The sequence below is a fragment of the Octopus sinensis genome, linkage group LG4, assembly GCF_006345805.1.
Source record: "Octopus sinensis linkage group LG4, ASM634580v1, whole genome shotgun sequence".
In the NCBI taxonomy this organism is placed as follows: domain Eukaryota; kingdom Metazoa; phylum Mollusca; class Cephalopoda; order Octopoda; family Octopodidae; genus Octopus; species Octopus sinensis.
Genome location: NC_043000.1, coordinates 129,248,955 through 129,321,043, shown reverse-complemented (window position 1 = coordinate 129,321,043; position 72,089 = coordinate 129,248,955). Strand labels below are relative to the sequence as shown.

Below are 72,089 nucleotides of genomic sequence, written 5' to 3'. Positions count from 1 at the left end.
AACTAAAGTATAAATTTTAGCAAATTGTGTGTCAGAATTTGCTTACTAATATAGTGGAAAATATATTAATGTAATTCAAAAGTTTTTTTTTTTTTAATGATTATGGTTATAGACATACATTTTCAAATTTTTAATATTGAAGAAAATTAGAGTTTTAGCAATGTAAATGAAAGCAGTTTTACTTGGAAACTGAGCACATAATTTTAGCATTATAAGAACACAACCTTTGAAACCACCACCAACAGCAATAGGTGTTTTTTATTAGTTTAATGCTATGCAAACTGTGAAATGCATCACCTCTTGAAATAGTCTTGTTTGAAAATGAAATAAGATTAGAAAAAAGTAGCATCAGGACAATTTGTGGAAATTGACAAATTTCTTGAGTCTGCACTAAAGCAAGAAATCATTGATATTATTAAAAAGATATTATAAAAGAGACTGTTCTAATTACAGTCATGCTTTACAGATGTTTGCAGTCTAATATGATAATACTGTTTTGATCAAAGTTTTCTAGAGTGGAGTGGTGTATCACATAAAAAGGGATATCATGTATAGATTTGACACTTGGGAATTCCTACTGGAAACTACTTAAGAAGGTAAGATTTCAATATGTTCTTTAACCTGGTTTGAGTTGATCTATGATCAAAAACTTTAACCTGGTTTGAATTGACCTATGATAAAAAAAAACTTTTTAGTCAGGACTATACCAATTTTTGTGCATCTAGGACCACTTTGTCCAATGTGTCTTTCGAGTTGAGGGAGATGTAGCTGGTAATTCCAGTAAGCTGAGCAACCAAGTAGAGACCTCCCCTTGTATGCAGTGTTTTAAGGTAAATGCTGTTAACTGAATGTATTATTTAGGTTGTCTTCATATTTGTGGGTTTGTTTAAGAAGACTCAATAAAAAAAAAAGAAAATAACATTAGGTTGTGCCAAGAATTTAAATGCAAACACACAAATATTCCAAATCATTTCATATTCATTTCAAATTGTTAAAAATTATCCAGTTTTGAAAATATAAGATACAACTTACCAATAGTATTTGATTTGAGTTGCTGTTCAACGGCATCATAATGAGCTGCAAATTTGTTCTGAATGCTACCAATTTTTAATTCCTCTTCAATTTTTTTCTTTTTTGCTTCCAGCTCTTGATGTTCTTTCTGGCGTTTCTTCATCAAACTGAAAGCTCTTCCAGCTTCTGATGCAGCGCCTTTGTAGTGTGCCATTTTTTTATAGACAACTAATGGATCTTCAAATTAATTTAACCTAGAAATAATAAAAGGGGAATAATTTCTCACATAGCCTTCTGCTTCAATTTAAGTTTGACAACAATGCAAGAAACAGCACAAAGTCCAACCTTTAAATCTCAATCAATTTAATGTAGTTATAAACCAAAGTTTTAGCTAAAACAAACGGAAATTTATTGTTATTTATATGTCTCTTTATCCATTTTTGCAAGGATTAGATGGGCCTTTTCCAGCAGAGTCTCTTACTACTTTTCATGGTCTGTTGTCATCTTCATTCACCATTTCCTCCTATATCTTCCTTTTCTGCAAGAAATGCTTTCTACTTGAACTGTTTGCCACTTCTTTAACCAACTGTCACTCACCACAAACATCATGTTTGTACCAATAGTCTCCTCTTTTGTATACTACCTTTTTTGCTCTTAGCTCATCTGTGCTTTGTCATTCATGCACATGAACAGCACATATCCAGCCAAGTATGCTGATTTCATTTCTTTTAAACCTTCACAGGAGTGGCTGTGTAGTAAGTAACTTGCTTGTCAACCAGTTTCAGTCCCACTGTGTGGCACATTGGGCAAGTGCCTTCTACTATAGCCTCGGACCAACCAAAGCCTTGTGAGTGGATTTGGGAGACGGAAACTGAAAGAAGCCCACCGTATATATAGATATATATATATTTTATACATTTTATTTTTGATGCACTAAGCCACTTGGTGTTAAATGGATGTACTATTAAATTAGTATCCAATTTTCTCACCCTTATTAGTTTATATATATATATATATATATATATATGTATGTATATCTTTGTGTTTGTCCTCCCACCATCACTTGTTGGTGTGTTTACGTCACCATAACTTAGCAGTTCAGGAATAGAATAAGTACTAGGCTTACAAAGTCCTGGGGTCGATTTGTTCGACTAAAGATGGCACTCCAGTATGGCCACAGTCAAATGACTGAAACAATTAAAAGAATATCCTCTGCATTTAATGTCAATATTTCCCCACCATGCAACACTGCATTTCATGCACAAGAATAATATATGTCCTTCACTCTGAGAGAAAATACCATTGTTAATAGCTTCCAATGCTTTTTCCTATGCTAATTAGGTCATCTAGGTAACAAAAGCTATTAACAACATCTATGGAGCATTCAAAACATTTGAAAGAATCTTTATTGCAGGTATTCTTAGTTAATTGTGCATTCAGGTATACAATATTTTCCTCTCCTGTTAGCCTGCCTGTGCACCTAAAGTTTACATTAGGTACACTATATGGAATTCTTACTCACTCCTTTTTTTGCATATCAAACATAGCCACTTTTCAGATGCTAACAGAGTCCTGTCTTTTTCCCCTTCTGCTCAAGATTTTTTGCAGTTGCTATGTTTACTTCAAGGCCTCTCAATTTTAGGTTTGTACCTGGATTTGGAATTTCTACCCTAAATATGCAACAGATTTGGCTTTGAGACCTAGGTTACTGGCATTCAGGAATTTCCAAGGACAATTGACTTTATATTCATCTATTAAAGCCTGGAGAACAACAACAGAGAAACTGGATCTCTGATGGACATCTACCCACATCCTAACCTCTTTGTTGAACTCATTGCCAACTCTGACCTGTTGACAACATCTCTGTTCATGACTTGCACAGTTCTCATAAGGAATTCATCATAACCTAGTTTTTTCAACAACCACTAGACTACAAAGTATGATACTCAGTCAAAGGTTTTCTCTAGGTCAACAAATGCTAAGGACATCTCCTTTAGCTGTTTCACTGTGAAGAATGCATCAGTGGTCCCCCATTTTGATACAAGCCCAAGCTACACCTCATAAGTTAGTTCTCTCTCTAATCAGTTGTACTATAACACCTGTTACTTTTATAACTTGGTTCATCAGTTTGTGGCTTTTGTAATTGCTTCTTTTTAGGGTATGACATTTGCCCTTACAGCAGTGGACAAAGATACTATCACATTAGTCATTTGGTATGAAACCTCCCTGTTTGCTATGCAAGTCAGTAGTCTGACTTCAAATATTTCCAGCATTTCAACAATTCTCTTCTTAATGGCCCAACTATTTCCTTATCTTTAATAAAAATTTTGACCATCTAGCTATCAACTTCAATAGCTGGTCCCCCAGTTGTCTACCCTGGTAATCTCTTCATTCAGTAACCTCATATTGTAACATTTCCAAACCTTTTCAGTGTCAGAGGGGAGTTTCCAGTGATGAGTGAATTGTTTGAAAATTAGTTTTCTGTATCTGAAAGAAAATTTGCATAGACATTTGATTATGGTTGAGGGTTCTCACATATAGCAAGTTGTTCCCAGACAGCCACCCTATTTTAACCCTATATATGTCAACAAAGTTTTTTTTTTATTGTTTTTGTGTCTGTAGAGTGATTTTCTTTTTAAAAGCTGTATGTCCTTCAGATCACAAACCACTTGAACTGGATGCATTTTATTATTCCACAAGGACTAGAGATGCACTCTAGAATGGACCAAAGTGTCCACTCTACAGTGCTCCCTTAACTTATAGTCCATGTCACTCCAACTATAATTAATTGCATGACAAACTCAAATAGCCTCACTTGAGAGAATGCTTGCTTCTTATATAAGCCTGATTTTTCTCTTTTTTCAGAAAAGGAAATGAAAAGTTGTACTGTCAATGCCTTTCCCAGGACTATATGTAGCACAAATGGAGTGACATGTAATCGTTTATAGGACAGAAAGAAAAACAGACTCAAGAAATTAACTTTACAGTGGTTGACAATGTATCATCTCTTTGTGATTTCTACCTTTATTAACATGATATCTAATGTAGTGAATGCTGCACACACGAAAATTCTCCATTAATTGAAGTTGCCCTCTTATTTGGAGAAAGAAAAACTTAGCAGCAGTCCTCCGTAGGTCTCAAAGAGAAGGGGGATAATCGCAAGACATTTTTAATTAGTTTCTCAAATTAATTAATATGCTTATGACAGTATTATCTTTGCAAGCAAGTGACAAAGAAGGACATGTTTTGGTTTGTTAGAGCGAATCAGCATAGTGTATTCTGTACACAAGAATGTACAGTACATATGTAAGAGTTGAAGGGTAGATGAGTACAGAGAACATATTGACCAATGACATAAGGGAGATAACTATACAATTTATATTCATTTAGAAATTAGAATGATGACAAAATTCACAAAGGGAAAAGATAACTATCATTCGAAACTAGTTTTAAAACAAGGAGTTTGACAATATTATATTATACAGTTCGCCTAATTTGGATCTATACAGAATAGCACTATTCAAATACAATGTATTATATATGTAATAATCAATTCATATACTAAAAAAAATTAATTCCTATATCAATTTCTCGTGCTTAAATTGTAATGCGGTTTGTGTGTGTATATTAAATTTTCTAACGCTTCGAATACCATTGAAAAGAACATTAAAGTTACAACCATTGCAATCTTTCTTACATAAAAATACGGAGTGTATGGAGTTAGAAATTTTTTAAAAAGTGGGGTTAATTTCCCTGGAGACAATTTTAATAAGGGAGAGGAAATATTTTATGAAATAGTTCAAAGTTGATGTAGAGGAGAAGGTTTAATGTTTCAAGCAAATCTATTTGTCAGAGCGATGTTTTCTGGTGATAATAAATATATAGTTTAAAGTGGTAAGAAACCCTCAAAAGAGCTGAACAGCAAGTCTTCAGAGAAGAAACCCGTCTCAGGCATGTATTTCGGCCCTTAACATCAAGGTGCTGCATCCAGGTCATGATTCCTGGGTGCCCTTCTGATGACCACTTTTCAGGATGTCGGAAACGTATGCATTTAAACTGCTTGGAGATATCATCTGGTTGTAACTCCAGCCCGTTGACGGTAAATTTCCCCACTTCTATATCATTTTTATACTCACTAATTGCCAAGGAAATGATAGAGGCGTGTGAGTGAAAAACCGAAGTGAACTAGGAACAACCCTCAACGAAAATAGTATAACAAATAGTTGATGCATGGTTAGAGAATTTACAACATATTGTTTGTGGTGACTGCATGAATGTTGAAGAGGGGAAAACGTGCGAGCCGAAAGAATCAGGGCATTCCCTAATTGCATCGACGCTGCTCGACACTGTTGGAGAAGCGATGATGTTCGTAGGTTAGCGATTGTTGTCATATAATTCAGCAGTTGATGATGGAACTACTGAATTCCACATAGTGCAAGCTGCTTGTAAATATAAATACTGATCATCCACTAGCTTTCACAGATCCCGCGGTTTACTCAAATAAAGCATCAAACAGTGATTTTGTAAAACAAAAATAGTTATATCTTTATGCTAAGAGTATAATAGTTCAATAAATAATTTAAACAAAAGAAATGTTTAATTATAAATTAGTAATATACATCGTGAATAATAATGGAATGTAAGCATAATATGTTATAGTTTATATACATATATGCAAAAATTAACATAGATAATTTCATTCGGCTGCCACTATATTATCATCCTAGCTTATTCGAGCAGGAAATATAAATATTCCAAACAAAATCTGGCGAGAAATAAATATTTATAAACTGAAACTTACGCGAAGAGTTTGGGTAACGATTACGCATGCGCAATAACGGTGTAAACAAAAACAAAATTCCTATACATTAATCAGGTTTTGTGGCAATCTTGTACAAAACCGTACATTGTTGGCGTGGTTGGTGTTGATTTTATTGATTATACTCTGCAGTGATGGGTATACTTGACTGGTGCATTATTTTATCGATCTCGGTCGATAACATAAAGTACCACTCAAGTACTGATAGGTTTATACGAAGTAATACGTTTTCTAGTATTGAATTATAATGGATCACAAGAGAGAAACTCGGAATGATGAAAGACAAATTGATTTCGGGATGGTTGTATAGTAATTTTAATGTGCCTAGAAAGTCAACAAGGAGCCCTTGCGTGATCACTCGACCTGTTAGCAGCCAAATACACTATCTTCTAAAAGGAAAAGGCAGATAATGTAGTCCTAGATAGCCTCTAAATAGATGAATGTTTGCGATTAGAATTCCTTGCTATATAGCTAAATGTGAACCAATTCATATGGACTGCGATTATAATTTGTAGGCTCTGGACAATTCATTATCTGATATTTATCCTGTTATAGGTATTATTAAGTTAATAGTCAAAGTTACAAGTTCCCAAAATTGCCGATTGAAGAGTAATGGTTACAAGTGTTATTTCATTTCATTGAAAGTTCTGAAACTTCACTTAGCAATTGCGTAGAGGTTCCCTTGACTCTCTATTTAATCTCGTTTGTAACTTAATGAATCGATGTATGTTGAGATGTTGTAAGAAGAAACAGAAACTGTTTTGAGGCGAATTATTTGTCGTAAAAAACAGACTTTTCTTTTTCTCTGTCTAACATAGAGCTCACAATAATGTTTATCTCTCATCTGAACACACCAATGTTTCTCGTTTCTTTGTTGTTGCTTAACCCCAACTCAGCTGGTTGAGTTGATCTATGGATCAAAAACACCGAAACCGTAATAACCTAATTTTTAATAGGGCGGCAAGCAAGCAGAACCATTAGCGCGCCGGACACATTGTTTAGCGAAGTTTCGTCTGGCTCTTTACTTTCTGAATTCAAATACATATTTCTTTACTACCCACAAGGGGCTAAACACAGAGGGGACAAACGGATTAAGTCGATTACATCGACCCCAGTGCGTAACTGGTATTTAATTTATTGACCTCGAAAGGATGAAAGGCAAAGTCGACTTCGGCGGAATTTGAACTCAGAACGTAACGGCAGACGAAATACGGCTACGCATTTTGCCCGGCGTGCTAACGTTTCTGCCAGCTCGCCGCCTTTTCTGAATTCAAATACCGCTGAGATCAACTTTGTCTTCCATCCTCTTGAGGTCAAAAGAATAAAGTACAGAGGGTTGATGTAATCGATTTGCAACCACACCACCTCAAAATTACTTTGTGCCAATCCAAGTCAAGTAGTCGGAGTTTATCCCGTTTTCGGCGACTTTAAAGAGATTGAGAATACAAGACCCCCACATCTTCCCTGAACACGATAGATAATGTACCTTGTGCTCAAAACTTTGAACTGAAATTTCATTGTCTTACTGAAGAAAGTAATTAACTGCTGGGAACAGGAACCACCTCACAGGTGGATCTAGTTGGTTTGGCTGCCAGCATTTCAATAATTAAAGTTTATCGAAAATTTTAAAATTTGGCACAACAATATACTTTTTCAAGCTGAATTGCTGGAGTTATTATTATTATTATTTTTTTTTTTTTTCAGAAAAAATGTTCTTAAAAAAGTTTGATAATTTTCTCCAAGTCGGGAAACAGGATTCCAAATCCTGTTTCCCGACTTGGAGAAAATTATCAAGCTGTCATTTTGTGCAGGTGTTCTCAACAGTCTGAAAATAGCGTGTGTTTTTATATGAAACTGTAAACAAATCAAATTCTGCTTAACGTACGACATATAACCCCTCAAAACCTTTTTAAAATTTGGAATTTTCAGAAAATTTTTGCGGAATGGTACTCTACACACGGGAATTCATACGATTATGCAAAAAAAATTTTTTAGATGTGGGGCGTGATTTAAGACCTATTTAACTAAGAACTATTTAACTATTTCTAGCACATCTCACGGCCAGGATACAAGCAACAGAATACAGCGTCAATGCAAGTGACATCGCGTAGAATATATTTGTCAACACACGCGCTTTCTCGCTGACAAAAGAGTTCTCGTTTGACTTGTTACTATGGAAACAGACATGAATGTGTCTATAGCTTACGACTGGCTGAAATTACTCAAAATTTTCAAACTTTAATTGCTACTAACTCTTTATTAATTGATTTACATCGAAAATGATTGTCACGTCGTTCATTAGCTTTTAAAAAAAGGTATCATTTACACTGAATATGAAATCAGTTTGAGCAGAAAATGATGCTGGCAGCCAAACCAACTGGATCCCTCGCAGGTTATTCCCAGTTCATTATTCGGGACAGAGTTTTTAGACGCAGCAAATGATTTGAGCTCAAATGCTGGCATTTCATTGGTTAAAATTCGAAGAATTAAACTACGTTAAACTTACAAATTACAATGTTGTTTTCAGTTTTGTTTACAATAATGTTTTCTTTTGCCACATTCTACCAGTATACAAAGTTTCAAATTGTTTAGTTAACTAGAAAATTCCGTCCATCAAAAGGAAAATATCCCTATTTTTCTATGAATTAAAGTGGAGACTTCTGCACGGCCCTTCGACCTGCTAGAAATAGAAGCAAAATTGCCCTAAAAATCGCACCCTACCGTCTTAAAAAGGATACATTGGATATTGTAGTGCCAGATTTGTAAACGAAATGGTCACAACTGAAGCACTTTCCATAATTGATCCGCTTAATCTATTTCGATTTACTCTATCCTACGAATCTTTTTTTCTGTCTGCTTGCCTATATTACATATACACACACATATATACACGGAGAATAACATTACCACTGCTAAATACATCAGTTATCTCTCTCTCTCTCTCTCGGTCTGATAACGGCAATAGAGACTTCTAGTTAAGTAATGTTTATCGCCACTTACACGTGGCTGTTCCGTAAGAATCGACGTTAGTGCTTTTTTTAACCGCAGAAGGACGCCTGTTCCCGTTGGTTATTCGATGCAATCAGCACACGATATACATTGCAAACAGGGGAGTGAACCGCTACCATCTTCTAGTCACAAGACCACCAGACCGTACGGTTTATACCTCTGTGTATGTCACTTGGTTTTCTATATATTGCGAGCTGGAGTGAACTATGCTATCTCTAGCGGACGAGTATCTACCACCGAGGATGACCACAAAGACGTCGAAACCGCATGGTCTGGTGATCTCGCAGTTAGAAGAATGTAGGGGTTCACTCCCCTGCTTGCAATATGTCTATTAGATTCAGATTGCATCGAATAACCACCTGGAGGAGACATCCTCCTGAGGTTAAAAATAACAGTAACATCGGTTCCTACGAAACAGCCATGTTTAAGTGGCAATAAAAATTACTTCTCAGTATAGTTAGTGCGTTCATCACTTACAGAGATTTTCTAAGTAGCTAATTTATACGTCGCAAAACTTTTAGTTGCTTTATGAAACGTCTCCCTTCTCAAGTTATTCAAGGTCTTATATTGCTTTCTTCACTCTCGAAACTCATCAAGCACAAGAAATTGTTTGATCATTATCAACAGCATTCGAAATAACTTTCCTTCTGAAATTGTCATGCTCTGTGATTTCAACAAGACATCTTGACTGTATTTATTTATTTATTTATTTATTTATTTATCCATCATTAGGGTGGTGAGCTGGCAGAATCATTTGCATGCCAGGCAAAATTCTTAGCGGAATTTCTTACATTCTGAGTTCAAATTCCGCCGTGGTCGACATTGTCTTTCGGGGTCGATAAAATAAGTACTAGTCAAGCACTGGGGTCGATGTAATCGACTAATCCCCCTCACCAAATTTCAGGCCCTGTGCTTATAATAGAAAATATTGTTGTTGTCGTTATTATTATTATTATTGTTGTTGTTGTTGTCGTTATTATTATTATAGTTGTCGTTATTATTATTATTATTATTATTATTATTATTATTATATTATTATTATTCCAACTGATGAAGGTTCTGAAAGTTTTACCAAAATTAAGTAAATTAGGAGTATCAATATAATTAGTAAGCTAGAGATGACCGACATAGTCATAGTTGAGACTGAAAATAAAACTGAAGTTAAGTGACCGAGAAGCTAATGTTTCTTGTTTCTTCTCCAACAAAGAGCCCCGCCCCAAAATTAGTTTCTACTTCATCTCACACCATAAAAATACACAACTCTTTCTATATTTCTATGTATTGATATATTTCCAGTCCTTCTTTCCCTTGTGTTGCTCAATTCTCCGATACGTAGTAGCGTACACATGATCTCATTTAAACTTCGACGCTCTCTTAATACATATATTACAACGCCTATAAATATAAGGCATAACAATCAATGTTACGCTGTCAACTTACATCAGAATACCGCACAACAGCAATAACTTTGCGTCTCCTTCGGTTTGTGGTACTGGTTGCGAGTTGTCTCATACGAATGTTGTTGAAACAATATTTTATTTTATCGAAGGAAATTACAATATTTACATAATTACATAACAATTCGCTGGAACCAAATGTAGTTGCGATTAAATTACTAACAAAAGATATCAGCTTCGTGTGAAAGGCAGGAATAATGCATGACCATGCTAGTTGAAGAATTCCGTTTAACTTGGAGCTGAACTACAGCCAAGGAAAACTTGATGAAGTAACGGGTTTGTTGTTTGTGCTTCCAAAGTGTTCCTCTATTTGATTTGTTTGCGTACAGGGTGCTTATATAACTAAAAAAAAAAAAACAGCACAGGAACTCCTGGAACTCCAAAGAACATTCCTTAATATGGGGTGGTATTCCAGTAACTTAATAATTGCCTGGAAAGGAAGACAAAGGGATAGGTGGAAAGATGGGATAAGTGCATAGTGTAGAGATGGTATGAGAATGTGTAGCTCTGAAGAGAGGAGGCTGTGGTTGAAGAGAGATAAAAAGAAAAGTACGTGAACATCGATTCTTTGAGCTAGAGATTAGTGTGTACTGATGAGTGAACCACTACAAATCAGTCAAATGGATAAGATGGAGAACGTTTGCTTTTTTTCTGTGTAGCAACAGTAGCGTCTTAAATGTGCGAGCAGTATTCTGTTGTAGAGATCATTTGAGTTTTATAGAGAGTCAATAGATGTCCGAGGTTGAAGTATTTTCTGATTCTTAAGAAAACTAGTCTTTTTGAAGCAGTTTTTGCTATATTCATGAATGCGAGACTAATACTAATAGTACTATTGAGGGCTTTACTTTTTGTTGGTTGAGGATTCCTTGAGTTCAGATTTTGCTGTTTACGAATAAGGATTTAGGATTCTTTTGTTGAATGCGTCAAACCAGTGACACATTTGTTTCACGTTTAATGAAAGAATCGGTGTAAATCACTTGAATACAAATGATATATTGAAATTAAGTTTGTACAAAGTATTCAGCACCCTTCCCCAGTCTTTTCTACATCATCTACCCATCACCTTACATCCACTGGAAAATGCACTTGTCAAACTATATGTAACTAACTTGGCGAGCAAGCAATGTATAGTTCTATGATATTGTACACAACAGGGTAAATTTGTTCCTGGGCAAACTTTGGAAATATTTTACGGCAAATCATTGTGACAGGTCATAACAGCCCCATGAGCCTCTCGATTCCATTCCCATCCAACTATGCTCATACTGGGGTGATTTAATCTGCTCTCTTTATTACTAATTTTTCATGTTTTTAATTGGGTACAGAAATTCTGTCTAAATTATATCTGGTGCTTTTCCTCCTTCCCATCCACAACTCGATTTTAGTACTCGTTGATGAAATATACAGATGACACTCACAGATTTCAGGTACGCATAGTTCGACTAACCATGTGGTAAGCGTTTGTTCAAGGTCTACTTCTACTGGGAGCTTGTAGAATGTTTCATGCCGAGAGACTTTTAATATACTGTACAATCTGAGACCCCCTTAGGTCACGACACACACCATGGGATTGCACCTAGAGAGTTACCCTCCCAGGCACAAGTCCGGGCAAGGTTGTTTATGGAAGACCAGCAGTTGCACATGCATACCGGCCTCCCCTCTCCACGCCACCAGTGTTATCCGAGGGTAAGGCAAAGGGACCGATACAGCTTGGCACCTGTGACATCGCAACTCATTTCTACAGCTGAGTGAACTGAAGCAATATGAAATAAAATGTCTTGCTCAAGAACACAACACGCAGCCCGGTCCGGGATTCGAGATCACAACCTCACGACCGTAAGCTCGACGTTCTAACCACTGAGCCATGCGCCTTCACAGCTGTACAATATGTACAATAATACGACGTACATGATACTCGTGGTATGAGTATATTACTAACAGATACTTACTATATACACACCTCTCACTTTCTGGTACTTTGCGCGTATTATATGGCAGCAATAAATCATTAAATAACTACTTAACAGCTTTAAGTTATAACAATTAGATTACATAAGTCATGATAGTGTCATGATTTACATGTTACTACAGTAATCGGCCTACCTTCGCTGTATATTGGTTGCTATTTGTTACTTTTTATGATTATGCTATTTATTTTAAACTAGCAGTATCGCCCGGCGTTGCTCGGGTTTGTAAGGGAAATAACTATATAAGCATTTTTAGAGAGTTATAGCCAAAAAATAGCAAAAAAATGCATTAGAAATGGAAAAAGAATTATGGTAATTTTTTTTTTAAATCGTTGACTCATCGTAGACATTTTTAGAGAGTTATTTCCCTTATATAATAGCGAAAAAATGCATTAAAATGGAAAAAAGTGATGGTAAATTTTTTTTTTTAATCGTAGACTCATCGTAGACGCGCGCTAATACCCAGAAGGGCTCGATATGAATCACGACTATAAGATACCCGGTTTTGGTTAAACTGCACCGCAAAATGTGGGAGTAGTTAGGAATCTATATCGTAGGAGACAGACAAACTTCACTTTTATATATAAAGATTATGATACATACAATTTAGAATAGCTTACTTTTCAGAACCGAAAACGAAATTACAATATGTTTAAATATAATTATCATATAAAGACTACAACCAATCACGTAAATAAGAAAAACATAAATACGATCGTTAGAAATTATAGAACAATTCAATAAGTATGAGAAATTGAAAAATAGAGCTTTTTTTCGAAGCGAACACGTATACCAACCTTTAACATTCAGAGAGGCGCCGAGCATACGGCGACCCATTAAGACATTTCCTAATATCCTGGCGAGCTTCTAAGCCACTGCTTTTAGTGGAATCCTATAATACAAAGTATTCAAGTGTGATGTATCTCGCAATCGATCTTTTAATGCAGGTAGAACGACGGAGCACAAATTCTGTGGATGGTTCATTAGTTTGTAGTGTTTGGTCAGGTTACTCTGTGAGTGCATCATAAGGATTCAGAGTGGGTATGTCAGAGCGATTTTGAGAAATATTCGTACTTTCAATTGAAGCATTCTTGTCAGCCTAGCTTCAACCTAATCTGAGGTATCTCCTGAGGGGGGGGCTAATTCTTTAATTGTTGCAGTATCTTCTTGACCACCAGGAAAACGGATATAGGCATTTTGGAAATTTGTTTTCAGAAGTCTATTTTTTAATACTAAAGGGTCGTCCTTTTTATGGATATATCTCCTAAATAGAACCTTCGAGACACTAGACTGAGTATTGAACCCACAGCTGGATCACAACAGTTCTGGACTGGAACCTGCAGAAGAAAGTGATTCACGTTTTATACAAGAACTAGGCTGATTGTCGATATCGACGACCAGCCTACAATCACACCAACACAAATGTGCACGCGTGCACACACACTTATGCATGTATACATGTATGTATGTATGTATGTATGTATGTATGTATGTATGTATGTATGTATGTTTGTATGTATGTATGTATGTATGCATTCATGCATGCATTCTTCTCCAGCTCTTATTGATTAAGAGTAAATTTTGACCTGCCACCAACTTCGTAGCAAGGTGGCAATGGAAACTATCTTGTTTTAATCATCACCCTTTAAATCTTAAGAAGATCTTGCAGATTTTTATTGTTGTTGGCATCCTTTTGTCTCGGGAGACAATGGAGTTGCGCATAAACTAATCTAGTCTGGTTTTTACATTTCACGTCCTCTCCAGTTTTGCACAGGCCTGGGCCAGATGTAAGAAAATTCTGGGTAGTCCAATCGTCAGGATTCCTCTCTCGACCTTGCTGACATAGTCCAAAGGAGTGCAAAGCATTACGTTTGGCACCAGCTTGGTTGCAGGAGCTGCCGGAAGAGTGTTGAGTCGAACACTAAACCGCCTACGGGGCTCCACTCCGGATTTCTTTGAAGGTTGTCTCCTTTCCGTAACCCTGGAAAGGGGCCCATACCGGGTACTGTCAGCCGGAGCCAGCTGAGCCTGGGACTCGTGTCAGGCAGGGTCGTCACTCCCTGAAGTAGTGAAGAAAATCGCTACCCACTACCTACAGATTTTTATAGTCCCTGATAAGGTGATCATTTGTAGCATACGAATGAAGGATTTGCATTCTTTTCCCAAGATCCCAATTTCAGACATACTTTACTCCAGACGTGTTGATATGCATTCTGTCGCTCCAGTAATATGCATGCATGCATGTATGTATGTATGTATGTATGTATGTATGTATGTATGTATGTATGTATGTATGTATGTATGTAGGAGTGGCTGTGTGGTAAGTAGCATGCTTACGAACCACATGGTTCCGGGTTCAGTCCCACTGCATGGCACCTTGGGTAAGTGTCTTGTACTATAGCCTCGGATCGACCAAAGCCTTGTGAGAGGATTTGATAGACGGAAACTGAAAGAGGCCCGTCGTATATATGTATATATATATGCATGTGTGTGTGTGTGTGTGTGTGTTTGTCCCCCCCCCCCCCAACATCGCTTGACAACCGATGGTGGTGTGTTTACGTCCCCGTAACTTAGCGGTTCGGCAAAAAGAGCCCGATAGAATAAGTACTAAGCTTACAAAGAATAAGTCCTGGGGTCGATTTGCTCGATCGACTAAAGGCGGTGCTCCAGCATGGCCGCAGTCAAATGACTGAAACAAGTAAAAGGGTAAAAGAGAGTAAAGAGTATGTATTTATGCATGCATGTATATAATACGGTTATAACGCAATTTGGGAACAGGAGTGGAATGTTAATCTGGAAATTCAATCGGAATATCTGGTAGAGTATATTGCATCAAGGCATACAACTGAATACGTACGCCTGTGTATATGTATGTATGTATGTATGTATGTATGTATGTATGTATGTATGTATGTATGTATGTATGTATGTATGTATGTATGCATGCATGTATGTATGTATACAAACATACACACATATGCACGTATTATATACAAAACACAGCTCTACTTTAGTGTATTGAGCACTGTGTCTATGACATAAATATGTACCGAATATCTCCATGGTAACATTTCAAATCGAAATCTGAAATGTCTAAACCTGTCTTTTGATTTCTCTCCACGCATGTGTGTATGTGCGTACACATTGTGTGTGTGTGTGTGTTGTGTGTGTGTGTGTGGTGTGTGTGTGTGGAGGGAGAAGTGGTTATGGGGGTAATGACAGAACGAGAAATGAATTCATATTCCGGAAACTTACGCTAATTATGATGTAGAAGAAATAGCTTAATAATACTTTTCGTAAACACAGACAGACATGAAATTGCAACAGGAGAATGATGGTGAGTGAAGGAAGGGGGCGTGGGGGGGGGGAGATGTTGAATGCTCTGGAACGGAGGAGGAGGAAGAGGAGTAAATAGAGAATCGTTTAGTGACAATACAGTTGGAAATAGTCAGAATATAAATTATACTATCATCATTTCCATAGTAATAATACATCTCGTTACTGTCTAGTGTTTCTCCGTAAAATGAGCTCCGTTAAAATATGCTGGTCCGTCAGTTATGGTGGTTTAGTTTTGTTGTTTTTTTGGGCGATCTTTCGTCTCTAGTAGACCTTTCCGTCGATTTCCGTAAAATTTTTTTTTTTTTTTTACATATGGGCTTGCGGGAACTTTTGAAGTAATGAGAGGGAAAGAGACTAAGAGAAAGCGATTGTATGACGAGGGAAGTTCTTTTGAAGTTACCGTGCACACCCTATCAAACACACACACACACACACATGTACATCAATGCTTCCCATGCACGGTAACTTCAAAAGAACTTCCCTCGTCATACAATCACTTTCTCTTAGTCTCTTTCGCTCTCATTACTTCAAAAGTTCCCGCAAGCCCATATGTGAAAAAAAAAATTTTTTTACGGAAATCGACGGAAAGGTCTACTAGAGACGAAAGATCGCCTTTTTTTTTCATAAATTTTAATAAATGTGTCTTTTATAAAAAGGAAATGGCATTCACCGTTTAGAAAATTATAAGACCTTTGTTTTATATATTAACCGCAGGAATGACTCCGTGGTGAAGAAACTCCCTTTGTGACCACTTAGTTTCGGGTGCAGTCCCATTGCGCAGTTTACTCTACCCAGATTACAAGCTCAGGTTTATTCCTGTAATTACTGGGGCTCTGGGATATGTAACACACTGCCTAAATACCAATCTTGAGAAATTAGGCTTCTCAAAACCAAAAAGGAGAAAGCTAATTCGAAGACTCCAGATCCAATCCACCACTGGAACTGGAAAAATTTCCAGAACTGTAGAACTTTCTAAAGGTTTATAATTTAAATATATATGAGCAAGTCTAGATGTGCAACTATATGCATGAGAAGACATACATAAAACAAAATGTGACCGCGTGTGTATCGTTGGCGATTTTTTTTCCTCCATCTTCCCTTCCTTGGATCTTTCCTTTTCCAATGTTTCTGACGAAGAGCTCCGCTCGAAACGTTAAATTCTCCTTCTTTCTTTCCTTTCTTGAGCGTCCAATAACACTATACCTGTTCCACGTCCTCGCGTTGTGTTTTCTCTTTGTGTTTTCATATTTGGATTAACTTTACATACATACATACACACATACATACACACACACATACATACATACATACATACATACATACACACACACACACACATACATACATACATACATACATACATACATACATACATACATACATACATGCAAAAATACCCTGTTGTTGATGTTGCAATTCCAATGGAGGAGCCTTGGATCTAGGTTAGAAACCGGTTCTTTCTCTCTAGGCAAGAAATCTTGAAATAAAACTGAACAATGACACACATACTTATGTCAGTTTGTATATGTGTGTCATTGTGTTTATCCTCACACCACTTGACATCCGGTGTTGGTTTGTTTTCGTTCCTGTAACTAAGCAGCTCGGCAAAAGAACCGATAATACAAGTTCCAGACCGAGGTTAATTTGTTCGGTTAAACCTACCAAGGCGATGCTCCAGCATGGTCGCAGTCCGTAAAAAGTTCCAGAAAAATGGATATTTTTTTAACGAAATCTTCAACTTTTTTAATGAAAGCTTCCGATTGTAGATTCCAATTATACAGGAATTTGGTGTGAAAATTTTTTTCCCGAGGGTAGGGTAAGGAGTTTCGGAAAATTTACTCGAGTTGGCTTTGTTTCTTCATAACTTTCAGAAAAACAGGCAACTTTTTGATGAAATTTTCTACAAATATATTTTAGAGTGTGTAGGTGACGAGTATATCGGAATTTAATATGAAATATGAAATAAATAAATAAATAAATTGGTGGGCTTGTACACATACTGATACAAAATGAAACCTGAACTTTCGACAAAAAAAATTGTAATGTATAGGCGCAGGAGTGGCTGTGTGGTAAGTAGCTTGTTTACCAACCACATGGTTCCGGGTTCAGTCCCACTGCGTGGCACCTTAGGCAAGTGTCTTCTACTATAGTCTCGGGCCGACCAAAGCCTTGTGAGTGGATTTGGTAGACGGAAACGGAAAGAAGCCCGTCGTATATATGTATATATATATATGCGTGTCTGTGTTTGTGCGTCTGTGTTTGTCCCCGTAGCATTGCTTGACAACCGATGCTGGTGTGTTTATGTCCCCGTTACTTAGCGGTTCGGTAAAAGAGACCGATAGAATAAGTACTGGGCTTACAAAAGAATAAGTCCCGGGGTCGAGTTGCTCGATTAAAGGCGGTGCTCCAGCATGGCCGCAGTCAAATGACTGAAACAAGTAAAAGAGTAAAGAGTATGCCAGTAAATTGTGTGTACGACTCCACCAATTTATTATTATTATTTTTTTTTTTCGTATTAAATTCTGATTTAATCGTAATCTACACACTCTGAAAGGTATTTGTGAATTTTATTTAAAAATACCGATTTTTCTAAAAAGATATGAGGAAACAAAATCGACTCGTGTGAATATTTTGAAACTCCTCACCCCACCTTCGGAAAAGAATTATTCCCATTAGATGGTGTTACACATTCATATCTATGTGTTTGCGTATGCCAAACTACATCCCACCGCTGCCACCATGTTATGTGTAGTTTGTGTTCTAATGGGAAAGACAACCAATTGAAAACCATTGTTATTGTTACGTGTTTAATTTCTATTCATGTTACACGGACGACGACATTCGGCGTAGTAATACATTATATACTTTACACACAGTTGTACTGTTCACTAACAAAATAGTGCCAAGACTGGGGATGTAGTTTGGCATACGCAAACACATAGATATGAATGTGTAACAGATGGTAATATAATCGGAATCTACTCCATCTGAAGCGTATTTGTACAAAATTTCATTAAAAAATATCCACTTTTCTGGCAGTTATGAAGAAACAAAACCGCAAGAGGGACGGATTAATGTAGGTAGACCTTTTTCTAAGAAGGCGCGTGGCTTAGTGGTTAGAGAATTTGGCTCACGATCGTAATGTCGTGAGTTCAATTCCCGGCGACGCGTTGTGTCCTTGAGCAAGATGCTTTATATCACATTTCTCCAATTCATTCAGCTAGAAAAATGAGTAGTACCTGTATTTCAAAGGGCCAGCCTTGTCACATTCTGTATCATGCTGAAACTCCCTGTGAACTACGTTAAGGGTACACTTGCACGTTAATTTCACGAGCAGGCCGTTCCGTTGATTGGATCAACTGGAACCCTTGTCGGAGTGTAATATGCAATACAACATAATCTAGTTGGTCTTTTAGACAGAAGAAGGTGATTTGAGAATAAATTGGTGGAGGTACTCAACGAAGGCGACTACGCAATGCCGTCTTAGGACATGGAATTGGGGATAGGGGCAGAAATCTAAAAAAGAAATTGAATGTTTTGGATAAAAAAAAATTATTTCACGGATCTTTTCCTTTTGAACGGCACTTTGTAACATAATTTCTAGGTAACTAAAAAGTTTTAAACTTCGTATACTGGTAGAATATGTTTATAAAACATCGTTTTCTCTTGGCTTTATCGAGAAAATTCTATAGGTTGTAACATATTTCGTTTAAAATTTCTTGCATTTCGGCAATTTTAACCAATCAATTACCTCCATTGACGTAAATAACATTCTGTGCATAATGAATATGTCCCTCGTTTAAGAAACAGATTGGGTTTATTTACATTTGTGAAGAAAAAAAAGATACCCTTCCCCCACCCCTAACCCTAACTCTAACCTTAAATCTAAAATAGATTGAAATGCAATAGATCGATACTAGGGTTATAATTATGGGTGACAATTTCATACGACACCGCTACGAAAAATACCTAGAAATTATGTTATAAAGTGCCGTTCAAAAGGAAAAGATCCTATTTCACAATTGTAATTATCGTTGCATGAAACATAGGTATAGAAAGAAATGAAGAAAATCACACTCAATTCCTTGCTATCTTCCTTCTCCGTGAGGTAGTAATGTCTACTGCGAAAGTCCGCCACCACATTGTCTAATATATGCTTTTCTCAGACGGCAGGAGTGGTTTGTGGAAGATAAGATTAGGCTGTTATTTCTAGCGGGTCGAATAACTGAGTCGACAACTATGGCAACGATTATAGTATTGTTAGTATGATTTATCTCAAACCTGATATAAACAGTATTGGTTGGATACAAGTCAAAGCTTGTTATTCAAATGTTATAAGTGGGCAGATGAGTGAGTGAAAATATAGGTGGGCGGATGAGTGACTAAAAGGTAGAAGCGTGAGTGGACGGGTGGATTCTTGAGTGAGTGAAAGGGTAAACTGATGAGTGAGTGGGTGAATAAGAGAGAAAAGATGGGCGGATGAGTGAGTGAACGAGTAGGTGGTTGAATATGTCTATAAAAGAGAGTAGCTGAGTGAGATGAGTGTTGGTATTAGTAGGTGAAATGAGCGAACAAGCGAGAGAGAGAGAGAGAGTGTGTATATATATATATATGTGGGTGTATGTGCAAGAGGAAGAAATGCGTGAGTGGTTAAAAAAATACGTACGCGACTGAGTAAGCGAAGGGTAAAAGAAAATCGTTCGTGTAAATACAACTACATACATGCGCTTGTGCACGCTCACACACACACGAGCATATACATACATATATATATATATATATATATATATATATATATATATATATATATTATATATATATATTATATATATATATTATATATAGTGGGGAAAGGCAGATATATTTAAGGACAATGCTGAATTAATTATATATTCATGCGTAGGAAGAACGAGAGTCAATAGTTGATAATTATGATAACAACGGACAGAAAAAAAAAATTTTTCAGATTTTCATAAAGGGAAATGGAACCACAAAAATAGATGTTAAAACAGATAAGAGGAACGAATGAATAGGGTGAAGGAATAAATGGAAAGTAGCTAAACGAAGATAATGATAATGATAAATGCGCGCCGACAAGGGTCCCTGTGTGTCATCGCACGACCTGGTAGAAAGGAGTCAAATCATCTTTCAGTTATATGCCAATATTTGGAAAAGGAAAGGGTGTTAAATCATGTAGTGCTAGACAGATACTGCCCGAGAGATGAATGGGTTGATAATAGGTCTGCTCAATCAAGGCCTGACATGGCCTAAACGACAACAAATCTTTATATATAAAAGTAAGGTTGTGTGTCTGTCTCCTACGATTTGGATTCCTAACCACTCCCACATTTTGCGGTGTAGTTTAACCAAAACCGGGTATCTTATAGTCGTGATTCATATCGAGCCCTTCTGGGTATTAGCGCGCGTCTACGATGAGTCTACGATTTAAAAAAAAAATTACCATCATTTTTTCCATTTTAGTGCATTTTTTCGCTATTATATAAGGGAAGTAACTCTCTAAAAATGTCTACGATGAGTCAACGATTTAAAAAAAAATTACCATTTTTAATGCATTTTTTGGCTATAACTCTCTAAAAATGCTTATATAGTTATTTCCCTTACAAACCCGAGCAACGCCGGGCGATACTGCTAGTAATAAATGATACTGGCTTCAAATTTTGGCATGGCCAGCAAGTTCAGGGGAGGGGCTAAATCGATTTCATCGACCCCTAGTGCTCAACTGGTACTTATTTTATCAACTCCGAAAGGATGAAAGGCAAAGTCGATCCTGGTAGGATGTGAACTCAGAACGTAATGACGGACGAAGAGCCGCTAAGCATTTTCTCCCAGCGTGCTAACGTTTCTGCCAGCACACCGCCTTAAAATATAAAATATTTTTTTTCTACTCTAGGCATAAGACTCGAAATTTTTTGAAAGGGGGGCCAATCGATTATATCGACTCCAGTACGCGATTGGTACTTAATTTATCGACCCCGAAAGGATGAAAGGCAAAGTCGACCTCGGCGGAATTTGAACTCAGAATATAAAGACAGACGAAATATAGTTAAGCATTTCGCCATGCGTGCTAACGTTTCTTATTTCTTTATTATCCACAAGGAGCTAAAAATAGAGGGGGTAAACAAGGACAGACAAAGGGATTAAGTCGATTACATCGACCTCAGTGCATAACTAGTACTTAATTTATCGACCCCGAAACGATGAAAGGCAAAGTCGACCTCGGCGGAATTTGAATTCAGAACGTAATAGCAGACGAAATACCTATTTCTTTACTGCCCACAAGGGGCTAAACACAGAGAGGACAAACAAGGACAGACAAACGGATTAAGTCGATTATATCGATCCAGTGCGTAACTGGTACTTAATTTATCGACCCCAAAAGGATGAAAGGCAAAGTCGACCTCGGCGGGATTTGAACTCAGAACGTAACAGCAGACAAAATACGGCTACGCATTTCGCCAGCTCGCCCGCCAAAGGCACCCAAGATCCACTTGCTGTTTTTTATTTTTTGTTATTGGGCAACAAATTATGTCTACCTTCAAAGAGAAGGCCTCTTCAGCAAGTTTTTTTTACCCAACTTCCGTCAACCAAATTTCGAGTGGGCGGTCATATACACCTTATCTAAGGTTCCACGCAATGGGATTGAACCCAAAACGAAGCAGTTACAAAGCGAAGTTCTTAACCACACATCCATTCCAGTTCTGATTACTCTATTTCTCCCTGGAAACCGAACATCCAGACATCTTTTCCTCACATTTATACGTTGGGTATAATTAAGGAAGATTCTAGAACCATTTATTTATACAGAGCCGAGCAACAACATAGAGGCTTCGCATTAGTTGCGTAAATCAAAGCTGGAACGGCTTTGATCGTAGTTTTGCTCAACCAGGACAGAATTGGGGCTTAACAGTAATCAAAAGGAAACCCCATTCAGCTCTGCTTTGAGTTCATATTGCCGCCACTCGTTCTTCGTCCGTGTGATATTTGCACGTTGCTATGACAGCCAGCGTTTAACCGCAATCGTTCGTTGCCATGACGATACAACAGCATCGTCGGTGTGTGTTGTTGCATTAAGAAAAAGGAAAAAAGTAATCACCAACTAGATAGAGATGGAGAACAGAGCGCTTATTCCTGTGCCTGATGATTTGACTGTCGGATTGGATTCACTGTCTTTCGAGAAGGCCTTCGGAGAAAACAAGTCAAAATACATCAACAAATTGCGCTATTCTTGTAAGATAATAAACATAGCTATATGTGTGTACGCCGTATATTTTATTAATGCCTTGGATGCCATCAAGTAAGTTGGTAGTAATAATATGATCGACGGGGGAAAAACATTCTTTTTCTGATTTGATTTCTGTTGTTACAATGGTGTGTGTATGTCTGTGTGTGCGTGTATGTCTGTGTATGTTTGTGTGTGCGTGCATGTTTATATATGTATACATACACTTAAGTACGTATGTACGCAAGTTTGTAGTATGTACGTACACAAGTTTCTATGTATGTATGTATGTATGTATACATGCATGTATGTATACATGCATGTATGTATGTATACATGTATGTATGTATGTATGTATACATGCATGTATGTATGTATACATGCATGTATGTATGTATACATGCATGTATGTATGTATGTATACATGCATGCATGTATGTATGTATGTATGTATGTATCAATGTATTACATGTAAATTTATGAGGATATTAAAAGACGTAAGTCGGTAATAGCATACTGAGGCTTCTTCCGGTAGTGAACCGAAAACGAACGGCTTGAAGGGAATGGAATTCTTGATATGTGTGTAGGGAGTGGGGAATGTGTGTGTGTGTTAGTATGCATGTATCTGTATATCCATTCATGTAAACTTGCATGTGTATGTGTGTATGAGACTCATCATTTAACGTCTGTTTTTCCATGCTAGCATGGGCTGAGTGGTTCGACTTGAACTGACGAGCAGAGGGTTGTACCAAGTTCTAATGTCTGCTTTAGCCTAATTTCTGCAGCTGGATGCCTTTCCTAACGCCAACTACTTCACTGAATGTAGTGTGTACGTTTTCCGTGATGCCAGCACTGGTGATGTCACTAAGTATCCATAACACAAGAAACCCTCTCAAATGAGTGGTTATAGTACTGCAGGAAATAAAAGCAGGTGTTTCGCTGAAGAGGTGAATACATGCACACACACGTGTGTGTGAGTATATATTTCGTTTTGGGATTTGGTTTGCTCAAACAAACAAAAGGGAACGCAGTGTAAATAACGGACAGAGTCAAAACTATTCAAATAGGTTGCAAGACGCAACGAAAATTTTAGGACAATAAAAATAAGAAAAAAATGTCGAAATTTTACCGGTGAGTGTGTTACATAATAAGGCACAAAAAGAAAATGACTCTCCCCAGACACAACAGTATATATATCGTTATTTCTGTTCTGTTTTAATAAAACTGTCTGACGAAGGGGAACGGGAAACTCTGAGTAACAGCTTTTGTTATATTTCTTCTGTTTCTAAATAAAGTATATATATATATAGGAGTGGCTGTGTGGTAAGTAGCTTGTTTACCAACCACATGGTTCCGGGTTCAGTTCCACTGCGTTTCACCTTGGGCAAGTGTCTTCTACTATAGCCTCGGGCTGACCAAAGCCTTGTGAGTGGATTTGGTAGACGGAAACTGAAAGAAGCCCGTCGTATATATGTATATATATGTATGTGCGTGTATGTTTGTGTGTGTGTGTTTGTCCCCCTAGCATTGCTTGACAACCGATGCTGGTGTGTTTATGTTCCCGTTACTTAGCGGTTCGGCAAAAGAGACCGATAGAATAAGTACTGGGCTGACAAAGAATAAGTCCTGGGGTCGATTTGCTCGATTAAAAGCGGTGCTTCAGCATGGCCGCAGTCAAAATGACTGAAACAAGTAAAAAAAAAAAAAATATATATATATAACAACAGTTGGTTGCAGTTAATCATATATACAACTGGAATAATAATTTGTCTATACTTCGGTATGTAGATATTTGTTCCTATACTTTCGTAATATACACGATTCCCTTTGTTTGACCTGACCTGGTGCTTTACCATTTTAGTACCTGATTTTTGAAGTCTTATGTGTGACTCTGTGTGTGTAAATATGTTTATAGTTAGTAAATTATAAATCCAAAAGAGAAGCACACTAAATTTATATATGTGTATATATGTATGTATGTACGTACATACGTATGTATGTATGAACATACATATGTATGTATGAATTTTGACCAGTCACCTATTTGGTAGCAGGTTTATGAAGCAAAGCTTCTTGTTTTAACCATTATCCTTTAAATCTTAAGAAGGTCTTGCAGGCTTTTGTAGTCCCAGATATCACAACCATTTGTAGCATATGAATGAAGGATTTGCATTCTCTTCTCAAGATCCAAAGTTCAGCCATACTTTGCTCCAGTTGGGTTGGTGTGTATCCTGTTGCTGTAATGATAATAGGTATGAAGCTGAAAGTATCTTGGGTACTGGATTTGCAAACTCCTTATCAATGATCCATAGATGTTCTCTTTCCTTTATATTTTTCTAACCACATTGGTGTTCAAACGTCAATTGATTTTCATGACAGAACATGTGTGCGTGTGTGTGTGTGTGCATGATTAGACTTTCTTCCTGTGTCAAAATGTGGCTGTTGACCAAATTGCAGTACAACTGATATGATGTTTACAGACTGACAGTTTCAAAAGGAGTGCAGAGAACAACTTGATCTGTGTCAGTGTTTCAGCGAGCTTATCTAGGCCTTTGATGTTGTACATCAGCCAACTCTTTGGGGGTGTTCTTTTCTTCAAGCTGGGATGTCTGAGAAGTTCACAAGTCTCATTCTATTTTATTCATATGAAAGCATGGGATTGTATCAGTAGTGACCTACTAGAACCCTTCCCAGTGTTAAAAAGGGTGATATACTGGCTCTTGCATTCTTTGTCATCTTCTTGGCTAATGTTACTTTGCAAGCCTTTGCACATAGCAATGCTGATATCTATATCCATTACCATATAACAAGAGAGCTTTTCAATATCCATCATTTTATTGCTGTAACAAAAACTTCCATGGCTCTCATTTGTGATATCATTTACACTGATGATTGCAATCTTGTAACCCACACTGAGGATGATGGACTGCTTTTCAGCTGCTTGCCGTGAGTTTGGACTTACAATCAGTCCTATGAAGACCATGGTCATGCTACAACTATCTCCAAGCATGCCATATATATATATATATCACCGTGATCACTGTGACCGACCAGGCTATCAGATGCTGTTACACATCGCTGGTCAGAATGCGCTTCACATTGTTTTAGCCTTCAAATGATGCCACCCTGCTGGCTAAGCGAGCAGGCCAATATATATGTATATATATATATATATATATATATATTATATATATATATATATGTATATATATATATGTATATATATATATATATATAATATATATATATATATATATATATATATATATATACCATGTCAGGAGTATAAAGTTAAAAGCCATCACAAGTCATGGAGACATTTGTCTACATTGGTAACATACTTTCTAGATTTAATACACTTGACAAGGAGGTCAATTATAGTCTTTCTTAGGCCTGTAATGTATTTGGAAAGCTTGAATCAAGGTTCTGGTCACAATCAGACATCAAAGCAGCAATGAAATTTGAGATCTTTCAGGCATGTTTCTAAACAGCACTGTTGTATGGATGTGAGAACTGGAAACCTTCCTATGATGTATCTGATACAAGAATACTGCAACTGGCAACAATGATAAGTATCAAAGTCCATGATTATGAAACAAAAACTTATTCAGTCTGGTCACATTGTGGATTTAGAGAACATCTGCATGCCAAAACGGGTGTTGTATGGTGAGGTGGAGCAAGGAAAATGTTTCCATTGCAAAATATGCAAGTGTTTTAAAGACAGTCTTAAAGACATACTTAAAAAGATCAATATTGATGAGATGTCATCAGCGACAAGGAGACCAAACATGAGATGTTTTTTAGAGCGAAATGAGTCTAAAAAGTTCACCTCTTACTCGGTCATGAGTAGACTTCCACCATGTGTAAGTATGTATATATATATATGATCATCATCATCGTTTAATGTCCACTTTCCATGCTAGCCCAGACTCCAATCTGATCTAGCAGAGTTTCTACAGCTGGATGCCCTTCCTAACGCCAACCACTCCGAGAGTGTAGTGGGTGCTTTTACGTGCCACCGGCACAAGCACCAGTCAGGCAGTAATAGCAATGACCATGCTCAAATGGTGCTTTTTATGTGCCACCTGCAGAGGGCAATCCCTTGGTCTTTTTCCCTGGAGTGAGCTCGCTGAATAAGATTTGGTGTGGGAACCTTGACTCTGCAATTCTTGCTACATGTCCTGACCTTTCATGATCAGCGATTCAATGCTTGACTGTTGGCTCTTTCCAGGTCTTTGCTATTAGTCAAATAGTATTCCCATCTGATGTCCAAGATTAAACTGCAACTTGGTCAACATTGTGATTCAGAAAAAATGTTTGGTTTAACACAGAGAGAGAGACAGACAGAGACAGAGAGAACAGAATGTCTTTAAATCACATAGTTAAGACACAACTTTGTTCAATGCTAATCTAGTGTTTATTAATGATTTTCAATATTTTCTTTCATAAGTAATAATAAATCTCTGAGCAAGGTATACACAGTAGCTGCACGATATAGGAAGGATGACTTCCCTTTGCAAATACTGATAGAGCACAGAAAGTGTGTCAATAGCCAGCTGGAGGAGGTGTCCTCCTGGGGCTTCAAGCTACAGTAGCATCCACCCTTAAGGTTTAGCCACATTTAAGTGGCAAATATACTTCACACTTTCATAAGTATTTTTTGAATAATAACGTTTTTAATTTCACTGAAGTTTCTGAGCCTTCTTGACCTCTGTGCAGCACCTTGGGCAAGTGTCTTCTACAATAGCTACAGGATCACCAATGCCTTGTGAGTGAATTTAATAATAATAAATGCGCCCTTTTAAAGCCTAGCTAGGCTCATGGGCCCGGTTTCTCAGTTTCTATGGCGTAAGTGTTCCCCAGCTGGACGGGACGCCAGTCCATCGCAGCGTTACTCATTTTTGCCAGCTGAGTGAACTGGAGCAATGTGAAATGAAGTGTTTTGCTCAAGAACACAACGTGTTGCCCGGTCCAGGAATCGAAACCACAATCTTACGATCATGGTACTGACACCCTAACCACTAAGCTACGCGTCTCCACTGTGAGTGAATTTGATAGATGAAAAACTTTGGGGAAGCCTAGTGTGTATGTGTGTGTGTGTGTGTGTGTGTGTGCATGCGTATGTTTGTGTCTGTTTGACAACCCCCGCTACAGCTTGACAACTGGTGTTAGTTTGTTTACATCCCCATAACTCAGTGGTTCAGCTAAAGAAATCAATAGAATGAGTAGCAGATTTAAAAAAAATGTAAGTGCCCTTCAAGGTGGTGCCCCAGCATTGCCACAGTCTAATGACTGAAACAAGTAAGAGATAAAAGTTATACGAAGAATACTTATGGTTAATTTATAGAAACTTTGAGACTGCTGCATTGCAGCATTTAGTCAATCTCTGTGTCTTGATACCACCAGCATCAACTTTGTCTTTTTGTTCTATTGTGGGTTTGATGAAACCAACTCCTCACACTGAACAATCATTAAACAATTTCTATTTGTTTTTTTTTTTGTTTTTTTGATGCACGAAAGAAAGAGACGGTTCCACTTATTTACCAATATCCTTCTCACTCTCTTAGTCCATATTAGAAATCAATTTTATAGAAGCTTTGCAAATTTTGTTGTTAAATGAATTAAAGACTTGAAGGAGAAACCGAATCAATTTGATTTTCCTTTAAGAAGATAAAGATGGATAGATGGATTGATTATGTATGTGTGTGTGTATAAATGCATACACACACACACACATGCACATGTATGTGTGTATGTGTATGTATATGTATGTATTTTATTGTATTAGTACATATGTTTATATTATAATTACATATAAATTATTTATATGTAATTAAGATAAGCATATTATGATTATTAACTTTTCTAGAAACTATAATCACCTTTAATATTTTATAAGCAGTGTCTACTTAATGTCTAGTCTAGTAAATCTCTCCCACTCTTACACTCCATCATGGCAAATATGGCCAGTTACCTTTACTCCAACCAACCAACCAACCAACCAACCTATTAGAAACTACTCTTGGGAGGTGGCAAGCTGGCAGAAACATTAGCACGCCGGACGAAATGCTTACCAGTATTTCGTCTGCCGTTACGTTCTGAGTTCAAATTCTGCTGAGGTCAACTTTGCCTTTCATCCTTTCGAGGTCGATAAATTAAGTACCAGTTACGCACTTGGTTTGATGTAATCGACTTAATCCCTTTGTCTGTCCTTGTTTGTCCCCTCTACAGTTAGCCCCTTGTGGGCAATAAAGAAATAAGAAACTACTCTTGGAATTTATACACCCATACAATTCTTGAATTTATACTCTCTAAACAATCCACCTGCCTACTCTAAGCTACCTTCAAACCACCCTGCTAAATAAAGCCACCAGTATACTGTAAGTTCCCTCTCCCTCCTACCCCTATCCTGTGAGTACCTCTCCTTAAATGTAATATGGAAAGACATGAGCCATATTGCGGGTAACCTACCTGGGAGAGCAGTACCTCTGAAAATTTTGCATGAGGGAGACATGGAAACTGTAAGCTGCAATGAAGACAACCTGGATAAAAGAGCAATAATTCTCAATAGAAACTGATACAATCTATAGTGGATACTTTAGTCCTGACAGATAATCTTTCTAATGCTGGTGGCAAGATTAAAAAAATAAATACAACATATGATTTAAAGTGGTTGGTGCTAGGAAGAGTAGATAACCAATAAAAGTCAATATCCTGACAATCACAAATATAATGAAAAACCCTATGTTTATGTACATAAGACTGATATCTACTATGTTAGTCCTGTGTATGGTAGTGTAGTGGTCAGGTCGAAACAATTGGCTGTGTGTGAAAACCTCTTGGCTGTCAGATGAGCATATAAATACACTTTTATTCAGAGACAGAAAACAAACATTAAACAACAACCTTCCTACCAAGAGAACTTTCTATTTTCTTCTTGTTGGTGCAAAACTTCGGGGTTATCCTCTTCAGGTCTAGAAAGATTGTGGAGATACTGGAGCTGATATGAATAGATATGTGCAAAAGATAAGATGGAAGGGAGCCTCAGTCAGAATTCAGGGACAAATTTTGGGTGGGTAACAGCGCAAGGGTGGGTGCATTAGTTTATTGTTATCAGTGAAATAAATAAGGTAATTGACATAGCTAGAGTGTGCAACAGAATCATTAAGCTTAAACTAGTCATAGGCAGCACGACAGTATCATTTCTTTATTTATAAGCACCACACTTAGGACTGACATGAGTAAAAGGAGCATTACTACGAAACTCCTTTACAGATCAGCTCAAGAACAAATGGTGCTGACATTATTAACATGGCTGGTTACTTTAATAAACATGTTGGCAACACCATGATTACTACTCTGACATATGTGGAGGATATCAATAAAGAGCTATAGATACACAAAATATAGCTTTTGGCTCTGTGGTAAGTAGCTTGCTTACCAACCACATGGTTCCAGGTTCAGTCCCACTGCGTGGCACCTTGGGCAAGTGTCTTCTACTATAGTCTCAGGCCGACCAAAGCCTTGTTAGTGAATTTGGTAGACAGAAACTGAAAGAAGCCCATCGTATATATGTACATATATATTGTGTGTATATGAATGTGTGTCTGTGTTTGTCCCCCCAACATCGCTTGACAACCGATGCTGGTGTGTTTATGTCCCCGTAACTTAGAGGTTCAGCAAAAGAGACCAATAGAATAAGTACTAGGCTTACAAAGAATAAGTCCTAGGGTCGATTTGCTTAATTAAAGGCGGTGCTCCAGCATGACCGCAATCAAATGACTGAAACAAATAAAAGAGTAAAAGAGATACTTTGTGTGTGTGTGTGTGTGTGTGTATCTGTAGCCATTTTCTTATCAAGGTTTCATGTTAGTTTTTAAAAATTTAGATCTAGTAATCAATCTCCGGTGTATGTCGTAGTTGTTGAAGCAAAAGTTCTCTCAATTACCATCCAGTCTCATGATTTCCATCAAAACACACATATTCCTACCTGTGTATGACAATATTCACTAAATGTAGAGTGTCGTGCCATCAGGTTACATAACCAAATAACCAAACCACTTCGTTTATGCCTTTTGAAAATTTACAGAATGATTTCTTGAACTGCAGCTTTCCCAATAATTTCTTTCTTAATATTCATTAGTTTCATTCTCTGCATATGGCAGGCAAAGCATCTTTCTACATTTGATTTCAAAAGCCATGAATAATTTTCCTCATTTTCAGTATTTGATATCCTTGATTTGCGCCCTTAAACTGCAGTTTGAATTACTATTATTTTTAGAATATAATCTTTGTTGCTATTCTAATCTTTTTTCTTTTTCCCAATCAGGCTCTAAATTAGCTAAAGCAGATGTTACTACTGAAATCAAACGATTTTACATCCTTCTGTGATCTCACATTTTCTGTTGTTTTTCTTCCCAAATATATTTAACTTCACTGACTATTTTACACACACACACACACACACACACATACACACACACACACTTTTGCATACTTATCTTTATGTGTGTGTATTTTGCTTCATTTAAAGTATTAAGAGATTTATAAGTTTTTTTCTTCGAGATGTTCAAATACAAGTGAAGCTATAAATGATAGCTTATAACATATCAGGTAAAAATACCCTTTAGGCATTTTCTTTCTAAGGAGTATTTATGTATATTTAAGCATATATCTTTTTATACTCACATATACACACATATATGGACTCTTAGATGACTTACACACTTATAGATATGTGTGTGTGTGTGTGTGTATGTATCTGCCTCTCTTTCTCTCTACAAATATATATATATATATATATATATATATATATATATATATATATATATGTATATACTAGCTGGTGTACCTGGTAATTCCTGTTGGTAAAGATGTTCTATTGAAATGCCTTATTACTCTGATATAAGAAAGCAATTTCATTATAACTGCCACAAAAGGTGTATTTTCTGCCATGAAGAAGTACAAAACAACTGTCAGCTAGAGGAGGGAGAGATTGTTGGAGGTTGGTGAAAAAGTACTCTGACTTGTAATGGCATTTTAAAGGTGAACTTTATGAAGGCTAATTTATTAAAGGTAATATATAAATGTAGTATATATATAAATATATGAATGAAGTGTTTAATGTTTAAGAATGAAATGAAGAAAGTGCAATAATAACGTTCATACTCACTGATGGTCGCTCTCAATAACTGCCTTTAGCTTATGGAGTTCTTGTTTTTATATCTATCGAAAAGCAACCAGAAGGATAGACATATTGTTGAGAACATATGATTTCGTTGGAGGTTTGTTATCTCCATTCAAGCCCCTGGTAGTCTAGAAGAGGTTAGAAGGGTCAAGTGGCGAAGACACTATTCTGCTTAGTGAAGGCATCTGGGAAATGTTTAACTGCTGTCATTCACAGAAAAAACTATTGTTGTACCATGAGAAAAGCACTGTTGAAGAGTTAAGTGAAATTTGGCAATCGAGGATCAAATCCACGCTATGCCTGCATGAAGCCACTACAAATATGTTGTGAAATAAAAAATGTATCTACTGTCATGAAAAAGTTTAACTGTAAAAATGAAGAACTATCGGAGTAATGGGCATTCAAAAATGTATATATGTATAGAAATGTATGAATGAAGTCTTTAAGGTTTAAGATTCAAATCAAAGAAGTGCAATAATAATGTTTAGCAGTTCAAATCTGAGTAGTGAAATACAGAATTAGGTCAGCTGATTGTGAGAATCAAATATTGACCACTTCACTAAAAACTGCAGGTGGTATGGGTTATTTCCCTTGGGTTGTTTAAATAAAATATTAGTGATATGTAGTAAATAGAAGGATCCATTGGATCTGTTATCAATTTTTGTCAACAATCTAAGTATGTCACGAGGTTTCCAGACACGAGTTCTATTCACATGTCAAATAAAGTATAAAAGTGATATTGTCTGCAAAAATTAGAAATTGGACACACAAAAAAATCAATATTCAAAATAATCGAATATAAACAATGAAACCTGTAAAATATTTCTAAATTTGATGGCTCAATTAGTTTCATGAAAATGTTGTATGAACTGTAAAGAAGCAGTAAATATTATGATAAGTATAAGTGATACAGGGTGTCCCAACTGAATGTGATGTGGAAGTTTGGTTTCATTTCTTAAGAATTTTAAGCATTCAAAGAATGAGTTCATTGTATTGGGACACACTTATAAAATACGTTTTGGAATCAAAAATTTATGTACTGTCATTGAAAAATTTTAACTGAAAAAAATGCAGAATTATTGGAGTTATGGGTATTGAAAGTGTACATGCATCAAGAAAGTGCAATAATAAGGTTTAGCAGTTGAAAACTGTGAGTAGTGAAATGCAAAATTAGGTGCACTGATCATGAGAATCAAGTATTGATCGCTTCGCTAAAAACTAACAGCTGTAAGTGGAGATGCTATAGGTTATTTCCTTTGAGTGTTTAAAAAAATATTGTGCATGTGCTATGAAACCGGCTCTGGCTCTGTTGTACAAATGTCTTGTTTTCTTAAGGTTTTAATTAAAATCTTCCACCAAACCTTAGTCACAATTTATGTTCCTAACACTAACTGAATGATAACTAAGTTATTTTACTAAATTCTTTGTTATATTTAAAGTAATTGAAAGAAACACAGAGCATCTCAAAATAAATACAGTAATGAAAGGGTTAAAGGTTTGGACAGAGGGTACTAGACCACAAAGATAATCAGAGAATTGATCAAGGAAAAACTTATAGAAAAGACAACATAGTTACATTTTGATGCTGAGCTAAAGATTCCAATCGAGTAGAAAGAAGAGAACCTAACATGTTAACAACTGAATTCTGAATTCAATCAAGCATATTAACAAACTCAGAGAAGACACCTGCTCAAAAATGATTGTAATATCCAGTGCAAGGCTGAATGGTTTTGCCATTTTTAACGAGTACTCTATTAAAAGCGGTGAGCTGGCAGAAATGTTAGCATGCCGGGTGAAATGCTGAGCAGTAGAAATGTTAGCATGCCAGGTGAAATGTTAGGCAGCGAGCTGGCAGAAACGTTAGCTTGCCGGGTGAACTGCTTAGCGGTATTTCGTCTGCCATTACATTCTGAGTTCAAATTCCACCAAGGTCGACTTTGCCTTTCATCCTTTCGGGGTCGATAAATTAAGCACCAGTTATGCACTGGGGTCAATGTAATCGACTTAATCCTTTTGTCTGTCCTTGTTTGTCCCCTCTGTGTTTAACCCCTTGTGGGCAATAGAGAAATAAGAAATGTTAGCATGCCGGGCAAAAGGCTTAGCAATATTTCGTCTGTTTTTACATTTAGAGTTCCAACTCTGTCAAGGTTGACTTTGCCTTTCATCCTTTTGGGGGTTGATAAATTACGTACCAGTTGCATACTGTGGGTCAATCTTATCGACTGTCCCCCCTTCCTTTCCCCCCAAATTTTGAGCCTTGTGCCTAGAGTAGAAAACAATGAATACCCTATGAGTTTTATGTAGGTTGTTGAGTCACTGTTAATAGGGATGTCAGCAAGGGGAACTGTGCTTGTTTTTTTTTTTTATTTTATCTTCTAGATATTTCCATTTAAAAGGCAAACTCTATATTGGGACAATTCCATGCTAGCTAATTTTCCTCTTGACTTGATTGAAGTAATTTTGTCATTGTAACTCTTAGTAACACATAACACATTCTGCATGCTGTTGTAACTCATCTTCAGATTGTTCTTGTTGTACAGCCAGTCAGTTTGTCGCTATTCAGTTAAATATTAGATGGAAAATATTTTGCAGCTCTGCTTTGACATCAGTTTTATATGATCGACTATACCATCTAGCATGTTCTTTTCCTGATTTCTTGATATTTCTTGAACAGCTCCAGTATTCCACCATTATATTGCAAGAGACTTCCAGTATTTGATACCGGAGCTAATATATTATATGCTTAATTTAAGAAAAAGAGAATGTTTATTCTCATGCCTATATTAACAGATAATCTCTTGTTTTAGTTTTCTTCATTGAAATGAATGGCTGCATCAGAACAATGTGTGTTTATGCTAGGTTAGAGGAAGTTTCTGCAATTATCGACAAAATTATTGAATGACATATTATTATTATCTCTGTCCCCCTTCTGAATCCAAAGTGGATATGAGATATCAATGAAACATAACATGTAAGGAATAAAAAAAAATATCTGGAAAAATACATTCTTCCTGAAAACTTTCTGTCTATCCAGTGGCAGAAATGTGCGGACGCATTATTCAAAACATTTCAACAGCTATAGTAAAACACTAAATTACCTGCAGAAATAACTTCAGAAGATTCAAATTGTGACACACATACATGTACCTGTAAACAGCTGTGTATGAGACAATGAATTAAGATACAGACATGTGTGCATCTATGTATAAGGTAGCAAATAGGTTGATACATACATGTGTGCATGTGTGTGTTTGTGTCTGTGTGTATGTGAAAGAGAAAAGAGAGAGAGTGTATGTGTGTGTGTGTGTGTATCTGAGTAAAGAGTAACAAATGGGTAAATACGTGTGTGTGTCTGTATATAAGGTAGTTGATTGGTAGATATGCATATGTGTATGTGTGTGTATTTGTGTATAAGGTTGATTAAACTGGTAGAAGTATATATTCTTTTATTCTTTTACTTGTTTCAGTTATTTGTCAGCAGCCATGCTGGAGCATTGCCTTTAATATGTGTATGTTTGTCTTAAAGACAGCAGATTTCCAGAGTTGCTAGGGTGCTGGATAGAAAGCCTCACAATATTTGTTTCAACTTGGTGTTCTAAGTTCAAATCCTGCCAAGATCACCTCATCTTTCATCCTTTCAGGATTGATAAAAAAAATTTTTAAATTAGCAGGCTAGGGCAGCGAATTGTCAGAATTGTGAGAGCATTGGATGTAATGCCTTGCAGTATCTGTTCTGGGTCTGTGCACTTAGAATTCTAATTCTGCTCCATCACTGAAAAATAGCAGAACTTCTGCCAGATGTTGCAACTGACTGATTGTATCAACAATTTGTAAAAAATAGATGGAAATATAGTTTTCTTCCTTTGATTAGAAGATTGACCACCACCACCACCGCCATCATCTATCTGCATGCACACACCACACTCACATGTACACACAGACACTCAACTAAATGTCGTAGTAGTGTGGATACTGAGACTATGAAATGCTAAAATTTGAAAAGTTAAAGATTATTTTGTAAAATATATGCAGATGTTTAAATGATATTATACTATGTTTATACCAAGCAAAAAAGAAAAAAAAATGTAGAATGAATAGAAATAGCATAAAGTTATACACATATCACAAACTGCAAACTGACAATACATTTCTCATATCATAGCATATTCATTGTGTATATATATATATATATCATTATCATCATCATCATCATCATCGTTTGACATCCGTTTTCCATGCTGGCATGGGTTGGAAAGTTCAACTGGTGTCTGGGAAGCCAGGAGGTTGCACCAGCCCCCAATCTGATCAAGCAGTGTTTCTACTGCTAGATGCCCTTCCTAATGCCAATCACTCTGAGTGTATAGTGGGTGCTTTTTACGTGCCACCAGCACAGAAGCCACTCAAGGTAGCACTGGCATCGGCCACATTCGGATGGTGCTTTTTACGTGGAACTGGCACGGGGCTCACCACTACAATTTCCATTTGATTTGATTTTGATATTGCTGATGTTGATGTACTTGACTCGGCATTGGCCACATTCAGATATGTGTGTGTGTGTGTGTGTGTGTGTGTCATTGTGTGGTTGTGTTCTTGCTTGCTTATATGTTCAGTGTGTGTGAGTGCACTCTTATCTCTTTATTTTCATGTTATCTGTTCTTTTCTGTTAATCCAGGAAAACTATAATTTCAAAAGAATTAAATAAAGAAACAAGTCCCAAAATATCTGACCCAAATATACCTGGTATTCGTATTGGTATAATTGGCTGTGGCGTTCTTGGACAACAAATCATTCGATGTCTATTATATCAGAATAATATAAAGCCTCATAATTTGCTCATTTCAACAAGAAATCTAGAACAGCTTGGTATGTAGGATTATTTTTTTCAAGAAGATTAACTGTCTTGATATCTATGATTAATTACTGAGATTTAAAATTAAAAGATTGTTAACCCCATTCTTGATATGTTTGTGATTGCGACTACATTACTCTTGAATCAATTCTAGAATATCTTCAAGTGCTTAATTCTTGTGGTTCTTTAAGATAGGTTTGAAGTTGGAATCTTTATTTTCGATGGATAATTTTAGAGTTCTTAGTGGTTAAAAATATTAAAACTCTATGCGAGAAAAGAAAGCCCTGAGTTCAAAGCCAGCATTGAGCAATGTTGGGTAGCTGAAAGACAGCAGGAAGTTGGTCTACTTGAAGTATATTGTCAACGTTATAAACAAAATGTATGAAACTAGTAGTTTAAAAAATTAAATTTTTTTAAATCCTAGATATTAGGAAGAAAATCTGAAGGCACCTTTTGTGTTGTTGTCGAGACTGGAAACATTTTTAATGGTTTTAATGTAAAATAAGTCACATGTCCAGGCCAGTGCTCCACAAGCATTTTTTCACTTTGCATGGATGATGGTGCACTTGTTTTTAGTGATTCGGAAAAGAAAGAGGCTTGGAGAAGCCATTGTGAAAGACTGCTGAACATGGAGAATGAATGGGAGGAGGAGATCCTGCCAAATTTGGACCCAGTAGAGGGACCAGCTATATGAATAGACAGCACCCTGGTAGATAAAGCAATTAGGGTATGAAGCCAGGAAAAGACTTCAGCCCATCAGGAATCGCTGCTGAGATGCTTAAAACATCTGGTGATGTAGGCTATGGCCTAGTCACTTGTAATGTAAACCAGGTAGTTCATGATAGAGTCATACCCAATGACAGGCATAGCAGCACCATAGTCAACTGCTACAAAGGTAAAGGTGACACTTTAGATAGAAATAACTACAGGGGTATCAACCTACTGGATGAAGGGTCATAGCCCAACTAATTAGGGAGAGAGTCTGCTTAGATGAGATGCAGTTTAGTTTTGTGCCTAGTAGAACCACCACTGATGCTATATTCCTGATACAACAACTGCAGGAGAAATACCTAGCCAAAGATAAACCCCTATACTTGGATTTGTGGACTTGGAGAAAGCCTTTGACAGGGTCCCGCGATCCCTTATCTGGTGGGCAATGCAGAAACTGGGGATTGACAAATGGTTAATAGGGGCTGTACAGGCCCTATACAGAGATGCAGTTAGTAAGGTAAGGGTTGGCAATGAGTAAAGTGAAGAATTCCAGGTAAAGTAAGAGTCCACCAAGGATCAGTCCCCTTTTATTCATTTTAGTCCTCCAGGCAATAACAGAGGAATTCAAGACAGGTTGCCCCTGGGAGCTCCTCTATGCTGATGACCTTGCTATAATTGCTGAGTCACTATCAGAACTAGAGAAGAAATTTCAGTTGTGGAAGCAAGGTTTAGAATTGAAGGGCCTTAGAGTCAATGTTGCAAAGACCAAAGTTCTAGTAAGTAGGAAGGCGAACACATCACACACACCTTCAGGTAGGTGGCCCTGCTCAATCTGTAGAAAAGATGTAGGTAGAAACTCCATAAGATGTACCCAGTGTAAGTTATGGACACATAAGAGGTACAGCAACATCAAATGAAGATTAATCAGGAAGATAGCTTTCGTGCGCGGCAGATGCACAGGGTCAATAAACACCACAGATGCTTAGAAAACAGATTCCATCACATTCCAGTGGGAGAAACTAGAAGTAGTTGATAGCTTCTACTAGCTAGGTGACCAAGTCTGTAGTGGGGGGGGGGGGTGAATGCTCAGAGAGTGTTACCACTAGAATAAGAATAGCCTGGGCAAAGTTCAGAAAGTTTCTACCTCTACTGGTGACAAAGGGCCTCTAACTCAGAGTGAAAGGTAGATTATACAATGCATGTATGAGAACTGCCATGCTTCACGGCAGTGAAACATGGGCTGTGACTGCTGAAGACATGTGTAGGCTCAAAAGAAATGAAGCTAACATGATCGACTGGATGTGTGATGTCAGTGTGCACACACAACAGATTGTAAGCTCCCTGAAAGAAAGCATCAGATGTGGTGTGCAAGAGAAATGTTTGCGCTGGTATGATCATGTACTATGGATGGATGAGGAGAGCTGTGTAAAGAAGTGCCACTCCCAAACAGTTAAACGATCTGGGGTAGAGGGAGACCCAGGAAAACATGGGATGAGATGGTGAAGCATGACCTTCGAATGTTGGGCCTCGTAGAGGCAATGATGTGCTGTGACTGAGAAGACATGGCAAATAAAGTGAGTTCACAGCTGTAACCTACACCAGTGTCATGTAACCAGCCCACTCAAAAGTACCTTGAAACATAGGGTGACATGCTGTGCTTGAGGAGACCTATTGAGTCAAGTACATCAAAATCAAATGGAAATTGTTGCGATCCCCGTGCCAGTGGTATGTAAAAAGCACCATTCGAACTTGGCTGATGCCAGTGCTGCCTTGACTGGCTTCTGTGCCGGTGGCACATAAAAATCCCACCTTCTGATCATAGTTGTTGCAAGCCTCTTTTGGTCCCTGTACCGGTGGCATGTAAAAAGTACCTACTACACTCTCAGTGTGGTTGGCGTCAGGTAGGGCATCCAGCTGTAGGAATATTGCCAGATAAGATAGGAGCCTGGTGCAGACCCCAGTCGAACCATCCAACCCATGCCAGCATGGAAAACGGATGTTAAACGACGATGATGATGATGATGATGACGATACACTTATATTCTTTTCAAAATTCAGCAGCACACCTGAACTAAAAATATAACTAAAACTATATGGAAAAAAATTATATTCAGGTTATACTGTGGCACACCTAGCAACGTTTCATGGCACACCAGTGTGTCACAGCATACCAGTTGTGGAGCACTGGTCTAGGCAATTAAATCAATGACAGCAGCTCTACACAGCTGCTTGTCTTGTTAAAAATAGCAGCCAAATGTGTTTCAAATCACACTAAACAATCTTAAAAAAGAGAATGGCCACATTGGACTATGTAGCCTCAGATACTTTAAGTCTGAATAAAAAAATGGTTTGGTCTGCTCAGTCATAGCCAATGTGGGGTTGCATAGCAGCATGAAGTTGTTCAAGGTATCCCTTAATTACTGAAATAGTAACACTATTATTATAAAATAAATAAATGCACCGTTTTAAAGCCTATCCAGGCTCATGAGCCCAGTTTCCATGGCGTACGTGTTCCCAAGCTGGATGGGACACCAGTCCATCGCAGCATTACTCATTTTTGCCAGCTGAGTGGACTGGAGCAACGTGAAATGAAGTGTTTTGCTCAAGAACACAATGCGTTGCCCGGTCCAGGAATCGAAACTACAATCTTACGATCATGATGCTGACACCCTAACCAAGCTGGATGGGACACCAGTCCATCGCAGCATTACTCATTTTTGCCAGCTGAGTGGACTGGAGCAACGTGAAATGAAGTGTTTTGCTCAAGAACACAATGCGTTGCCCGGTCCAGGAATCGAAACTACAATCTTACGATCATGATGCTGACACCCTAACCACTAAGCCACAAGCAGGTTTTGTGTCTGATGTCATTTTGGTAAGGGTTTTCTATTATAACCTTAGGTCAAAGCCTTGTAAATGCAATTTGGTAGGAAGTGAGTGTGGAAGCCCCCTGGATGGACAGTTCCTGTTCTGATGTAGTAGATTTAATCTGTTACCTGGTTTGATATAACATATTTAATGTGTTACCTGGATTGATATATAGCCCTTAGGTGTCTTTAGCAGACACCATTCTGTTTTGCAAGCATTATATCCAGGTCTCTGTGAGGGCGTGTGGCTTAGTGGTTAGGGCATTCGGCTCATGATCGTAAGGTTGTGAGTTCGATTCCTGGCGACGCGTTGTGTCCTTGAGCAAGACACTTTATTTCACGTTGCTCCAGTCCACTCAGCTGGCAAAAATGAGTTGTACTTGTATTTCAAAGGGTCAGCCTTGTCACTCTCTGTGTCATGCTGATTATCCCCGAGAACTACGTTAAGGGTACACGTGTCTGTGGAATGCTCAGCCATTTGCACGTTAATTTCACGAGCAAGCTGTTCCGTTGATCGTATCAGCTGGGACCCTCGTCGTACCGGCGGAGTCTTTTTTTTTTTTTATATCCAGGTCTCTAGACTGTAGATGACATCTTCTCTTTCCCCCACCAGTCATGGAAGCCTTTAACACAGTCATGAATGTTTCTCTTGTTTCTATAATTAGCAGATGGTTTTGTAATATTTCTTGACTGACATCGCATGCATGTGTGTTTATTTGTTTCTCCATGACATCACAGGATAGTTATAAAGGAAGGACACTGTCATACAAGTAGAGTCCTGCATTTCCAGTCTTCCATGAAAAAAACACCTGACAACAGGTGTAGGTTGGCAACAAGAAGAGCATCAGGCCATGGGGAATCTGCTTTAACAAATTTTTTTCTGATCCATGTAAGCATGGACAAGTGAACATTAACAGGCTGATAATTACTCTTTTACTCTTTTACTTGTTTCAGTCATTTGACTGCGGTCATGCTGGAGCACCGCCTTTAGTCGAGCAACTTGACCCCAGGACTTATTCTTTGTAAGCCTAGTACTTATTCTATTGGTCTCTTAGCCAAACCGCTAAGTTACGGGGACGTAAACACACGAGCATCGGTTGTCATGCGATGTTGGGGGGACAAACGCAGACACACAAACACACACACACACACACATATATATATATATATATATATATATATATATATATATACAATGGGCTTCTTTCAGTTTCTGTCTACCAAATCCACTCACAAGGCTTTGGTCAGCCCAAGGCTATAGTAGAATACACTTGCCCAAGGTGCCACACAGTGGGACTGAACCCGGAACCATGTGGTTGGTAAGCAAGCTACTTACCACACAGCCACTCCTGTATAACGAAATCATGAAGAACATTTATCAACATACTCAACCATTCATACAGCTTTTTTTTTAAGGCCTTAAATTATATCTTTTAACAAGTATGGAGAATCTACATAACCCCTGCTCTATATTGTTTGAAACCTATTAAATTAATCAGTAGAAAAAAAACAGAAAGGGAAATATTTGAAAATGATTTGTTACATAGACACACAAGAGAGGACAAATGGGCTACAATGGGCTATACATGTAGGCACAAGCATGGGGTGTGTGGTTAAGAAGCTTGCTTTGTAAACCATGTGGTTCCAATTGGTGCACATTGGGCAACTGTCTTCTACTATTGCTTCAGGTCAACCAATACCTCATGAGTGAATTTAAAAGATGGAAACTACATAGAAGCCTGTCATTATATACAGATATGTATATACATATGTATAAGTGTATATATATATATATATATACTCATACAAAAAAATATATATATATCATCATCATCATCATCATCATTTAGCGTCCGTTTTCCATGCTAGCATGGGTTGGACGGTTCTACTGGGGTCTGTGAAGCCAGAAGGCTTCATCAGGCCCAGTCAAATCTGGCAGTGTTTCTACGGCTGGATGCCCTTCCTAACATATGTATATATATATATATATAATATATATATATATATACTCAAAAAAAAAATATATATATATATATGTATGTATATATGTATACATACACACAAATACATACATACACACAAATACATATATACATACATACATACACACATACACACAAATACATACATACATGCATACATACATATATACACACAAATACATACATACATACATAGGAGAAGAAAATGGATATAATAACAATGGGAAACTCGTGGTTTTCGCTGATATGCCTTTAATTTAATTAGATAACAAAGACATTGAATTAAAGGCATACCAGCAAAAACCACGAGATTCCCATTGTTATTATATCCATTTTCTTCTCCTATATAACTTAAACCACGGTTTACCAACCAAACCACCTGCTACCGTACAACCTTACAAATGACTGTGCCTAATAACCAGGAGCGACTTTGGATTTGATTATCCCTTAGAGGTATTAAACCCCTCTAACTAACACCTACACTATATATATATATATATATATATATATATATATATATATATATATATATATATGTAGGTCCCGGGTTGAGTCGGGGTTAACCACAGTAAATAAGGTACTCAATACATAGCAGAGTAAATTAATTTATTTTATAGAAAGAGCTTCTACAGGACTAGAACTGTTTCATTCAAATGAAATCATCAGGAAGCTTCCTGATGATTTCATTTGAATGAAACAGTTCTAGTCCTGTAGAAGCTCCTTCTATAATATATATATATATTATATATATATATATATATATATATATTATATATATATATATGTATGTATGTGTGTGTGTGTGTGTGGTGTGTGTGTGTGTGTGTATGCATATTTATGTTTGTGTTTGTTTCCCGCCTCTACTTGACAATCAATGTTGGTTTGTTTACATCCCCATAACTTGACAATTCAGCAAAAGAGTCTTGTAGGAATAAGTACCAATTTTAAAATAAGTAATGATGTTAATTTGTCAAAGAAGTATAATTGCTAGAATTGGGATACAAACCACAGCAGCACTTATTTTTGTATTACAATAATTATTCCACCATTAATTAAGCAAGGATGTTCATGTTTGTGACTAATTAATTTTTTTTTCATGTTTTTTTGCAGATGAATTTAAGAGAAAAGGAATTTTCTGCACTGATAATAATATCGAAGTGTGTAGATTTGCAGAGATCTTGTTACTCGCAATCCCACCATCACAACTTACCCTGCTGTCAAAAGAAATTATGGACCACTTACCAAAAAAATGCATTGTGTACAGCCTTTTAGTAGCTCAGGATCTCCAGAAGCTGGCTACAATGCTTAGAACTGAAAATGTTTACAACTTGAATGTTTCTGTTAATGAGGAAACCACAGCCACCATAAAGTGGGAACAAAAGGATATTACTGATATTCTAAGTGACCAGGAGACACTAAAACTGTTTCTGCCATTCTGGGGCAAAGGTAAAAATCTATATTTTTTATAGTACTTTTGACTTTAGTTGTTGTCATTGTCTTGATGCTATTCAGCCCTAGGTCAGCTCTCCTTGAGAAGATCTATAATCAAATGTATTCCAACTGTAATTATCTAATGCATATTTCCTTCTTTTAAAATGATAAGGTATAATCTGAGGAAGCTTTAACTGCTATTTATAGCAGATTTAGTAGCTAAGTAGAAGTATTCTCATTAATTCAGAGGTTTTATTAATTAAAAGGTTTCAGAGATTAAGAACCAATCTTGCTGACATTTTAAATTGGTGTTCAATACACCAAATAATCTATGAATCAATATAGCTGATAAAAAAATAATTAAGAAGTAAAAATAATAAACCCTCATTTCTGTGTATTTGCTGCTTCATGATATTCATCAATCTACAATCTCAGAGCATCCACCAACCTACTGTATAAAGTCCTCCACCAAACAGACAAACCTTCATTTACCAATAATTTATGGGGGGGATGGAAGCACTCCATCGGTTACGACGATGAGGGTTCCGGTTGATCCGAATCAACGGAACAGCCTGCTCGTGAAATTAACGTGTAAGTGGCTGAGCACTCCACAAACACGTGTACCCTTAATGTAGTTCTCGGGGATATTCAGCGTGGCACAGAGAGTGACAAGGCCGGCCCTTTGAAATACAGGTACAACAGAAACAGGAAGTAAAAGTGAGAGAAAGTTGTGGTGAAAGAGTACAGCAGGGATCACCACCATCCCCTGCCGGAGCCTCATGGAGCTTTAGGTGTTTTCGCTCAATAAACACTCACAACGCTTGGTCTGGGAATCGAAACTGCAATCCTATGACCGCGAGTCCGCTGCCCTAACCACTGGGCCATTGTGCCTCCACCAATAATTTATAACAGCTCACCCGATCATTGATTTGTATCTTCACTGTCACATCTCCTCAGCACATTTGAACATCTTAATTCTATTTTGCCTTTCCTTCAGCCACCTACACCAAAAATATTTGAACTTATATCTTTTGGCTCTACACGTCATCTCCATTACCCCTTACCCATTGACAGCTTTCTTCTCTTTTAATTGCTGATCTAGAAGAAGGGCCAGTGCCCATAATCTTTGCAAAACCTCCTCAGACCAGTGAACTTGATGCAATTCATGTAATGTTTAAACCTGTGGTTCTCAACCATTTGATATATTGTTGAAGTATAATCAATTTATTACAGATAAATTTTAACAACAAAAGGCCCCCAAAGGGTCATGTGGGCCCCAGTTGAGAACCACTGGTTTAAACTGTTGCAGGTCAACAGCTGCTGGAGAGACATGAGCTGGGAGAAAAGTCGACAAAATCAAAAAGAAACAATGTACATGTGCAAAATTAAAAATATAAAATGGTGACAATTTACCCATTGCACCCTCTCTCTCTATATATATAAAGAGAGAGTGAGAGAGAGATGGGGGAGATAGATAGATAGATAGATAGATAGATAGATAGATAGATAGATAAATAGATAGATAGACACAAACATGCATGCATACATACATGCATGTATGCATGCATGCATCCATCCATCCATCCATCCATCCATTCATCCATCCATCCATACGTACATACATACATACATACATACATCCATCTATCCATCCATCCATCCATACATCCATCCATCCATACATACATACATACATACATACATACATACATGACGTGGGTATACACGTCTGGTTTAAAATGGTATTACACAAATAAATAGTTGGTTATAGTTATCTAAAAATAACCTATCACAGAAATATAACATAGAATGCGGTCTGTGCAATGCTCAGTATTCACTGTTCAACTACTGATTGTTAAACCAACATGGTCAAACTAACACCGACGACTACTCTTTTCTTTATTTGGCATAAAGCCCTAAATATAGAGTGGACACTATGAGGACAGACAACACAAACGTGGGGTACATATAAAAATTAGTGAATGATTTATGAGATGTAAAAATAAAATTATAATGATAATGAAAATGGCTTTCTACCCACCAAAGTAGAAATTTGCATTTTACTGTTTTTACTGTTCAGTTTGTATCTTTGTTACTGTTCAAACACCATCAACTACTTCCATGATAGTTCACTCAGTTCTTATTTATTTGTAATCAGTGAGTTCACCTTCAGTCATGTGGGGGTGTTCAGGATTCTCCCATAAAAATAACACAGTATTCAATGTTCTGAGATTGAGGAAGAAGTCGTAAAGAATGTTGATGTTAAAAGGGTGATAGAGGTAGAAAAGGGGATTGAGAAGGTTATGGGGGAGGAAGAGACAGAAGGAAGCATACTAGAAGGCTTTTTTTTTTCCAATTAAGTAGAACAGCAATGAAAAGAAAGGGAGGAAGTGGCACCAAGAGCAGAACATGGCAAACGAACAAGAAGGCAGAGAAAATATGATTGGAATTTTGTGACATATGCCAAAGATGTAAACACAGAGAAAATGATAACCAAACTGAAATTAATTATAAGGGTGAAGTTACCCAAAGACATGTACAGGGAAAATGTGAAAGCAATTTTGATCGACAAGGAAAAGTATAGCAGGTTGAAAGAAAAATGTAATGTTGAAACACCAAGATTCTTGGTGGAGTTTGATGAACTACCACCAGTAGTTGAACTAAGAGAAATAGAGCCATATATAAGGTATTAAAAAAGAGAGTAAATTGTGGTTTAAAAAAAAAAGGAGAAAAAGAGAGTAAAACAAAATTATGCTAATAGGAAAAAAAATTGAAAAAGATTATAAACGTAAAATAAGAACGTTCAAATGGTACTGTATGTGAGTGGAGTGCATGCAGCCATTTCATCACCATTGATTTCATTGTACATTTTACCGTTTTTCATTCGTTTTATGTTTTTTGTCCCCACTGTGATGTTCTGTCTGTCTTTGTGCTGTGCCCTCTGTGTTATGGCCATAGTGCCAAATAAAGAGATCATATTCATGACAAGTTAGATATAAAGATCGCCTTTTGGTAAAAATTCTGCTTTCATTGCTAATACTTATCTTTTCAAATGTAATTTCAGATTCAATAATCAAAGATGTTCATAAACTGCCAGCAATTATTACATGTGCTGCATTAAATCTAGCCTTTACATTATCTTCTCTAATAGCTGAGGAGATTTTGCCAATGGTCCAGTTAGTAATTTTTAGTGTACTACCATTGTGTGAGGATGAAAGATTTTGGATTGAAGATTTTGGCAGAGGTCTAAACCCAAGGTGAGATATGAGGATTAAGACAAAACAAATTTTTAAGGTATCTGGGGAGACAGATGAGGGGTTTGTATTAACAAAACTTCATTTAAAAGAGAAATTGTAGATTGTTGATGTGTTTGAGTTGCTGTGAAGAGTAAAACGTCTGACAAGGACTAAATTGGGTGATAGGGGTGGGGGTGGGGGCTAGCTAATTACATCAACCCCAGTGTTCAACTGGTACTTAATTTAGCAACCTCAGAAGGATGAAAGGCAAACCCCAGTGCTCATATGGTACTTATTTTATCGACCCAGCAAAGATGAAAGGCTAGAGAGAGGCAACACATCGTATGAGCACAAACCACAGAGAGTGGCAGAGTCAGAGACTAGCAAAATCCTCTGGGAGTTCCCAATCCAAACAGATCAGCTGTTAGAGCATAACAGACATGACCTGGTGGTGCTATATAGTTGATGTTGCATGCTCCTTTGACCGACGAATAGCCAAGAAGGAAGACGAAAAGACAGATAGGTACAACTTTCTTAAGTATGAAATAGCCCAGCTATGGAAAATGAAGAAGGTGAAAATAGTGCCAATTATTGTTGGGTTCTTGGGAACAGTATCAGAAGGCATCAAGAGGAATATAAAGGAAATTGGAATAGAATGCCCAGTAGAACTGTTGCAAAAGGTTTGCCTCCTTGGCACAGCCAGAATAATCAGGAAAGTATTAGATGGCTGAAAACAAATAGCATGGTACCATAGGCTACAGTTAGTAAGCCTGCTATGCATGCAAGACTCCAGGAGCTCCAACAAAACCTGTGATAAAGAGAAATTAATAATAATCATAATAATAATAATAATAATAATGATGATTCACCGAAAATGAGAACTGCAAAATCCTGTGGGATGTAATGATCAAGTGCAATCACCTGACCAGACATAAGAAACCAAACATTGTGGTGAATAAAAAAGAAAGAACATGTATGATTATTGACATAGTATGCCCCTGGTGACAACAGGATCAATGTGAAAGAAGAAGAAAAAGTAAACAACTATGATGATTTAAAGTGGAGAAATATGAAGGTTGTGGTTAATGAGGAGAGTAGACATGATACCAATAGTAATTGGGTGCACTTGGAAGTATCGGCACTTAACTACTAGCATAGCGGAAAAAGATCTGTGCGAGTGTAAAGGTAGAACACCTACAAAAATCAGCATTGCTTGGAACTGCAAGAATTCTTTGCAGAGTTCTTAAAGTAAGACTAGTAAACAAGTGTCACCTTAGTCTGCTGGCTGTGGACAGCTGACACTTTCCATCATAACCAGCAAAATAAGTTGTGAGTTTTCATATAATAATAATAATAATAATAATAAATTAGCCATAAATTCCTTAACAGTCCCAATTGTTCTTTATAGCTTCAATGTGCTTAACTGCAATACCAGTGAAATAATGAAAATTGACAGAAAAATCCGCAAGCTAGCGACTTGTAATAAGATGCACCATCCAAAGATAGACGTGGATCGTCTTTACCTTCCCAGAGCTCAGGGAGGTCGAGGCTTGATCCAGCTTGAACTTACATACAAACCTACCACAATCGGACTGGCCAAATACCTTGAAGCAACCAACGATTGGATGCTAAAACTTGTTGAAAAACATGAAAGACTGAAAAAACTTCACTATATTCTGAAAGAGAGCAAACTGATCACTTAGATACCTCCCAGATCAATCAGGTTGAAGGAAATGTGCCAAATGTTGCTGCAAAGAAAAGAAAATTAATTGCAAAGACAAAAGCACATGAAAAATTAGCTAGCAGATGTGAACAGAAACCTCTGCATGGCAAGTATGTGGCCCGTAGCAAACAAGCTGATGTCGACCAGAAACGCACGCACCAATGGTTACGAAGCTCAGGGCTAAAAGCGGAGAGTGAAAGTTTCATATTAGCAGCTCAAGACCAAAGCTTATTAACCCGGAACTACCAAGCCAATGTGATAAAATATGGAGCAGACCCAAAATGCCAATTCTGTAACGATGAGATTGAAACTATAGACCACCTAATCTTAGGGTGTAGAGTCTTAGCACCTGTAGAATATAAAGCAAGACATGACAGAGTCGGCCAGTATTTACACTGGACAATATGTCGGCATTATAAAATCAAAACCGCTGACAAATGGTATAAACACCATCCTGAAGCTGTGACTGAAGGAGAAAATGTGTCGATTCTATGGGACTTACCCGTACATACCGACAAAACTATAAAAGCCAATAAACTGGATATTATTATAAAAGATCAGACAAAAAGGATGTGTTTATTAATTGACATGAGTGTTCCTTGCGATCACAATAAAGTGGTGGAAGAATTTCAGAAGATCAGTAAATATAAAGACTTGCTAATAGAAACTGAAAAAATGTGGCATTTCAAGGCGACTACAATACCAGTGATTGTAGGAGCTCTAGGAATGATAAAAAAAAGGTACTGAAACCTATTTGAAAATGATACCAGGCTTACCATCACTACAAGAAGTGCAAAAAATCATGTTAACTTAGAAGAGCATTATCGCTGTGAAAACAACATCCATTCATGAATTTATTTATTTATTAATTTTTTTTAAATACATATTTTAATTGTGAATTTGCATTGTAATCTGGGAATGTATACAATGAGCTTCTCTGCCCTAGGTGTACGGCAAACACTCGGCGAGAAATGGAAGAAAATTGGAGAAAGGAGGAAAAAAAAAAAAAAATAATAATAATAATATAATAATAATAATAAATTAGCCATAAATTCCTTAACAGTCCCAATTGTTCTTTATAGCTTCAATGTGCTTAACTGCAATACCAGTGAAATAATGAAAATTGACAGAAAAATCCGCAAGCTAGCGACTTGTAATAAGATGCACCATCCAAAGATAGACGTGGATCGTCTTTACCTTCCCAGAGCTCAGGGAGGTCGAGGCTTGATCCAGCTTGAACTTACATACAAACCTACCACAATCGGACTGGCCAAATACCTTGAAGCAACCAACGATTGGATGCTAAAACTTGTTGAAAAACATGAAAGACTGAAAAAACTTCACTATATTCTGAAAGAGAGCAAACTGATCACTTAGATACCTCCCAGATCAATCAGGTTGAAGGAAATGTGCCAATGTTGCTGCAAAGAAAAGAAAATTAATTGCAAAGACAAAAGCACATGAAAAATTAGCTAGCAGATGTGAACAGAAACCTCTGCATGGCAAGTATGTGGCCCGTAGCAAACAAGCTGATGTCGACCAGAAACGCACGCACCAATGGTTACGAAGCTCAGGGCTAAAAGCGGAGAGTGAAAGTTTCATATTAGCAGCTCAAGACCAAAGCTTATTAACCCGGAACTACCAAGCCAATGTGATAAAATATGGAGCAGACCCAAAATGCCAATTCTGTAACGATGAGATTGAAACTATAGACCACCTAATCTTAGGGTGTAGAGTCTTAGCACCTGTAGAATATAAAGCAAGACATGACAGAGTCGGCCAGTATTTACACTGGACAATATGTCGGCATTATAAAATCAAAACCGCTGACAAATGGTATAAACACCATCCTGAAGCTGTGACTGAAGGAGAAAATGTGTCGATTCTATGGGACTTACCCGTACATACCGACAAAACTATAAAAGCCAATAAACTGGATATTATTATAAAAGATCAGACAAAAAGGATGTGTTTATTAATTGACATGAGTGTTCCTTGCGATCACAATAAAGTGGTGGAAGAATTTCAGAAGATCAGTAAATATAAAGACTTGCTAATAGAAACTGAAAAAATGTGGCATTTCAAGGCGACTACAATACCAGTGATTGTAGGAGCTCTAGGAATGATAAAAAAAAGGTACTGAAACCTATTTGAAAATGATACCAGGCTTACCATCACTACAAGAAGTGCAAAAAATCATGTTAACTTAGAAGAGCATTATCGCTGTGAAAACAACATCCATTCATGAATTTATTTATTTATTAATTTTTTTTAAATACATATTTTAATTGTGAATTTGCATTGTAATCTGGGAATGTATACAATGAGCTTCTCTGCCCTAGGTGTACGGCAAACACTCGGCGAGAAATGGAAGAAAATTTGGAGAAAGGAGGAAAAAAAAAAAAAAAAATAATAATAATAATAATAATAATAATAATAATAATAATAATCATCATCATCATCATTTAACGTCCGTTTTCCGCGCTAGCACGGGTTGGACGGTTCGACCAGGGTCTGGGAAGCCAGGGGTTGCACCAGGCTCCAGTCTGATCTGGCAGAGTTTCTACAGCTGGATGCCCTTCCTAACGCCAACCACTCCGCGAGTGTAGTGGGTGCTTTTTACGTGCCACCTGCACGTAAACAACAACAACAACAACAACAACAATTGTTTCTGATTTAGGCACAATGCTGACCATTTTGAAAGTAGGGAATTAGTCAATGCCATCAACCTTGGTACTAGGCTGGTACTTTTATTTGAGCAACACTGAAAGGATGAAAGGCAAAGTTTTCGCATTTCTCCATCCATTTACAATTTTTATGAAAAGCAGATGTGAAAAAAATCTTATTGTTTTTCTATTGCAATGACATTTTCAAATGCTTCTTCAACTTTTGTAATGATTATCTAATGATGTCCCTTTAAACTTCTTTTGAGCTTAAGAGAAGAAATCCAAACCATATTTTTGAAGTCAAACTTATAAGGAATTGTGAAGAATTGTGAAATGATTTTGACAAATCAGTTCAGCGCAAATAAAACTGCTATTGCTGGTGCATCATCATGATAAAACAAAATTCCACTTGTTAATTTTGCCCATTATTTGTTGAATTCTATTTCTTAGTATATTAATTACTGTCACTTAATGTTGACCTTTCATAGTTTCACTTTCATTGAGATATTCAATAGGAATAACATCCTTTGGGATTGTAAAAAATACTTGCTATTACCTTGGTTCAAACTGAATATGTTGTTAATGGTTTGATGGAATACAGAACCCTTTCATTGCTATATTTCTGATGGAATACAATGCCTTTGTTTCAATTAGATTTTAAAAGAATGAAGAATTTAGTGAAATAACTGACATTATTTAGCTTGTGTTTAGAGGCCATTCAACCCGTTAAACGATGATGATGATGATGATGATGATGATGGTGTGTGTGTATATGTGTGTGTGTGTGTTGTGTGAGGATGGCATATCAAAGAAGAAACTGAACATTCCCTCTGTGTGTCATAGAAGTTGACTAAAAGAGGTTGAGTTAGGATTTGCACTCAAAGAAATATAGTTGAAAGAAATATTAAGCTGGAGCTTGGAACATAAATTACTATATCTGATGGCATAAAAAGACTCATGAGCATATTAGACAGATCCCCATTTCTGTAGGACATATCCAGGAATAATTTTTTAGTGCAATAAAGCATGTAATGTAGGCTCAACTTCACGTAGAGGAGGGCCTGGGGTGATTTTTTGAGACAGTTTTTTTGGTTTTTGCAAAAAATATGTCTTATATACCACCGAATACAAAACAAAAATTTTGATGGAAGATTTTAATTCAAATCACTTTCAAACAGGAAGTTTATATCATAGAACTAGCAGCAGTCTCAGTTGGGTTGGCTTCTAAAGGGTTAAATTATCACTTGCCTGAATATGTTTACTTTATTGTATCTGCAGAACCATATCTCATCACTGGCAACAGTTATTGAGAAATATTTTAGGGGATCACAATTTAAAAAATGCTAATGTGTTGCCCAACTCAACTTTTTTTCATGGATGAAATATTATAATTATCAAAACGAGAGGAAATCCATCTCCTGCTGATATAATTCATCTTCAGATGGCCGTGGAGTATTTGTTGACCAGAACTTTTCCTTATGTTCAATTCAGATGCAATGCTTCTAGTTGTGAACTTTGCATCTGCTCCAGTTTATATTTTCACTAACCCATAGCTTTCTTCAATTATCGAAGTTGAAGGATTTCCATAACAATACTGATCAACATTGAATCCTGGCATTCTATACAGTGTTTCTTCTACTTTTGAATAGTTCATGAAGCCTTTAGATTACTGCCATAAACTTTAAGTAAATAATTTTGAGTAACCCAAATTCATTCATTCATTTATTTTATTTTTGCAGTTATGTTGTCAGCATGTTAAAAGCGCAAAATAATGTAACTTCCCTGCTTAAGAAAGTGAAGAGAAGCATAATTCTTCAAGAGGGATTCATTAAGGTATTTATGCAATGTTGCTATGTACCTGCTCATAAAGAGGAAACTGAGTGGCATGACATCAAGAGAAGTTTGACGATCGAGTAAGCATCATAAGAATTAAGATAGCAGTTTGAAAATGGTATGAATTTTACATGCTCGCATGCACACACACAGACGCACACACACACACACATACATACGTACATTATGGTATGTTTGATGTATAGGTTAACATATCATGACAACTATTTCCATATCTGACAATCATTGCAAGGCGGCGAGCTGGCAGACTTGTTAGCACGCCGGGCGAAATGCGTAGCCATATTTCGTCTGCCGTTACGTTCTGAGTTCAAATTCCGCCGAGGTCGACTTTGCCTTTCATCCTTTCGGGGTCGATAAATTAAGTACCAGTTACGTCCTGGGGTCGATGTAATCGACATAATCCGTTTGTCCCCTCTGTGTTTAGCCCCTTGTGGGCAGTAGTGAAATACATATCTGACAATCTTCAGACAATATAAAACCAGCATCTTCCATCATCCATCATAAACATCATCTTTTTTACTGCCTACTTTTCCATGTTTGCATGGGTTACATGTAAGTACACTGCAGCAGAGGCTCTACAGGCAGAATCCCTTCTTGATGTCAAACCATTCTTGTTTCCAAGTTGGGTAATCATCTCGTAGTCTATCAAATATCGAACACCTTGGACATGTTTTACATAGAGAGCAGGAAATAACTGATCCCTTGTTTATGAGTCCTTTTTTTTTTTTTACAAAATCAGACATGTCAAGATATATCAAGTAGTCTGGATATGTTTTTGTGGTGGACTTCAGTCATATGACACCATCAAGAAGTCATTATTAACAAACCAGTAAAAGCAAGGAAAATGCAAACTTACACAGACACACAAATATATAATGGGATTCTTTTAGCTTCCACCTACCAGATCCATTCACAAGCCTGGGGTTATAGTAGAAGATACTTGCTCAAGGTGCCATGCATTGGGACTGAACCAGAAACCATGTGGTTGGGAAGCAAACTTCTCGACCACACTGACACACCAAGAAGTTTGCTTTACAAACATGTGGGTCCGAATTTGATCCTACTGTTCTAGCCTCAGGTTAACCAATGGCTTGAGAGTATAAATTTGATTGACAGGAACATTACAGAAATTCATTACACACACACACAAGCACATGTGTGTATCATCATCATTTAACATCTATTTTCCATGCTGGAATGGGTTAGATGATTTGACTGGAGCTGATAAGCCAGAGAGCTGTGCCAAACTTGTTTTAGTTTGGTTTCTATGGCTGGATGCCCTTCCTAATGCCAGCTGTTTTACCAAGTGTACTAGGTGTCTTTTATAACACCCACCAGCATGGGTGCCCTTTTATGTGTCACCAGCACAGGTGCCTTTTTTGTGTGTCACCGGCACGGATGCCTTTTACAAGTCACAGACATGTAATATAGGTGCAGGCTTGGCTGTGTAGTTGAGAAGTTTGCTTCCCAACAACAGGATTTGGGGTTCAGCCTCACTGTGTGACACCTTGAGCAAATGCCTCCTTTGAAGATTTTGACAAAGGTCTAAGCTCAAAGTGAGGTGTGAAGATTAAAATAATACAAGTGTAGGCTGGGCTGATTGGGCAACTATTGAAATAAAAAATAACGGTGTACAGAGGGATCGACCATAATGAAGAAATATATAAAAGAGAGAGTGTAGAATTAGTTAAACTTCTCTAATTTGCTACTTTCTTTTCTTTTATTGTCTCTTCTTCTCATTTTGCTTTTATTATTACAATATTTTAAGGTGGTGAGCTGGCGAAATCGTTAGCACGCTGGACGAAATGCTTAGCGGCATTCTGTCTGTCATTACGTTCTGAGTTCAAATTCTGCCGAGGTCAACTTTGGATTTCATCCTTTCTGGGCTGATAAATTAAGTACCAGTTGCATGCTGGGGTCAATCTAATCGACTAGCCTCGTCCTTTTGCTTCCAATCATCTCTGGAAACATGTCTGGCCACACGAAATATTACCTTACTTGAAAACAGATGAAGGTCGGTGACAGGAATGGAATCCAGCTGTAGAAAACCTGACTCAACAAACTCTGTCTGATTCATGCAAACACAAAAAAGTGGTCTTAAACTGATGATGAAGCTGATGATGATGATGATATGTTTATATATAACAAGACTTATGAAGTAGACATATATACTATATATAGAATGAATCTAAAATGTTTGATAATTTATAACATTAGGTGAATATACTCACAAATTTATTTATTTTCTTAAAGTTTAAAGATTCAAAGATTTAGGTTATCTAAATCTAAAAATGGTTTTTATCCAATCTATATACAAATTATATTTGTTCTATCAGTGTACTTTTGTTCTTCACAGGATTTTGAAAACTGTCTGATAGTTACTTTGTTATATAAACTTAATATAATCAATGCTTTGAGGTCAGAAATAATAGGTAGCACTTACAGACACTTCCAACAGGGAAGAAATAAAAGCAATTCTGAAGAGCAAACATTGCCAAATTTAGCAGTAGTTAATGATAGAAATATCTTGCTTTAAAATCTATTTTGACAACTGGATTATAAAAGAGATCTGATGCAGAACAATAGGTAGTAATACCAACTCAAGGAATGCTAAATTTAATGAATGGCATCACTTGAAAATTTATCTGCCAAATATAAATTACATATCTTCACATCTATTCTAAAATTTCCTTACACTGTTCCTCAAGTCAATGTTTTAAAGCTTCCTACAACCAATAATTTATGGAGTTAGAGTATAGCATATTTAATTGACTTTAGTAGATTATAGGTGCTGATGGTAGATTCTAGGTGTTTGTGTAATGAATCTTAGATGATGTGAACACTTAACTGAATGAAACAAAACTAAATACTGTAGTAATACATTTCCTCTGGTTTCATTCTATTGGCCATTTTTACTGTCTATGACCTTAATTATTGATTCTTTACTTTGACATGGAGAGAAGTTTTCACAGAGAAATAGTTCAGTCAATGGAATCAATCTCAGGATATTATTGGTGCTTATTATATTGACTCATATCTTATTACCAGTACTGTATTGTCATGGCCAAGACATAATTCACAATGGCTCGACCCATCTAGTTTTCTGTAGACCAATGTTTCTGCTAAGCTGTGTACTTGTGCATGCACACACATATTTTACAACTAAAGCACACAGGAAACAATAAATGCAAAACAAGATGAGCACACAAGATTTTCAAGATGAAATCGAATTTTTTTACAATTGAAGATGGTTACTTGCATGGATGCTCTCTTACTTTGCAAAGAAAGACAAAATTTGTACAGAAGCAAATTTCTCATACGCCCACAGCAAACTATTAGAAGAAATACTGATGCAAGCTCTTTGCAATTTAGCCCCAGGTCGACATTTATTGAATAGATCCATAGTTAATAATATTCTAGTCATGTCCATCCGATCTTCCTTTGAAAATATATTGGACTACGGTATCCGAATTGTTTATTTCTTTTCAATGGGTTGTCAAAGATACTCCCACTCATCTTTTCTGTGTGTTTTGGTGCTGGAACCATTGTTATGGAAACTGGAGACATTGAGGGATATCCTATTTAAATTGAGACATAAAAGAGCTGTGTCTATATATGTACACAATGTTAGCATTATTGTGTCAAACACATTGGAAATAAAGGTAGCTGGCACCATTCTGGAGGTTGTTCTATATTTTTAAAACCATTATTATCTATTTATTAATGCATACTCTCTCCAATCCCTAGACCACTCACCATCACATCTTTACATCTTCTCTCTCTCCCTTCTTTCATTCTCTCCATTCTCTCCCCACTTGAAGCTGCCTTATTTCCTCTTTAATGCAAGACATTTTTTTTTTCTGTTCTTCAACAATCCCCACTTCAGTTGAGGGGTTTTGTCTTGCAAGGTTACCTGGTGACTTCCCTGCTGCTGACACCACATTTAAACTGTAAAGTGGTTTGGCCTTAGGTAGGACATCCAGCTATCGAAACCATGCCAAAGCAGACAGCAGGGCGTGGTGCAATCTTCTGACCTGTCATTTCCTGTTGAACTGTCCAACCCATACCAGCATGGAAAACAGGTGTTAAATGCTGATGATGATGATGATGATGATGATGATGAAGAGGAGGAGGAGGAGGATTTTATTATTACTGAAATCATTCTTTTATGCAATGTAAAACTCAAGCCATTTTTATATATTGTTTTCTTTTGTATTCCACCTTCGTACTGTATCCAATATCTCAGGCCTTTATTGCAAATAAAAGAAACCATTACTTACTATTATCACCATGTTGTTGTTGTTGTTATTGTTGATCACTGGAATCTGCTAGTTCCTGAATAAATAAGTAACAGTGACATTTCCCATCATTTAGAATTCAGTTAACTACTACTAAAACCACCACCACCACCACCACCACCACCACCACCACCACTACTACTACTACTACTACTACTAGAGCTACTACTACTACTATTACTACTACTACTACTACTACTACTACTAGCTACTACTACTACTACTACTACTACTACTACTACTACTACTCTACTACTACTACTACTACTACTACTAGAGCTACTACTACTACTACTAGAGCTACTACTACTACTACTACTACTACTACTACTACTAGAGCTACTACTGCTTCTTCTTTTTCTCCTTCTTTCCCTCTCTCTCTGAAAGAAATCATCTGTGATCAGACTTGGAAAGAGATAGGCTACGTCAGGGTTAAAATACCCACGACAAGGTGTGTGGCACAAGTGCACCCAGGGACACCATGTAGAGATGAGAGCCCAAGGAAGGAAGGAAGAAATACAACAAATGCAGATTTGCTGGTATATGATGGACATGTGAGTAAAAGCAAATAAACTGAGGGGGAGGTGGGGTTGAACTGTGTGGGCAACTTATACAGTGATGTACCTGAGTTCAGGTGTAGGAGTGGCTGTGTGGTAAGTAGCTTGTTTACCAACCATATGGTTCTGGGTTCAGTCCCACTGTGTGGCACCTTGGGCAAGTGTCTTCTACTATAGCCTCAGGCTGACCAAAGCCTTGTGAGTGGATTTGGTAGATGGAAACTGAAAGAAGCCTGTCATATATATGTTATCAAGTGATGTTGGGGGGACAAACACAAACACACAAACACACATCATCATCATCATCATGGAGAACGGACGTTAAACGATGATGATGATGATGATGTGTTTGTGTGTTTGTGTTTGTCCCCCCAACATCACTTGACAACCGATGCTGATGTGTTTACATTCCCGTAACTTAGCAGTTCGGCGAAAGAGACCGATAGAATAAGTACTAGGCTTACAAAGAATAAGTCCTGGGGTCGATTTGCTCGACTAAAGGCGGTGCTCCAGCATGACCACAGTCACATGACTGAAACAAGTAAAAGAGAAAGAGTTCATTTGCTACGAAGGGAAGAGGAATCAAACATTTTGAGACTGACCCTTTGTTTGATAAAAAAGAAAATTTTCGACATATTCATTCACACCATGTTGTTGTTGATGTCGATGTTGATGGTTTTTACCAACCTTAAATCAGACCAGATTTAGTAAACCTATAATCAAAGGAGTTGTAGTGATAATAATTCCATCTGCTTTCTGAGACAACTGGGTGTGGTTTGATTGGAATTTGGCTGCTATTTTTAAAAAGATTGAGTGCCTACAGAGTGGCTCCCTTATTGACCTTGCGACTGCTTGACATAACTATGCATTATGCCATTAGCATAATACATAATTATATTGAGATGCCTTAATTAGGAAGTAAAGCTTGCTTGCTTAATCATAGCATAATTGTAGTTGAAATTTGTCACATGCTTTTTTTTTTACCTCCAAGACAAATAATGAGCATTATAGACAAGTATTGAAGGGTTAATTCTAAAAACAAGTACATGAAATTACTTACATTGCAAAATTTGCTTGGCATTCCTTCTGCATTATGCACGTATAGTTAAGTATATAAACTAACATATTTGAACTAGTAAGGCAAAAATATATTTTAATCAAATAAAATACATGTGTAATGAGAAGATAAATCACTAGTATTAATGGTAACTCATGTCAAAAGGAACAAGGGAGATGACACTGAAATACAAATTGATAAATGTAGACATACAAGGGAGAGTAAATCTTATCTGTAACAGTTACAATGACAACTGGAAGACAAAGTAAAATGAAATTTTCAGTGTTCCTATACCCATCCATTGATGTTGATTTTGCTGTGGCATCTTGGGCAAGTGCCTTCTGCTATAGCCCCGGGCCGACCAATGCCTTGTGAGTGAATTTGGTGGACAGAAACTGAAGGAGGCCTGTCGTATATATGCATATATATATATGTATGTGTGTGTTTGTGTGTCTGTTTGTTCCCCTAGCATTGCTTGATAACCGATGCTGGTGTGTTTACATCCTCGTCACTTAGCGGTTCAGCAAAAGAGACTGATAGAATAAGTACTGGGCTTACAAAGAATAAGTCCTGGGGGTCGATTTGCTCGACTAAAGGTGGTGCTCCAGCATGGCCACAGTCAAATGACTGAAACAAGTAAAAGAGTATGTGTTTATTTGGCAAAGAAATTGAGATCCAGAGAGGGATGGGCTTCACAAAGTTTAACCCTTTAGCATTTAAACTGGCCATAACTGTCCAAATAATTCTACATGTTTTATATTCAACTGACCAGATCTGGTCCCTCACACCTACTCAATAAAATAATTCTAAAAATAAACAATCACATCATCAAAATTTTGAAATGACAAAATAATGCTTGTTTAATTGAAAGCAATATACTCTTTACTCTACTCTTTTACTTGTTTCAGTCATTTGACTGCGGCCATGCTGGAGCACCGCCTTTTTAATCGAGAAACTCGACCCCGGGACTTATTCTTTTGTAAGCCCAGTACTTATTCTATCAGTCTCTTTTGCCAAACAGCTAAGTAACGGGGACATAAACACACCAGCATCGGTTGTAAAGCAATGCTAGGGGACAAACACACACACACACATATATATATATATATATATATATATATACACATATATACGACGGGCTTCTCTCAGTTTCCGTCTACCAAATCCACTCACAAGGCTTTGGTCGGCCCGATGCTATAGTAGAAGACACTTGCCTAAGGTGCCACACAGTGGGACTGAACCCGGAACCATGTGGTTGGTAGACAAGCTACTTACCACACAGCCGCTCCTGCACCTGTAGCAAGCTACTTACCATACAGCCACTCCTTCGCCTATAGCAAGCTACTTACCACACAGCCACTCCTGCGCCTATGACTCAATATGAATCAATAAATATTATTTTTGACAAAAAAATCTGAATACTAAAGTGTTGAAATACCTAAGACATGTCATAACCTATGATGGTGCCCCTGCAACTCTATCATAAGTTAAAAGCACCCCTCTAAGATGTACAAGTTAGAGGAGACATTTACCACAAACAACCAGTCTAGTACTGGTGGCATAGGTTTGTTCAGGATGACCTGGACTTAAACAACAACATAGAACCGATAAGGAGGCTACCATCTCAAAAATAGAAGGATACACGGATGCAGAGATAATGTAATTATATTTCTTTATTGCCCACAAGGGGCTAAACATAGAGGGAACAGACAAAGGGATTAAGTCAATTACATAAACCCCAGTGCGTAACTGGTACTTAATTTATTGACCCCGAAAGATGAAAAGCAAAGTCGACCTCGGCGGAATTTGAACTCACAACGTAACGACAGACGAAATGCGGCTACGCATTACGCCCGGCGTGCTAACGTTTCTGCCAACTCAGATATACTGTTGGTCTTGGGTAAGGCATTAAACTGCATCTGAAGGCTGCTGGTATGTAGGAAGCATATCTGGTCATAAAAGCCAAGCAAAAAAGAAAAGGTGAAAGAGAAATAAGAAATATACACAACAACAAGCAATGTTATCGTGTTTGTCAGATAACAAAAACTGTGATAGATGGCAAGACACAGTGAGAAGCATCTAACACATACCAGTACTGAAACACAGATGTAAATTGTTAACAATAGTAATGATAAGGACGATGATGATAATGATGATGATAGTGGTTGTGGTGGTGATGGTACTGACTACGACGACGACTGCGACAACGACAACAAGGATAATTGATGATGATGATAAAGAGGTGGAAAAGGTGGGGGGTTAAAAGTAGAAGGAGGAGGAGGGGATAGATGTGGATAGAGCAGCAGTTACAGAGGCAGAGTAGTATGTGAGATGATGATGATAAGGAGGAAGAGGGGGAAGGAGGAGGAGGAGGAGTATGGTAGTGGTGGTGTGGCAACTATGACAACAACGATTATGATGATGATGATGATGACAATGATGACAACAATACCTTTAATTAAATCATATAAAAACGGTAGGATTCAGCTCTTTTATGTTCTCCTACATAGAACTTAAGAGACATAACATCTACAAGCACTTGATCTTGCTTTTCCTTGCATATAAACAAATATAGATATCTGTCTTACCTATAAATATTATTACAATATTCTTTTATTCTTTTATTTGTTTCAGTCATTTGACTGCGACCATGCTGGAGCACTAACTTCAGTCGAACAAATCGACCCCTGGACTTATTCTTTGTAAGCCTAGTACTTATTTTAGCAGTCTCTCTTGCCAAACCACTAATTGATGGGGATGCAAACACACCAGCTTCAGTTGTCAAGCAATGTTGTGGGGACAAACATAGACACACAAACATATACAAACAACACACACACACACATATATATATATATATATATATATATACGACGGGCTTCTTTCAGTTTCCATCTACCAAATTCACTCACAAGGCTTTGGTCAGCCCGAGACTATAGTAGAAGACACTTGCCCAAGGTGCCACGCAGTGAGACTGAACCAGAAACCATGTGGTTGGTAAGCAAGCTACTTACCATACAGCCACTCCTTGTATGATGTTTCATTAATTTGAACTTTTATTCATTTATTAGCTTCAGCTACTGGACTACAGCCATACTGTGGCATTATCATTAAGGGTTTCCATTGATTACATTGACCCCATGTTCTTTGGTTAGAGCTCATTTCAGTGAGCTCATAAGTATACGAAGTACAAAATGGATAATAGCTTAAGGGAAGATAAGTCGCCAGGACAATAATACTGTAGAGTATTTCTGCTCAAATGTAGCAGATTTTGTACAGCATTATATTGATGTGTGTGTGTGTGTGTGTCTATACACACACACATGCATACATACATGGATAGATAGGTATACACACATATATTCATTTATTTGTTTCAGTCATTTGACTGCGGCCATGCTGGAGCACCGCCTTTAGTCAGACAAATCAACCCCAGGACCTATTCATTATAAGCTTAGTACTCATTCGTTTGATCTCTTTTGCGGTGACTGGTTGTCAAGTAATGGTGGTAGGACAAACATAGACACACACACACACACACACAACAGGCTTCTTTCAGTTTCCATCTACCAAATCCACTCACAAGGCTTTGTTTGGACCGAGGCTAAAGTAGAAGACACTTACCCAAGGTGCCATGCAGTAAGACTAAATTCAGAACCATGTAGTTGGTAAGCAAACTATTTACCACACATCCACTTCTGTGCCTATATATACACACAAGCAAAACGCCCCCCCTCTCCAATGGACGGTGCTGAGTTGTCAAACATTTAAACCAAATTTTCTCAAAACAACTTGTCCGACCATCCCATAGGCCTCCCCTTTGAGAAACACTGATTTAACCTAAATTTGAGACACCAGCAAAAGAAGACTTTTTTTCTATTCCAAAGAAAAACGATTTTATTCACACAAATATGCAACCGAAGAGTTTAAAGTACCAGTAATAAGGCTGTTGACTGGGAGAACACAAACATGGTTTAAACAGTAAGCTTGGCAGGAAAGAAACATGCTTTTAAGCAGTACAAAAACAACAAAAAATGGAAGATGCAGTTATGTACAGGTTGACAGAAGAAAAGCAGGACAAAAATGGCTTTATCGATCGCATTCTCACCTGGAATCGATTTTTGTAATTTTTTCAAGAGTTATACATGCCCTGATACTGTCGGTATCTACATATCAAATTTGAGCACAATTGGATGGAGGATGCCCGAGATCCTAGAAGACACACACAGACGGACAGAATGGATTTTATATAATAGATATTATGAGAGACAGAGACAGAGAGATACATACATAGACAGATACACACACACACACACAAACCTACTAATCAAATTTGTGCCAGTATGGAATATGGATGTTAAATGATAAAAGATGAAACAATGATATCCATCTTTTTTAACCCTATGCTAGCATGGACTGGATGCTTTTGTCCTTCCTCTTGTGACTGACATAATAAGGAGAAAACAGGCAATCTTTGTTGTGTATGTCTTTTTAAAATTATTTAGCTCAACTTTGTCTTTCATCCTTTCAAAATCAATAACATATACTATGAGCCAAGTATTGAGGTCAATGGGTTCGATTAATTCTACTTAATATAGGGTAGCGAATATTCTTAGAAATTTCGCCTGGCATCTATAAAAAGTCAATAGATAACATATTCTCAATATAAAATAGTGTACATTTAAACACAAGAGAAAACTACCTTTAACAGGTAAAAAAAATAACAAGGTAAAAGTTTTTATTTTTCATTTTCTTTGAAAATTGCTCTTACATGTGGTTTTGGTCGTTTTGACTGCTTCTTCTAGCGTGTAAAAATTACCAGTTAAAGGTAGTTTTCTGTTGTATTTAAATGTACACTATTTATATATATATATATATATATACTCTTTTACTTGTTTCAGTCATTTGACTGCGACCATGCTGGAACACCGCCTTTTAGTCGAGTAAATCGACCCCAGGACTTATTCTTTGTAAGCCTTGTACTTATTCTATCGGTCTCTTTTGCCGAACCACTAAGTTACGGGGACATAAACACACCACCGTCAGTTGTCAAGCAATGTTGGGGGGAGACAAACACAGACACACAAACATACACACATATACATATATACGATGGGCTTCTACCAGTTTCTGTCTACCAAATCCACTCACAAGGCTTTGGTGGGCCCGAGGCTATAGTAGAAGACACTTACCCAAGGTGCCAGGCAGTGGGACTGAACCCAGAACCATGTGGTTGGTTAGCAAGCTACTTACCACACAGCCACTCCTGTGCACACAGCAACACTACATGGTAATGTGACATGGATCCTGAATGCAGAACACATAAAAAGGCTAGAAGCAATGAAGTTAGTATGCAGATGCCACCAACTCGAAGTGTCACAAAATGGGAATGAATTTGGAACTACCATATCTATGTGGTTAACAAGCAAACATTTAATACCACACACCCATTCCTAAACCTATATGGAAATATTATTTGTATCTGCTAGTCGGTTAGTCAGTACTACATATGAACATTTCTTAATTGAATTTCTCAAAAGAAAATCCACAGGAATCTATTTACGAAAATAAATTTGGTTAAGATATCTAGAAGATAATCTAATCAAAGTAATTTGTGAATGTAGAAAGGCTAGTGGGCAGAACAACATTCATTTAGAATTAATAGGCCAAATAAATTACAATTGGAATCTAAGCTTAAGGTAAGGATGATGGCAAATGGTAAACTGACATGAAATATCCATTTTATGTCTGTTGAAGCAGAGTAAAATCTGAATGTGGTTTACATCTCTGTAGAATAATATTTTGTCAGTCATTAATGACAAGAAGGATGTAGTCATTGTTGGTGGTAAATCCTTGTTGTCAAGCATGTTTCTGAGGATTTTGAAACCCTGGGGGGCCATTCGTTAGTAAATTTATTTGTGGAATGAAAGAGCCATGAGTTTAATCTCTTCAGTGCTTTGCCTTCAAAGGTTTCCATATTTATGGCACAAACTGTGCTGAGATGATGTTGTAACTGTTTATATGTAGTAAATAAATGATAGCAGAATATTATTACTAATTGGTTGACATGGTCCTTTATTTTCATTGTTACGATATGGAAGACTAGTTGTAGTTGTACACAGGTTATTTGCTGTTCTGCTATCCATTCTGTAGGTAGTTAAATTCGTTTTTTGTTGACTGCTGGAAGACTGGTAGAAAAAGGAGAGAAAGAAAGGGTAAGAGAGTCTACCCCTCTGGGTTGATAAGTAGATAGGGTGAAAGTTGTATTGTTGTGCTATGACAATTCATAACTAAAGGAGAAAAAATTGATACTCTTCAGCTAGGCACCAAGTGACCAAAGGGATAGAACTGATTTTAGATTCCATATATATAACTTTTGCTAACTAAATTAGGTCAGGCTGAACAAAGAATTTTAACTCTGTAATCAATCCTGCCTCAAGTTTTGCTTAAAAAGTTACAGGCTAACAATTGACACTCATGAATTTCCTAGTGCAATAGCTGAGAACAATGGGAAAAGAACTAGTAGAAAAATGTGGATTTGTTTCAAATCCTAGCTTAGAATCTAGGAAGTTATTTGTTACAATGTAAGACTGTTAAGTCACAGGGAGATACCAGTATTAAAGTCATTCATGGTTCACCTTGAAGCTTTCTATCAGTATGTGAGAAGCAATCACTTCATTCATGGGATTTGAACCCAGAATTCAAAGAGCCACAACAGATAGCAGTACTCTAACAATTCCACCACTATACCATCCCTCAACTGATATTTTATTTATTGACCATGAAAGAATAAAAGGGAAAGTTAACCACGATAGGATTTGAACTCAAAATGCATAAAGCTGGAACAAATACTGCAAAGAATTCTCTCTACCACTCTAATGACTCTGCCAATCAGCTAATTGATAATATCATTCAAGTTCTTTAGTAAGACAAGTTCACTATTGAAATTAGTTTATCACAAGATGATGAAAAACTATACACAGATATAATTAACTTATCATAGAGAGGCAATAAATGATACAATGGAATAAGTAATTTATCATTGAGTAGTGATTATCTACACAGCAAGTTAATTAGTTTATCATAGAGTTGTGATAAACTGCATAGAGAGATAACTGTGTGTCTTAGCAGATTTATGATTGGGACCGAGTATAATTATTTTTTCTTTAGATAGTAGTACTGAGGCGATGGGAAACTTGTTGAATTGCAAAGAGATGCCAGTGTTGCCTCTGTCATCGCTTATCTTGATACATTCTTGCAGTGTGTGAGGAGTAATATGCTATTAGCGAGATTTAAATTCTTAAGATGAATTTCAGTTCAAAATGCAAAGTATCAAGATATAGAATACAGTAATAGTTGCAATCTTTTATCTTTTACTTGTTTCAGTCATTCATCTGTGGCCATGCTGGGGCATTGCCTCAAAGAGTTTTAGTTGAATGAGACTGGCTAAAATCATGACAACTCATCCAACCCACACCAGAAGTAAAATGGTAGTGATAGTGATGGTGGTGATGATGATGATGGAGATGATGATGGTGATGATGGTGGTGATGATGGTGATGGTGATAATGGTGATGGTGATGATGATGATGATGATGCTGATGATGATGATAACGAGGAGGAGGAGGAGGAGGAGAGTGGCGCTGATGGTGATAGTGATGACGGCAATGATGATGATAATAGTCTTTTGCTGAACTGCTTACTACTAGTTCTTTGGTTGATGGAAACTGTATATATATATAATTATATCAGGGAGTAAATCCAAACTTACAGGGAAAAATTAGATTTAGGATTAAATCTAATTTTATAGTATAAATATATATATTATATTAAATTAGAGATAAAACCACTATTAGGCAAATCAAACAGTGAAAATCATAAGCCAATACATAGAAATAAAATTAATTAATAAAATATATAAAAAATATAAAATATAAAATTCCAAATTAAAATATTTAAAATAAAGTTAAAATTTAAAAAATTATTTAAATTAATAATTTAAACTTATAAATTTTAAATATATATATATTATTATTATTATTTTATTTATTTATTTATTTATTTATTTAAAATATAACTATCAAATATTTATTTTAAATATTTTAATTTGGAATTTTATATTTTATATTTTTAATATATTTTATTAATTAATTTTATTTCTATGTATTGGCTTATGATTTTCACTGTTTGATTTGCCTAATAGTAGTTTTATCTCTAATTTAATATAATATATATATATATATATATATATATATATATATATATATATATATATATATATATATATATATAACGTATGTATACATATATATATATATATCTTATTTATATTATATATATATAGACACATGAAAGTAACCATTACACTCTCGGAGTGGTTGGTGTTAGGAAGGACATCCAGCCATAGAAAACCATGCCAAATCAGACTGGAGTCTGGTGCAGCCATCCAGTGTGCCAGCCCAGTCAAATCATTCGACCCATGCTAGCATGGACAACAGATGTTAAATGATAATGATGATGATGATATATATAAATATATATATTATATATATATATATATATATATATATATATATAATATATATATATATACACACATATATGTATATGACTCTTCTTTCAGTTTCCATCTACCAAATCCACTCACAAGGATCTGGTCAGCCTGAGGCTATATTGGAAGGCACATGCCCAAGGTGCCATGCAGTGGAACTGAACCCAGAGTCACATGGCTGGGAAGTAAGCTTCTTATTTCTTTATTGCCCACAAGGGGCTAAACATAGAGGGGACAAACAAGGACAGACAAAGGGATTAAGTCAATTACATCGAACCCAGTGTGTAACTGATACTTAATTTATCAACTCCGAAAGGATGAAAGGCAAAGTTGACCTCGGCGGAATTTGAACTCAAAACGCAGCGGCAGATGAAATACCGCTAAGCATTTCGTCCGGCGTGCTAACGTTTCTGCCACCTTGCCGCCTTTAAACAGACGAAATACCTATTTTTCATTTCTTTATTGCCCACAAGGGGCTAAACACAGAGAGGACAAACAAGGTCAGACAAACGGATTAAGTCGATTATATCAACCCTAGTGTGTAACTGGTACTTATTTAATCGACCCCCGAAAGGATGAAAGGCAAAGTCGACCTCGGTGGAATTTGAACTCAGAACATAGCAGCAGATGAAATACTGCTAAGCATTTCACCTGCCGTGCTAAGATTTCTGCCCGCTCGCCACCTTGAAGCAAGTTTCTTACCACATTTTGTGAGTGAAAAAAATAAGCAGATTAAAATATGGTAACATATGTTGGCATCAAGTGACACTCTAAGAATGATGCTTAGCTTCAGTTTCATTGTTTTCTCAATAAAACTGACCCATGATTCAGATTTAATTCCTAGCTATAGTCATATAAATTCGCTTATAATACCTGAACCACTGAGAAATACATTTCACCTATTTTAATAAATCAGAAAATATTGTATTAAGACATTAACTATTCTGTTAATGAGACATAGTAATTCTATTGTAATATTTTTCTTGTTATTTAAAAAAAAAAATCTACTTTTCCATTTTAACATTAACAAGAAGACACCACACTGTCTTCTATAGGAAAATGTTCATATTAACACATATTAAGAAGCAAGAGTCTTTGTAGCTTGATGCTCCTCCAAAGCTATTTAGTCAATATAATGTGGACATTGCATTTATATCCAGCTTGGTAAAAGTCAAAAGAAAAACACATCGTTTATGATAACACTTTTACATTTTTTCTCTATGGATTCATAATTTTACAATTCATTCACTCTTTCATGCTTTACAATTTTATCAGTAGAAAACATAATAAAAAAATAAAGACAAACCTGTTAGAATTCTGCTACATCATCACTTGACCTATACAATCTGCTTGTTAAGTTTCTGACAGCAAACTCATCACAAACTTTATATATAGAAAATACAACAACATATTTTAAATCTTAGCACAGTAAGATCCATGATAAAGACACAATGGCTATAGATAGAAACTCTAAATTAATTCTTTGTTCAATCCATGCAATAGATTTGCCCAAGCAGAACAGACTCAGTCAATCCAAAATTAATAACAAACTACGAGAAAGACAGAAAGCTTCTCTTTTCACTGTAATATATAAAATCAATTTGCTTTAATACAAAAAATCAATTAGTTTTTATTCTGCTCTGCTAAAATAAGACACTAGTAGAATGTTCAGATTCTGTAACTGGAATGGTTTTGTAGTGGAACTTTATTCATACTTTGCATATATACTTGTGAATCAACAGTTAGCATTCCTTCTGTGACCATTGCTGACTTATGAACGCTATACATCACACAACATCTTAAAATCCTGAAGTCTCTACTACTTCAAGTCAGCTAATTGGTTAGGTCCACATCATGTGTATGCTGACTATTCTGAACAGTAGTCATGTCTGACCTTTTATCCATCCCGGATCACTAAGAAGCTCATCTAAACCATTCTCCTATGCATGTCCCTTCATGTTACTCACAACTAAAGTTCAAAATCCCAAAGTATCCAAGTAGAAAACGTTAGTAAAAGTAATGTTGGAGTCCCTGACATCAGTAAAGTCTTTGATCATGACTGGTATGAGAATCTCCCATGTGCTTGCCTAAAGTCTTGGTCTGTCTCTCAGTCATATGATAGAAAAATTCCTGTCCAACCTACATTTTATCAATCTTAATGTATCATAAAGTTTGGTATTATCCCTCACATTCCCTAGAATTTGTCAACCTGGAAAAGGCCAATAATAAAGTTCCACAAAATTACCTGGTGATCCTTCAGAAAACTGGGTATAGATGAATATCCTGTGAAAGCCATGCAAGCCAGATAGAGTGGTGCTGTCTGCATTGTCATCATCATCATCATCATTTAGCGTCCGTTCTCCATGCTAGCATGGGTTGGACGGTTGAACTGGGTCTGTGAAGCTGGAAGGCTTCATCAGGCCCAGTCAGATCTGGCAGTGTTTCTACGGCTGGATGCCCTTCCTAACGCCCTTCCTAACGCCAATTGTATAAGTTTCTAATGAGTTCAGTAACATATGTGTTCAGTTTGCAGCTCATTCTTGTTTATTAATATACTCAAGACCAGTGGTTTTCAACCAGGGCCCATATTGCCCCTTAGGGTTTATATAAGATTTTGGGGTTCAATGCAATAAAATAGTAAATTAGGGATCCTCAATAGTATTTTAAGGGCCCCTGAAAAAAATTTGTTTTAGATGTATGTATTGGTATGTATTGCAAGAAACAGTCAGGTTTCTTTCTCTAACATTTTACATAGTTTAACCTACACAGGTTTATGTGTAAAAGACAAAATAGGGATTTTGAGAGAGGTTTCTATAAAACAATGGGGATCCACCAGAATAAAATAGCAATCAAGGGGGTCCATAGGTACAAAATGGTTGAGAACCCCTGCTCTTAACCATAATAAAATAATTCAAAACTGTGTCCTTGGAAATTCTTGTATATCAATGACCTAGTTCTCATAGAATAGATTTACACACAGAAGCAGAGCCAGGAATTAAGAGGTCTAAAATAAAATTTAGTGAAGAGAAAATTCTTTGCAAAAGGATTACTTACAAGATTCTACAACCGTTTAAGTATTGGCCATGTTTCATATAGAATATAAACCATGGATGCACAAAATGCTATGAGATCACAATAAAGCTGAAAGAGTAGAAAGACTCTGTATGAGGAATTTTAGACAAGAGTAATTAGCAATAAGAGCTCCTTTGAAATAAATTTTAGATGCCTGGGAGGCACCTTAGAATTATTTGATAGCTATAGGTGCAGGCACTGCATGGGTGCATGTATGGCTGAAAGCTTAAGACATTCATTCACCAACCTCATGGCTTCATGTTCAATCCCACTGTACAACACCTTAGTCTTCTACTATAGCCCTGGGCTGACAAAAGATTTTTTTGATTGAATTCAGTGGATAGAAACTGAAAAGAATCCCAACATATATTTGTGCATGCATGCGTGCACATGCATGTGCGAGTGCGTGTGTGTGTGTGTGCACACATATGAACGTGTCTGTTTTTGTATATATGCGCTGCTTGCTTATTCAAAAATCTCAAACTTAGTGTATTTCTCCTAATTAGCAATAAGAGCTCCTTTGAAATAAATTTTAAATGCCTGGGAGGCACCTTAGAATTATTTGATAGTTATAGGTGCAGGCACTGCATGGGTGCATGTATGGGTGCATGTATGAAATAAATGTCTTGTTTGCAAGACATTTATTCAAAAGTCTCAAACTTAGTGTATTTCTCCTATCAATAGATCATATGCTCACATTATGTTTTCAAAGTCTGTGTAATAAGAAATCCTTTGCTTAAAAACAGACAAGGTTACTGTATCAGAAAAGGAATTCAACCATAAAACAACGCCTCAGTAACAAATCTGTCTAACCCACATTAACATGGAAACACAGACATTAACAGCCTTTGAGCTGGCACCGCGTGGCACCATGGGCAAGTGTCTTCTACAATAGCCTCAAGCCGACCAAAGCCTTGTGAGTGGATTTGGTAGACGGAAACTGAAAGAAGCCCGTCGTATATATGTATATGTGTGTGTGCGTGTATGTTTGTGTTTGTCCCCCTAGCATTGCTTGACAACTGATGCTGGTGTGTTTATGTCCCCGTCACTTAGGGGTTCGGCAAAAGAGACTGATAGAATAAGTACTGGGCTTACAAAGAATAAGTCCCGGGGTCAAGTTGCTCGATTAAAGGCGGTGCTCCAGCATGGCCGCAGTCAAATGACTGAAACAAGTAAAAGAGTAAGAGTATTAAAATGTAAAGTGGT

At 36.9% G+C, this 72,089-nt stretch overlaps 2 protein-coding genes across 3 annotated transcripts in view; one reads left to right on the top strand and one right to left on the bottom strand.

Moving 5' to 3' along the window:
• Positions 1–5,882, bottom strand: part of LOC115211057 (protein FAM50A) — a 10,737-nt gene extending 4,855 nt beyond the window's left edge. Inside the window, exons 1-2 of the mRNA XM_029779938.2 lie at positions 5,813–5,882; positions 1,033–1,265 (exon numbers count right to left, since the gene is read on the bottom strand). Of these exons, the coding sequence (XP_029635798.1) occupies positions 1,033–1,225 (193 nt within the window). The 5' untranslated portion in view covers positions 1,226–1,265; positions 5,813–5,882. The remainder of the gene's footprint in view (positions 1–1,032; positions 1,266–5,812) is intronic.
• Positions 5,883–22,583: 16,701 nt separating this feature from the next.
• On the top strand, positions 22,584–57,335 carry LOC118763119 (NADP-dependent oxidoreductase domain-containing protein 1-like). 2 transcript variants are annotated; one of them, XM_036502482.1, is made up of 6 exons: positions 22,584–22,917; positions 36,702–36,892; positions 43,549–43,880; positions 46,930–47,126; positions 53,234–53,445; positions 56,305–57,335. In XM_036502482.1, the coding sequence occupies exons 1-5, from the start codon at positions 22,730–22,732 to the stop codon at positions 53,409–53,411; spliced, it is 1,086 nt and encodes a 361-aa protein (XP_036358375.1). In that variant the 5' UTR covers positions 22,584–22,729; the 3' UTR covers positions 53,412–53,445; positions 56,305–57,335. The 2 variants fall into 2 exon arrangements, with proteins under 2 accessions (XP_036358375.1, XP_036358374.1); XM_036502481.1 differs by lacking the exon at positions 56,305–57,335 and having other exon boundaries at positions 43,549–43,884; positions 46,934–47,126; positions 53,234–53,555.
• The last annotated feature ends 14,754 nt before the right edge of the window (positions 57,336–72,089 follow it).

Coding starts and splice junctions, on each gene's coding strand:
- LOC118763119 (XM_036502482.1), top strand. CDS start 22,730: ATGGAGAACAGAGCGCTTATTCCTGTGCCTGATGATTTGACTGTCGGA. Junction 36,893..43,548: donor AAGAAATCTAGAACAGCTTG/GTATGTAGGATT, acceptor GTTTTTTTGCAG/ATGAATTTAAGAGAAAAGGA. Junction 43,881..46,929: donor TGTTTCTGCCATTCTGGGGC/AAAGGTAAAAAT, acceptor TCAAATGTAATT/TCAGATTCAATAATCAAAGA.